The sequence below is a fragment of the Choloepus didactylus genome, chromosome X (genome assembly GCF_015220235.1).
Source record: "Choloepus didactylus isolate mChoDid1 chromosome X, mChoDid1.pri, whole genome shotgun sequence".
Classification (NCBI taxonomy): domain Eukaryota; kingdom Metazoa; phylum Chordata; class Mammalia; order Pilosa; family Megalonychidae; genus Choloepus; species Choloepus didactylus.
Window position 1 is genome coordinate 37,173,315 of NC_051334.1, and position 72,089 is coordinate 37,245,403.

The window sequence follows — 72,089 nt, forward strand, 5'->3', positions numbered from 1 at the left end:
TAGGGCTGGGATCCAACACAAGTATATCTGACATCAGAATTTGCTGTCTGAAACGTAACCCAGTACTCCTTTCTGTCTCTACTAATTCGCATTCCCTGATTTTTAGGACTCATCGAGTCTCATCACTTCAATAAGGTCTGCATTAGTTTTCTATTGCTGTGTAACAAATTACCACAAACTCAGAGGCTTAAAACAACCACCATTTATTAGGTCACATCCTTCAGGCCAGAAATCCAGCAGACATGGCTGGGTTCTCTCTGCTTAGGGTAGCACAAAGATGAAATCAAGGTGTCAACTGGGCTGAGGTCTCATCTGGAAACTCTGGGTAAAACTCTGCTTCCAAATTCATTCTTGTTGGCAGAAATGAGTTCCTTGTAGTTGTGTCCTTGCTGACTGCCAGCCTGGGACCATTCTCAAATCCTACAGGCCCCTCCATCTTCACGCCAGCAATGGAGCTTAACATCCTTCCCATGCTTTGAATTTCTGACTTTCTGAGTCTCTGACTTCCAGACCCAGATTTAAAGGACTCCTTTTATTAGGTCAGGCCCACTCAGACAATCTCCCTCTTAAGTTCAATTGATTCAGGACTTTAATTACCTTTGCAAAATCCCTTTTGCCGTATAATGTGACAAAATCATAGATTTCATCATATTCACAGGTTCCGCCCATACTTAAGGAGAGGAGATTATACAAGTCCGGGGTCATTGGGTGTCATCTTAAAATTCTGCCTACCACTAGGACTCTTAGAAACTATGGAGGAAACTAGAAATTGGGAAACAGGAAAAAAAAATATTTCCTTAAAATTGTCAAGAATACAACATAGCAATACAACTGTCAGCACTTGGAATTAACACAAAAGACGCCCAGAGGCCATGTAAGAAAACAAGGACAGTCAATTTTTCACCCACAGAAATGTAAAAAAAAAAGCTATCTCCAAAAGGAAATCTTTGCTCTGACTCTAAGTCACTTTTTCAGCTCCAGAGGGGATGATGTTGGTATCCCACCCCTATCCCCTCAAGCACTGACAGTTCCAATACTGGGACAGCTTCCTTCTGCCAGCACCAGTGATCTCTGCATGAGGATCTTCCTTAAGCTCTCACCTGGGACAGGCCTAAAAAGCCAGGTTGTTGATGCCCTGGGAGCAGCCCTCAGTCACTGATGGATGGGAATTGGTGGATAAATACCCTAATTCCTTAACCCCTCAGGTAAAATAACTCTGAAGAGTGTTCTGCACAGTCTCTCAGACTTCCCTAGTGAGATTGAGCCCACTGAGATAATATAATAGCGGATGTTGGTATAATCCATCTTTTATGGGTTTCCTCTCCTCCCCCGTCTCACTTCCTCACTTCCCTACCTACATTTTTGGAATCCTCTTCCACGTGGAATACTTACATTTAAATTTTTGTCTCAGGTTTTTAGGCCCTTAGAATAATAGTGACTGTATTTTTGCATTTGTTGCAATTATTATTTGTTGCTATTATTATTATTATCAGCAAAGGGCATGAACCTTAAAGACAAATAGACTTGGATCACAGCCATTTTGAGACCTTAGCCTTAGTTTTCTTATTGGCAAAAAGAGGATAATACCTACCTAGTTGCATTAAATGAGGTAATGATTATAAGTAACTGCCTGGCTTACAGAAGGCACTCAGTAAAGTCTAATTCTTTTTACTTTTTCTGAAATCCTCAATGTCTTCCTTACTAGTATTTCTGAAAGTCCAGGAATCTGCTCTCACAGTCCAAACAGCCCAGTTTCCCTATGTGTAGCTAATTCAGAGATTGTTGAATAAGCACAGTTTTCCAGGCAATTATATGTTTTCTATAAAATCAGGACATTTTATTAAAATAAGGAAGCCAAATATTAAATATATCTTTGTTTAAATTGAATACAGAATTTAGAATCACATATTTAAAATATCTAAGAATTTTTTGGCACTTCACTCTCCTCCTCTTAAAGTTCTCTGAATCTCTGTGGCAGTGTCTTTAGATTCAGGAACAAAACAGAGAAAAGAGTTGGCTAGTTTTCAGGAGGGCAAAGTTCTCATCCACCCAATAGGCAGGATGTTTTTTCTGCTTTGACTGCTGGCCTGAATTCAGATTCAAACCCACATATTCTAACATATGCAGGTAGGACAATTACACTAAAATATGGACCCAAATACCATTTTTAATGTCTGGGTAATCATATAAGGGTTGAAGTATCAGGATATTGATAGAAACTCTGTTATCAGATGGCCTGGGTTTAAATCCCAGCTCTGCCTCTTATTAGCTGTGTGAACTTAAGGCAAGTTAATTTCTCTAGGCATTTGTTTCCTCATCAGTCATGCAGTGATAATAATAGTACCTTCCTCATAGTGTCAATATAAGAATGAGAAGAGTCAAACCATGCAAATCACTTAAGGCAGTTTCTTGCACAAGCTCTTGATAAATATTAGCGATTGCTATTGTTGCTGTTATTATTTGGTCAGTCATGTTCCTTGTGATGTCATGTCTGATTTTCATGGGCAAGTGGACCCTTCTTTCTCTTCCTATAGTGTCTATGTCCTAGAAGCATGCTGTTCTAGAACCATTCACATGTCTAGAACAGTTCACTTGTCTTGTGTCCCCACTAGACTGTCAGATTTTTGAAGGTATTTTATACACATTTTTATATCCCCAGTTTATTGAATAAACTAATCTGAAATAGGAACTATTGGGTTAGATACGGTTTCTATTCAAATTTGTATTTTTATACAATTAGGCAATAGATTCCCTGGCACTTTCCCTGGCACTGGTATGAGACCAGAAAACATGACTAGGCTGCTTTGCTACTTACTGACTATTTGACCTTGGGTACATAGATGACTGCATTTCTTGAGTCTCAGTTTTTTCATCTATCAAGTGACAATAATAATAACAGTACTTTGTAGGGTGGTTGTGAGAATGAAATGAGATTATATGTATCAAACCAGATATATAGAAAGCCTTCTTGTTAGCAATTATTATTCTGCTCTTTTCCCCTTATTCCAAAGTGCTGCTCAACAAGAATTCGAAGACAATTGGACAGAAACCTCACCTTTCATAAAATGGTGGCATGGATGATTGCACTTCACACTGGTAAGTTTATTAAGATTGCAAAGAAAACTTGGAACTAGAGAATCCCCTCCATTTTTAGAGGCTTTTTTTTTTTTCAGGAGACCAACCTTTAGGAGGTAGGTTAGGTAGTGGTTGGCTGTGCTGCATTTTTAAATTGAGTTCAATGCAAAAATATTCACCACTCTTTCTGCCATCCTAATATTAGAATTTAGTCCTTTAGGTCTTCAAATTTCTTCATCAGTATTTTAGTATAAAAATGAAAATATGCCATCAGAGGAGGCAAGTTCAGTGTCTTCACCCTTTTCCATTGTGAGGATCCCTTTTTAATAAAAAAAAAGTTTGCAAATCCACATTTCCAAACTTTTATTCATTCAATTTACAGAAACACTGGGTGCATATGTGGATTCGTGGATTTCTTGCAGTAACCCCACAGGAATCACAGCTCATAAGTTGTGAATCCCTTAAGATAGCCCTTATTAGCTAACCACCTTCTTTATTATTATTATATTATGAATTATAATTATTAACATAATTTAGGGATTGGTTGAAAATGTGACATGTAGAACAATGGAAGTGACTAGAAGTTCAGAAGGAAAGAAAGAAATGTGGTTAGGGAAGTGAGAACTCCTGAAAGTTGAAGTTGGAGAAGTTTGAACCTCTCCAGCCACATAGCTTGATATATGGAGAGTGGGTATGTTGGGGTGGTGGTGCCAGTGCAAGAAAGGACTATATCTGAGACTGTTATCAAATCTCCACTAATTCATTATTATATAATTGATGTGCTAGATATTAGGCAGGCACACTGACGAACAAAGCAGACTTTTACTCTGCCCTTAAGGAGTATTTCACATAACCTCAGTCAAATAGGCTTGGTTTGCAGTCATGCAATTGGGTTTCTTTTCTCCTACTAGTATGTCATGCAAGCTTTCTGAGCTATAGCAAACAAAATGGTTCAAAATGACATTTTTGTTAAAATCTTATTGGAAAGCAGCATAGTGTACTAGTTAAGAGCAGAGAATCACATGCCAAACTGCCTGGGTTTGAATTCTGATACTTCCTAGCTAGATGACCATGGGCAAGAGTCAAAGCAATCTCTGCCTCAGTTTCCTCATCTGTAAACTGAGGTGGCAATAATAGTACCTATATCATTGGGTCAGTGTAAAGATTAAGTAATTGTAAAGCACTTATAACAGTGTTTACCCTCCAGTAAGCCCAATGTAAATGTTTGTTAAATAAATGATGCAATTTGTTTTTTTAAGAGGCTCATACATATGGCCATTGGTTTATATCAATCCAATCACATTTTGTCATCTCTCAGTGGAGGTAACGTCAGCCATAGACACACAGTATGCTAGAGTCTCCTTATTTGCACACAAACATATCGGGGAGACAGAATGAGAGCACATCTAAACACCCTCAGAGACCGAGGCTGTTTTATAGAACTTGGTTGGATCTTTAGGATCATGTAGTTCAACATCTTCATTTTACAAGTGAGGAAACTGAGACTAGAGAGGTTAAGTGACTTGCCCATGGTCACACAGCAAGAGAGGAGACTTTCCCACTAGAATTGCCTTGTCTCTTTGGTCCTGGAGACTCGGTTCTTGTTTATAAGTATCTTGGGTCATGTCAGGGTCTCCTTGCAACTTATCAGAGTCAGGGGCTGTAGCTAGAAACAAAGCTTACATTAAAACTTTCTCTTCTCTTCCCCCTTTAGCTATCCACACCATTGCCCATCTATTTAATGTGGAGTGGTGTGTGAATGCCCGGGTCAACAACTCTGATAATTATTCAATATTACTCTCTAACATTGGAGATAAGCCTGGTGAAACTTATCTCAATTTTGTTCGAGAAAGAATCAAGGTAAGCCTCTCATTTCCTTATTCACAGGTTCCCTAGGCCATTATAACTGAAGGCTAGATTTCAGTGAGCAAAGCACTCTACTTGGCCATAACAAACAAAAATGTTGGCTAACGTTCAGAGGGACAGGTCTGTAAGTTATAAGGATGTGAGTTCGGAGAAAATGTCTCCCGCACTGCTGACCCTGTGGGTGGAGGGTCTCTAGATATTTTTCAGGTCCTTAGAGTCACCTGTGAGAATGTGTGTATGTGGCGCCTGGAGTAACTCCATAATTTTCAGCAGGCCCATAATGATGCTCACCAGTCAAAGAAAGCCAGCAACACACATGTAGTCAAACAAAGCTGGGTTTATCATTTGTTGTAGCAAAAGAGACCTCACATCATGAGGAAGTCTGGGGCATCTCATAAGGGTGTTAAGCGGGGCTTCTTATAAGCTTTGGGCTTGTGTCAGGTGATTATAGGGAAGCAAAGATTTGCTCACGATCGGGTACTGTCAGGAATTGGGGCTAGTTTTAGGATTGGGCATCTTAATTTTTTTCTAAGAGGCAGAAGGAATGGAATGGGGCTAAAGTTATAATAGGTAAAGAAGCAGTAGCCACCCAGGTTTTTGTCTTGACTCACACATGATTTTGGAGTGGTCTTGTTTTGGTTTCACTCTATCACAGTCACAGAGTGACCTTATCTGACGTCAGTGTTCTATGAATTGTTTATGTTAATTAGGGGACACCCTGGCCTAGATGTTTGTACCAGGCCAGCTACCGGTTGACAACTGTCAGGGATGCTTTTGTTTTTTCTTACCTACAAATTTTAGGGACAGTCTATGTCTGCTAATTGTCATTCCTCAAGAAGTAAAGTTTACTTACTTGGAGTTACTGAGCAACTCTTCAAGCTCAGTCCTGAGGGTATCCTGAGGCAGGGACTTGTTCCTTCCCAGCAGTTGTTGAACATTTTCTTACACTCAAAGAGAAACTCCAAGACGTCTTCATGTGCCCAATGGCTTGGGAAGATAGCTAAATCCCATTACTATATGCCAACTTCCAAACATGTTCCCTTGTGTTTAGAAAAGATTACAAGGGAAGACCCTTAATTTTGCAAAAAATATTATCCTCAGGCTGATATGAGAAGAACTTGCCAATCTACTTGGGCAGTGGGGGGGGGGGGTTAAACTGAACAAACAAATCAAATTATTTTTCTACACTGTCTTTTACATTGTTCATTGTTTGTGCAATGATATATAAGGGTGGTACTGTGATCATACCAAGTGAGAAGACACTGTTGTGTGATCCTCTTGGATCATTTTATGTATCTATGTCCATCCCCTCATGCCCCCACCAACCCACCCCAGCCTCCTTCTGAGCACTTTTGCTTTCAATGGCCTGTCACAGTGTTTCTTCCTCAGAAGACTTTTCTGGGGCTACTAGAGCCCCTTTGCCTGCAGGCTCAGAGATCTGGAAGGGCTTGGATGTTTACCACTCCTTGGGCAGCGCTGAGCCAGTGACCAGCAGGTGCAGGCCATGAAAGCCCAGGTCCTGGTCTTGAGTCAGGACAAACCCTGAGGTGCAATGTACCCTCCAGGGTTCCCCTGCAGGATCAAGCTAAAGCTACCCTCTAAGAGGGTTTGCCTGAGATGAGATCTTGACTCTTCCCTCTTTCCTGTCCTAGTCCTCATTCCCTTAACACTTTCCTGGGAGCACATCCTTCATAAACCATTTGCCTGTAAATCCTCAAGACCTGCTTCTGGGGAACCCAGCTTAAGATGTTAAGCATGCCCAAAATACATTTGCAAACTAAGCACCATGGCCTTTAATTGCAAATCAAAGGGAGAAAGAGTTTCAGACACTTTCAGGACATCTCATAGTCAACTGATGTCTTTTGTTTGTTATTCCGTTATATGTATTTCCTATGACACTGCAACCATGTAAGCCTTTTTTAAAATTTAAAAATAAATGGTCTAAGTCTATATTTCTCTGTAAAGGATGATTAGGATTATCAAAAGGAGGCATGAAAATACCTAGTAGCTGGACACTTTACAAATAGGTAGTCCTGCATTATTTGAGAGTCTACAAATAATGTGTGTGTATGTGTGTGTGTGTGTGTGTGTGTGTGTGTATTTTACAGAACCCAGAAGGAGGCCTGTACGTGGCTGTGACTCGGTTGGCAGGCATTACTGGAGTTGTCATCACGTTATGCCTCATATTAATTATCACCTCCTCCACCAAAACCATCCGGAGATCTTACTTTGAAGTCTTTTGGTACACTCATCATCTCTTTGTGATCTTCTTCATTGGTCTTGCCATCCATGGAGCTGAGTGAGTGTTTAAACTCTGAGACCAAATACGTTATGTCCCTTAGTTTCCTGGTGTGATGCTCTGCTAGAGGCACAGCGGTGTTGCCTGTGAGGGGTCAGTCTGCTTGCTGAGGGAAGGGTGGGGGGAAACAATGGAGGCCAGTTTGATAGGAACCACTGAGCAGCACTTCACTTTCTTGCACCCAATTAATTGCTATTCACAGTGCAGTTATTTATAGCATGCTTAAAAAATACACCACAGTCTGAGCATCTTTGCAATCATATAAAACATGTCAAGAGCACTGAGTGGGATCCTGGATGTCAGTGACAAAGTCTCTTGTGGTCTGCTCACTAGAAAATTAGACAGGCCCCCAAACTAAAGGGGTTAATGATTAATCAGTTGAAGGGGTTTGCTGTAGTTCAAGGAGTTTTGATTCAAGCCAATAATCATTTATCAGTTGCCTTTTTTGTGTATGAAGACCAATCTCAGGCACTGTGGGGAATATTTACAAGGAAAAATCCATGGGTATTACCTTCAAGCATTCTAATACAATAAAGTTAACTGCTAACCTGTATTGAGCACTTCTTCTATGCCAGGCTCTGTGCTAAGGGTTTGATGTGGAATATTCCTTTTAATCCTCAAAAAGTATAGGTGCTCATATTATCCCTATTTTACAGACAAGGAAACTGAGGCTAAAAATGCCAAGTCACCCAGCTGGTAAGTGGGATAGCTGGGAGTGGAGCCCTTGTGATCTAAGGCAGGCTGTGAGAAATGCCCTAATAGAGACACACAGTACCTGGGTGTATGGATGGGAGACTTTGCCTCATTAGGAATCCTCTTTAATACTAGGCTTTTTAAAAAAAATACTGCTTTACACTAGCTGATTCTCCCACCTGCATACAGAGGCAAGCCTGGGGGAAATTTCCTGGTGGGCATGGGGCTCTAGGAAGCTAGGGGTGGAGGAAGTGGGTGGGTGCTCAAGGCTCAAGGACTCTGCTCAGAGCCAAGCTGCCTGCAGGAGGCAATGACCCGAGTATGGAAAGGGGAAGGGTGGGGAGAGGCAGTATTGAGCAACCACTTGTGTGCATTCTTGGTTGGCTTGCTGACTCTGACCCCTGATGATAGTTTCTTTAAACACTGAACAATCAGTGTAGACAAAAAAATTTCTTGACTCTCTTAAAGCAGCTGAATCTCCCTAAACTGGGGCTTAACCGTAATCTCAGCTGTTTCAGAGAAACAGAGAGAAGAGAAGGAATTTCTTCCTACCCCTAGTTCAGCAATATCACCACTCCATTGGTTTGGTTTTAGATATCCATCTTCTTTTGGAGCAGGCAGAGGAGTTATAGTTACTCCATTCTTCATTTGAGGAGAATCTGATATTTGTGCCTAACCGGCTGAATTAGGGTTAAAACCCAGATTTCTGCACTTCTGTTCCTGCATTCAGAAATGAAAGAGAACATCAGAAAATTTTCCTATTTGTTGTTCCCCAGGTGAATTTGAATATGAAGAACTTTAATAGTTATCATTCGTTGGACTCTTGCTTTGTGTCTGGCATTTTTTATAAATCATGCTATTTAATTACTAAAATAAACCTTTAAGTGGGTACTATTATTTTTACAGTTAAAGAAATAGTGGCTGAAAAGAGGTTAAGTAACTTGCATAGGGCCACAAAACTCTAAGTGGTGTAACTGGGATATGAACCCAAGGTCATCTGTCTTGGGTCCAAAAATCTTTCCACCAAATCATTCTACATCAAATTACCTAGTCTCTCTGAGCTGAGGTGTCCCCATATGTAAAATGGCGTTAATAATACTTACCTTTCAGGTTTGTTTTGAGGATTAAATGAGGTAATTTGTGCCCCAGGCATGGTACATGATAGGTGTGCAATACATGATAATTCTCTCCTCCAAGATCTAAGGATAGAAAGGGATGGTTCATGATCTTGAATTAAAAGATTCTTGCAATATACTAAGTGGCATGATAAATTTCACATCCCCTAAACAAAATTTTCAAAGGACCTTCTGTGTTCCTTTTTATTATGTATTCTGAAGCCCCTGCCGTTCATATTCCTTGAGGTCAGGAACATGACTTATCTTTGTTGACCCCCCTTCCACCCCCACTAAACCCACAGTTGTCTTATGTTTAGTAGTTGCTCAGTTAATATTTATTGAGTTGAAATGAATGGGCTCTAGGCACTTCAAGGGACATCCAATCTGTATTAATGTTTGTGAGAACTTCATCATCCACATAAATTAATTCTGCTTAAATTGATTTCAACCTTTTGGTAAAATTTAGACAATTTTTGAATCAACAGATAAAGTACTTCTGCTAAGCCTCAGAGCTACCATATATGATTGTATGGGTTGTCCACTACACAAAGGTGTCTGGCCAAGGGGACTAAAAATTAGTCCACACTCTGCTAGTCAAACTCTTTGCCTTAGGACTGTCCTCACAGAGGGGGTGACTTTTCCTAATTTGCACAAAGGTACTGTATGGGCTAGCAGTTGCCCTATAGTTAGATTTGCAGTTTTTTCTGTTTTTCTGTGTATTTGTAAATGAAAATGGTACTTGAGACAGAAACACAGATGCTCTCTTTAAGAAAACACGTATTTATGATCCCAGACTCACCCTCTATAATATTACATGTAAATATTCTTTATGCCACTCTAGATGTTGTTTTTTGTTGTTGTTGTTGTTCCTATTGCTGAAGATCACATAGTTTCTTTCCCTTCCCCTAATCTATTGTAAGGGACGTAAGATACCACTTTTAAGTGAAAAGTACAGGAGCCACATTAGAATAATTAAAATATGCCCAGAATCTCCCAAAACAAAGAGCTTAATTTCTTGCTACTAAAAGGTCTGGACTTATATCTCCCCCCAACCCCAGACGAATTGTACGAGGACAAACTGACAAGAGTTTGGAGGAGAGCCCCCCAAAGAAGTGTTCCGATAAGATCTTAGATTGGGGAAAACCAAATGAAAACTGCACAATCCCGAGGTTCTCTGGGAACCCTCCTATGGTATGTACAATTCACTGTTGCTATTACACTTTCATTACTGATAATCTTCAGACTATGTCTCAGAAAAATATACAGATGTCATAGAGTTGCCCATTACAAATGCCAGATGTGGCTGGTGTCTGTATTTCTCTGCTCTCCTTGCTGGGCAGAATTATTTCTTGAAAAATAAGCTTATATTGGTCTGTCATCAACATCCTGATGTAAAACTTGGAAAAACAGTGTTTTTAAAAGCCCGTTTGGATTCAGTTAATGATTTTCAGTTAATGATTTTCAGAGGGACACTTGGAGATTTCATCCAGAGCTGAGTTAAATAGCTCAGAAAAACACTTAAAAGGAGCCTGAGGCCTCTTTAGATACCAGGAAATAGGGCGTTCTATACCGCTTTCAGAAATGGGAAGGAAATTGGTGAGGTGGCACCGAGGGCTGCCTTTAGGCATTGGGAGGCCCTGCCTTTGAGCTATAAAGGAAGCTGGACAGCCAAGTTCACACCAACACCCAATGGCACGACACGGTGGGACAGGAATGTGGCAATGGTGATCGAGGAAAAACAAGGTGAAATATTTCCCTTCTTCCGTAGGAAGCTCTTAAGGGTTCCATTTTGTGTATTCTCAATATCTCTGTTTCATGGAGTGCAAAGAGGGATCTGTAATGTTTCTACCTCCTACCCACCCCAGTGACAGGTAGTATACTGTATGGGCTATCAAGCTACATATAGCTAAAAAATGACCAAAAAAATCAACCTTTTTTTCCATGGCTTCTGAACAGTACTATTTTTTTTCCTTAAGCACAATACAATATAAAGACAACTTTTCCATCCCATTTTCTCCTTTCTTTTTTCCTACTCTCCTAGTACAGGAGTATTTTCCTCTAGACACAGCATGCTGTCTGAGGACTTAAAATCCTTAAACAGTCTTTCCCATTAATGACAGCAACCAGATACATCAGAGAACTGCTCCTACTGCATGCAGACATCAATAGAAAGGGAAAAAGGAGAACTGCCTTGCTAGCCGTCCTCTGGGTTAGGGGAAGGCACATTTCCTCAATGACAGCTGGGGTCAGAGTAGTAACACCTTACCAGGTATCTACCGAAAAGGCATATGTAGATTTCTGGAGACCAGTGGTGGCACACAAGAAACAGAGGGATGGTGGGAGACTGTTTTAAAAATCTGTTCCACAGAAATGAAAGTCAACTGCAGAACATTCCCAACCTTTGGGGCAGATATCCTTCAACTTCAGCTTGACATAGGGGACATTTAGGTGATCTCAACTTCCAACAGTAAATTTCTGAAAAAAAAATTAATAGAAAGATCATATGTGAGAATGTGGAAGGCATTCCCTGATTTAATCCTCCTTGGAATCCATTCTGGGAAGTTATCTTTTAGGTGACATTGCCTTTTAAAATACCTTGTTACGTCAGATGTTAAACTAGGAACCTAACTGACTGAGTCCCAAGATGAATCTGTTTGGTCTAAATGTTTTTATATAGTAAACAACACTACAGGGTAATTCCAGGGTCTGAAACACTGCATATTCTGACAAGAGGGGAATGAGAGAAATTTCAAAATCTTTGGGTTTGTCCTCATTCAGCAAGTGCAAAGTACTTCCAGAACTTACCAGGAGGTTGGAGAAACAGCTATATTCTTGTACGAAATTTGTGATCTTGCAAGAGATTAGACTCTGACTACATGGCTAAGAGAAAGCAATCACAATATTGCAATAGAAAGAATGGTGTTGCTGAAATGCTTTCCTTTAGAGAAATGTTAATTCTGAAACCAACCTTACTCTTGTAGGGTTATTGCAAATGCAGTTTTGACACTGAGAAGAAATCCCATTCTGGTAGGCAGTTCCTCTTGAGAAAGTTTCATACTGTAGACATAGTTCTCCAATGTGGCCAGGGAGAATGTTCATTTTTACTGTCTCAAAATTTATTTTAATTTCAGATATTTCTAATGCATTCTGTTGTTGAAGAAATTTACTAATCTAATATCAAATATTTAAAGAAACCTATAGGGATTAAGTTGATTTTAAAACAATTTGTCCCTATGAATCAATCTTCCTTATTAGCTATCACCCCTTAATGCACTCACATTCTCATTTTTGCTCTGATTACAGACTTGGAAATGGATAGTCGGTCCCATGTTCCTGTATCTCTGTGAGAGGTTGGTCCGGTTTTGGCGATCTCAACAGAAAGTAGTCATCACCAAGGTATTGGTTGGTTTAGGAATTACTGGTAATCAGTAGCTAGCTACATCATGGATGTGTCTACCCAAGTGCACTCTATCATTGGTCAGAGCTCTATTTTACCCAGTTTCTTTTGATTAAACTCATGGCAGAAAGCAGATCAACAGTTTATTTCAATGTACTTGGCTTGATAATCAAATGGTTAGTTCGGGCTTTTTAACTGGGGAAACCAGAAGTTAGCATTTTCTGTTGTAAAATGAAGTTAAGTGCTTTGTGTGTATGAAATTGGATGTGTGCATTTGTATGTGTGTGTGTGTGTGTGTGTGTGTGAGTCTGCTCGAGTAGAGAGGAAGGGCATAGAAAGGGTACGTGGTTAGTTGAGAGAAGGTAGATGAGTTCAAAAGGTAGATTAAGCCTTAAAATATTCAGATACCAAAAGAAACAAGGAACCAAGGGCAGGTCTGATTGAGGTTGAGATTATTTTGCAGGTTCCCTTTACCTCCTTTTCTGTGCTTGATATGCAATCATAGAATATCAGAGTTGGAGTACCCATCTCAAGAAAGCTAGTAACTTTGGCTCTTCTAACTCCAAGTCTAGATGCCATGCTGCCATGCTGTTTCTCAACACAAAATAAATGAATAGATAGCCAAATAAATAAATAAATATAATTGGAAACTCCTTATCACAGGTTCAGAAAACCTCAGGCAGGACTATTTTTACCAACTAAAATTTAATTCAATTCAACTCGGTTCAAAAATATTTACCAAAAGCCTACTATGGGTTACTTTTGCAAAACATGCAACTTTTTAGCTTATCTCTGTTATAATCTATGGAGGATCACAGTAAAGTTAGTCCAGTTGGCATAGGAAGTCTTGAAATATAGGAAGCTGCAACAGTTCTCCTTTTATGATATTTATATTGTTTTATAAGAGAGATGCCACAAAATTTCCCTTAATAGATTAGACCTTACTGAACCAGACAAATATTTCCTTTAAATATGCTTGCAAGACAACCTTGTTTTTCTGTGAAGAAATAAATATTTTCTTCTCATAGAAACAAATATAAGTAACAAGGTGTTATCTAAAAGTATTCCAACAAGAATATTGTCCACTGATGCTTTTTATTTAGTTAAATCCCATCCATGCCTATGATAGCAAAATTGCAAGTTCTTAAAATTTTTTTGTACCACCCAAAATTGCAACATGGTAAACATAATTTTCAAAATGATTTTCACAAATTTTGATTTCATTTTCAAAATGAGGCATTGCAACTCCTCCTTTCAGAGCAGAAAGGAAGTTAGTTACAACTTTATCATATAAGACACATTTAAATCTTGAATTTTAGAAATGTTTAGCAATTTAAGAGTTTCACATTCTCCCACTCTCCCCAAGCATTCTCCATCAGCATTAGGAATCTGTTATTTTGTTTCTTGATTTTTTGTCTTTCAATTTCACTAAGTTTGTCTTTGGCTGTACACGTAAAGTCCTTCTAGGGGTCTTAGGAATCATCAAAGAGACAGTATATTATTTTCTGTATTGCAATGAGAGCTCTCTATTGCATTCTATTTTTAAAAAATTATTTATCCATCTACCAATTGATGAACTTTTGGATTGTTTCCAACTTTTTTGCTATTATAAATAAAGTGGTTTTAAACATTCATGTACATGGAGAATGAATATGGCAATGGGTGGTTAGGACAGGCTTGGGGAGAGACAGATGATGTCCTCTCCATGTAGGGAAAAATGTAGACCCAAAGTATGGAATCAGGCAAGTTCAATGTGTGGTTTGCAGCAAAGACAGACCAGCATGGTTAGGTTTGGTTTGGGGAATGGTCTTATATACCTAGTCATTGAACCTCTTTTTCCTTCTGTACAGTTGCTAAGACATGCTTAAGACCTTCACTCATCCTCCAAGGGAAACCAACTCTTTTTTTCCATTTCTAGCACATACTTTGATTTCTCAAAGAAGAAAAAAAATCACAATGGGTTGGCATATTAGGTTGTAGTCCCTGGAAACAAATTCTGAGACAGAGAATGGTGTGAAGAAGGTTTATTGGGGCATGTTCTCAGGAGAACATGTAAAGGAAGTGAGAAAGGTGGGATTGAGGAGACGAAGAAGCTGACACTCAGTGTGGTTGCAACAGGGGCCTTAGCTCATTCTGTGGGGAGCACTGGAGTTGAGATGGCTCCTCAGAGTTGTCCCAAATTGAGGAGAGGGGGCCCAGCCTTTGTGTCCCGGCATCAGCCCAGCATTGACTGTGGGCTGCAGCCAGGGGCAACTCCCAATGAGAGACATATGTGCTGGAGGAACTGCTGTGTTAGCTGTGAAGAAGGAAACTGGATGGGGCATCTCAGCTCAGTCTTCTTATCCGTATTGGTTCAGAAAAAGGCAAGTATTTGGGAAAGGTATGGTTTCCAGGGACATGTTTTGTTCCATAGGTGGTCACTCACCCTTTCAAAACCATTGAGCTACAGATGAAGAAGAAGGGATTCAAGATGGAAGTGGGACAATACATTTTTGTCAAGTGCCCCAAGGTGTCCAAGCTGGAGTGGCATCCCTTCACACTGACCTCTGCCCCTGAAGAAGACTTCTTTAGCATCCATATCCGTATTGTTGGCGACTGGACGGAGGGGCTGTTCAATGCTTGTGGGTGTGATAAGCAGGAATTTCAAGATGCCTGGAAACTACCTAAGTGAGTACAACTCACACATTACAAAGGTGTATGCATTCAGGAAAAAAATGGCACTAATTAGTTCCTCTATCCCTATCTCTCACTATACCATCTCCTGAGACTCTGACAGAGCTCACAGTTTCCAAGAAAATATGTACCTATCTCTGTGTTCCCAACTTACGTGTGTGCAGCATGTTTATGCATATTTTTATAAATCTTAAGTGAAATACAGAACATTTGAATCCAACATTAATAAGGAATGCTCCCAAATTCTTTTAAATATATAAAGGTCAATGCCAAGGTGTTTTAACTTTCCTAACAAATAAAATTACAGTGTGATATTCTTAAAATGATGTTGTAAAGTTTCAATTGACATAAATTCTTTCAGGGTAAGTGCCTTGCCATATATTATTATTCACCTTTGCCCCCCTTTTCCCCACATGATTAACACCGTGTTAGGCACTACTTAGTAGATGCTGAAGGGAAGTCGGTTGAATGAATCAATCAATAAACAAATTGAAATTTGGGATGTTAAACTTACAAGATGTTATGACATAGGAAATTCTCATTTCAATGTCACGTGTAAGCAGGAATTTCAAGTGTGGGGTGCGCAGGCAGGAGATATAGGGATACATGTGTGTGAGTGTGTGTGTTTGTGTGAAAGGTGGAGGGAGGGAGGGAGGGAGAGAGAGAGAGGAAAATAAAAAGAGAATGAAAATGCACCTGTGCTGAGTAATAAAATGTTTTCAGTTAGCTAAAAATGCCTTACTTCCAACCCCTGTGTTGACATTATGTTGGTTACTTGAAAGCTGTTTCATAGAAGAAAGAGCCCTATAGATACATTGTCCCAGTTTGAATTGATATATTTCCCATTGACAGTAATGAATTGCCCTCCACCCCACTCCAAGGAGTAAGATATGTCTATACCATCTCCTCCACTTTTCCTCCAGGATAGCCGTTGATGGACCCTTTGGCACAGCCAGTGAAGATGTGTTCAGCTACGAGGTGGTGATGTTAGTGGGAGCAGGGATTGGGGTCACGCCCTTCGCATCCATTCTCAAGTCAGTCTGGTACAAATATTGTAATAACGCCATCAATCTGAAGCTCAAAAAGGTAGGTGCCTTGCTTCGGTGGAAGGCCTAAAGCAGCCATCACGCTCTCCCAAGTAAGGTCTGAGGGTGGCAGAGACCATGGGAAGTGAAGAAAAGTTCTACGTGATTTCGTAGTGGCAAGCTACTCTTAAAAGGGATATTTGATAAGTTAAATATGCTTCTATATAAGCAGGCTTACTAGTAAAAGTAATATATTTGTATAAGATTACTGGAAATTTGGAAGAAAGAACAATGGAAAAGAGAAATTATTCCCAACCACAACTCAGTAACTGCCCTTTTTGCATATTCTCTTCTAATATTTTTCCATGTTTACATATTTTTAGAAAGTTGTATTTCTTGAGCATGTACAATTTCATATCCTTCTTTTTCACATGTTGTAACAAATAGTTTTCTGTTTCATAACAGGCTTCATTATGATCACTTCTAATGATTCCTAATGTTCCATTAAGAAGATATAGAATAATTTTTCTATGATCCTATGTTAAGATATTGAGATTGATTCAATTTCCAACACCCCAAAATTATTTGGGAAGCAGGAGACATGCCCTTTCATGAAACTTTTATTTTCTTATGGATATCGCCTCAGGATAAATTCCCAGGGGATTTTTGTTACATGAAAATTTGGTTTCATTGCCTGATAAAGGACATCTTCATTAAACCTTGAGTCCTTCCAATAATTGTAAAGATAAACTCTAACAGGGACATTGAGCCTACCTTGACTTTTCATTCTCCCCTTTTACCCCTTTTCTATGTAGAGGAATGCAGGGTAGAACTATTTTGTTTCCTGGGAGCTCGTGAATGTCTGGTTATAGTATTGGGGGGAGGTACAAAGGAAGCCAGTGATTCTGGGAAAGCAAGAGCAGATCCAGAAGGAAAGTGGATGGGGCCAGTGGTGTTTTCTTAAGCTACCTATTTCCAAGGCCAAGCTATTTATTTACTGCCCTGCCAGTTTGGAGGCCAGAGCAGGTTCATGTGAACTAGTCTATGAAATGGCCAAAGCTTTCTGCAAACCTGTGTTTTTAGGCATTCTGGACAGCAGGAAAAAGGTTGGTGGGGTGGTGGGGGGGGAGTGTAGTAATCCATATGCCATTGCTGATAGGGCCTTTCCAAATCTGGTCTGCTTCATGACCCATCCGTCTTTCAGATATACTTCTACTGGCTGTGCCGGGACACTCATGCCTTTGAGTGGTTTGCGGACCTGCTGCAGCTGCTGGAGAGCCAGATGCAGGAGAGGAACAACGCTGACTTCCTCAGCTACAACATCTATCTCACCGGCTGGGATGAGTCTCAGGTGAGGACAAGATCCCACATCTCAGATCTTTCCTATAGTGCCCAGGGCTTACAGACTTCTCCTGAGTCTGTTTTGTGTACTGTTTTTTCCAAGGACGGTAGACCGATTTTGGCGATCCAGCACATTCGCTAGTTCTCAGTACCTCCGCATGTTTAATTGGTTGAGACTAGATTCGAAGTTCGTACCTGTGGAACAGATCAAAGCTAAAGAGCCTACGATGGGATAAAAGCCATAACTTTTATCTTATTAGAACAATGCCCCAACCAGAATTCTCTAACCAGGAGGGCAAGAAGATCTACTGGGTTATGAAGAAAAAATATTAGATCTCTCTCTTCCTTCTCTCTCTCTCTTTGTGTACATACATATATATACACACACATATATATATATCTTTAATTCAATCTTTTATGCACATTTTATAATACATACATTTAATAAGTAGTAGAGATAACTGCTAATATTGATTAAACATATAAGATGTGTCAGTTACTGTTCCTAATATTTACATAGATTATCTAACTTAATTCTTGCAACAACCCTATGAGGTAAGTAATACTATTATCCACATTTTACAGATGAGGACACCAAGGCTCAGAAGAGATTAGGCCTTTCACCAAGGGCACCCAACTAGTAAGTAGTGGAGACAGAATGCTCTAGAGTCTGTACTCTTAGCAACTCCCAGTAGTCCATGCTCATCATTTGTAAATAAATAATAAATATGTATAATAAATGAAGGTGATCATATATATACACATATGCATGTATATGTATGTATGTATGTATGTACATTCGAAAATATTTGGAGACTACTGCTCTAATCATATAAGCCAGTGGCTCTCAGTCAGGGGCAATTTTGCTCCTGACCCCCCACCCCCCAACCAGACATTTGGCACTATCTAGACATTATTGGTTGTCACAACTGGGGGGGAGGGAGGGGAGCTATTGGGATCTGCTGGGTAGAGGCCAGGGACGCTGCTAAACCTTCTACAACACACAACACAACGCTGCAAGAAAGAATGATTTGGTCCCAAATGTCAAAAGTGTTGAGGGTGAGAAACCCTGAAACAAGTTAATGATTCCTAGTAGAGTAATATCTTTGTAAAGTCAGCAAGTATTAATGACTTGGCCTGGAAGTGGCATAAACTGTCACCGTGAATGAGGAGCTAAGGTAAGTGTTCCTACCTAATTACTGCCCAGTGTTGTAGCTGGCCATACCCAGACCTTGGCTCCTCAAATCTGGGCATCTTTCTTATGCACCTTGTAGCCATGAAGACTGACTTCCTGTTTCTGTCTTGGCATATTGTTTATCATAGATTCTCTAAGTCTTAGAAGAATCTCGTAACAAATGTAGATTCAGAGACATATGATCATGAGAATAGCTGCTCCAGAAAAAGTGTTTTCAAGATTCCACTTCTGCAATTTAAAAATAAATCATAACAAAACAAAACCCTTGAGAAAAATGAAACTCAGGAATAAATTTTCTATAATATCTATATTGCTTTTCAGTTTGTTATGAAAAAAATGAAAAAGCTAGACTCATTTTTCTTAAATGGTAAATTTATTTGCATTGAAAAAAATAATTATTTTGCTTTGCAAAACTGATCACTACAGGATTGTTAAACCAGAATAAACACCCTTTCTTAACCTACTCCATCCCAATCATCTATCCCTTGCACAGTGAACTTAAAATCTTGTTTAATTTTTAAAAATCAATTTAATTGACCACTTTTATGAAAGTACCTGGTGTTCAAAATGAGCCCCCCACCCCCACCCACGAATGGCTACAGAAAAACATGTGACTATGCACACACACAAAACACACACACACACACACACACACACACACACACACACACGAACAAGGTTTAGGCTTAATTTGTTGTCTCATTATGTTACCAAAATATAAGTGCACTAGTCTATGACTGTTTTAGTTCTTAATGATTTTCCTAAAGGATCGAGAATATGTAAGGGTGAGGAAAAAAAGTCAGATGTAGAGCAGAGAGAAAAGTAGAACGAGAATTTAAATCTTACCCACACTTCAAAGCTCGATTCAAATTATGCCACCCTGAAACCTTCTCTTATCCTTCCACCTCCTCTCTCTTGTTTGTTCTCATTGGGATGTATGTGTTCTTCCAAGGCACTCATCACACTCTGCAGATAGGATAATTCATGTTTTTTTTTTGTTTTTTTTTGTTTTTTTTAAGCATTAAGGGAGCAGGGGGCCCACTGCATCTCGTGCTAAGTGGACAATAATGCACCTTTGCTCCAGTTATTTATTTCAGAAGATCGGGGAGTATATGCTAAATGTCCTCAGGCTTGGGAGAGCCCACCAGATACCTATGTTTACATCCTGTTGCATATCAGAAGGAACAATCTAGGTTTAGGACAATGGTAAACGTTGTCGTCATAGTCACAAGACACATATCTTTACAGGGCGGGCCCGCATGGCATTCCATGCAGGCCTGTGGCTTAGCGTTCCAAGCCACCACCCTAGATATGCCTCAGGCAACATGGAAGACTCAGTTTCCCACATGTCCCCCTTTTTGTTTCTTCAATGCAGACAGGATGGACCAAGCAGCTTCTTTCTGCTTTAGTTCTGAGAAGGTTTTTCTCGTGCATCTGAGGAAGCAACAGCGATAAGAGCCAACATTGTTGCAGTCAGGTTAGGACTTGTTACTGGCAGCATGGCTTGCTGGACTTGTTTTTCTGCATCCTGACACAGCTTTTTTATCTGACCCCCAAGTTGGATGTTGGTCTTCCCTAGTTCGGGATGTTGGCCTGATCACTGTTGTCTTCAGCGTCAGACCCTGGAACTGCATCACTGGTGGCTTGACGACCCACAGGAATTTTCTTTTCTTTGCTGGGTTCATGGTACGGCTTCAGTCATCGGGCTGGTATCCAAAGTGGTGCTCATCCGTCACCTGGGGAAACACAAGCATAACCTCCTCCCCTTGTTAATAAAGTATCCATTGTCCATTCATTAGTTAGCACGTCCTTCCACCATATAGGAGTTGCTTTCTGGAAATAATGTTTCAGTGTTGCCTTTTCAGCTGGAAAATGTTGTTCTGTGGGAGTGCCACCCAGTTTTTCATAAAAATTTAGAAAATTTAAAGTAAATAAAGCTTTTGATAATCGTTCATGGGGAGTTACATCATCTCCCCCTTTTGCAGATGTATAGGCTGGGCCATTTTTTTTTTTTTTTTTTTACAAAACAAATCATACATTTGATTGTTCACAGTACCATTACATAGTTGTACATTCATCACCTAAATCAATCCCTGACACCTTCATTAGCACACACACAAAAATAATAAGAATAATAATTAAAGTGAAAAAGAGCAATTGAAGTAAAAAAGAACACTGGGTACCTTTGTATGTTTGTTTGTTTGTTTCCTTCCCCTATTTTTCTACTCATCCATCCATAAACTAGACAAAGTGGAGTGTGGTCCTTATGGTTTTCCCAATCCCATTGTCACCCCTCATAAAGGATAATTCATGTTTATGTTTAAAGATCTCCCCTTCTAGATTGTAAGCTGCTTTAAGGGAGACCCAGTTAGTTCATCTTGTTTTTTTACAGTTTTATTAACATAGAGTTTATATACCATACAATTCATCCATTTAAGCTTTATAATTCAGTGGCTTTTAGTACATTCACAGAGTTGTGCATCCATTAACAATCAATTTTAGAACATTTTCCTTACCCCCAAAGAAATAATAGGAACACACTAGCAGTCACTTCCCATTTTCCTCCAACCTCCCCAGCCCTAGGCAAGCACAAATCTACTTCCGGTCTCCATAGAATTGCCTATCCTGGACATTTCATATAAATGAAATCATGCAATGTGTGGTCTTTTGTGACTGGCTTCTTTCACTTAGCATAATTATTTTAAGGTTCACCCATATTGTAGCATGGATCAGTGCGTCATTTATTTTATGACTGAATAATATTCCAGTGTATGAATATACGGCATTTTGTTTATCCATTCATCAGTTGATGGATATTTAGGTTTTTTCCACTTTTTGGCCATTATGAATAATGCTGCTATGAGCATTCATGTACAAGTTCTTGTGTGAACATATATTTTCATGTCTCTTTGGTATATATACCTAGGAGTGGAATTGCTGGATCATATGGTTAACTCTGATTTAGCCATTTGGGGAACTGATAGACTGTTTGGTTCATCTTTGTTTACCTTCCAGCCTCCAACATGGTGCCTTACCCCCATTTTTGTTGTTGTTGTTAGAAAAAAAGCTCATGCAAAGTGAGAGCTTGTCTTATGAGATATGTAAAATATCTGTGCATATATTTACAGCATGTATCTTTTTTGTGAATGCACATCCTCTCCTGCAGGCCAATCACTTTGCTGTGCACCATGATGAGGAGAAAGACGTGATCACAGGCCTGAAACAAAAAACTCTGTATGGACGGCCCAACTGGGATAATGAGTTCAAGACAATTGCAAGTCAGCACCCAAAGTAAGGGTCCCTCCCACCAAGGTGTTCTTGAGACCTGTGGTCTGCCTACAACAGCAGCTCCTAAACATGACTAGATTTGTGTGTTTTAGATACTAGAATATTCAGATTGCTATATAGGGGTTGAATTCACACCCAATAGAAGATTCTAGAAATATCTGAATTTAAAAGTGTGTCTTTAAGTCACATCAGAATTACTTACTGCTCTTCCCCAGTAGGGCCATGGCTCAATTCCTTACTTCAGTCTCCTAAATTTCCCTCATCTCTCTACTTCTTTTAAATAATTTACTACAACTCACACTTATTATTAAGGGAACACTTTCCATCCTTTCAGTGAGAGCTTTTGAGTCTTAACTAATAAGGTGACTGAGGTCCCAGGGTCCTTTCTGCCCTCACTAAAGCTTTAGTCAGCATGAAACTTTGAGGGGATCCTCTGTCTTGTGAGAACACATGCTAAACTCAAGAAATTACTATAAATATACCCCCTTTAAATAAGGTCTTCTTAAACTTTAGTGAGAATATGAACCACCTGGGGATTTTGCTAAAATACCAATTCTGCTTCAGCAGATCTGGGGTGGAGCCCGAGAATCTGCATTTCAAACCAGCTGATGCCGAGACGGCTGGTCTGGAACCACAACTTGAGGAGCAAGGCTTTAGACTCTAAAATTTAGATGGATGGAGCCACACCAAGCTCTTGACATAATTGGTTTACCTAAAGCAGGTTTGTTCCTGATTTCAAGGTGCTAGAGAGGTTTTCAGGGCACGGAGCCCTGCAGGGAAACAGCCCAAAGACTCAAATTCACCACCATTTTCTCTGTGCTGTAACTTTCCATAAGCTCTGCTTGGATGTCGTTGTCCAGGGCAATCAACTGCTCTTTGAGTCATCCAGCTGCCCCCACAAACAAGGCTGAGCCACCCTCCCACAGAGTAATCTGAACTCTTTGTCATTTATGGGAAGGACAAAAGTGCAGAGAGACTCTGCCCTGGGGCCTGACGACAACAGGAAATTTCCCCCACCTGCTTTGTAGCAATATCCACGTTTTGTTTACCTCATACCAAAGGCTGAAAACTATCTTTTGTTTTTTCTTTCCCCAAAGTACCAGAATAGGAGTTTTCCTTTGTGGACCTGAAGCGTTGGCTGAAACCCTCAGTAAACAGAGCATCTCCAACTCCGACGCTGGCCCTAGGGGAGTGCATTTCATCTTCAACAAGGAAAACTTCTAACTTGTCTCTTCCATGAGGAAACAAATACGAGTTATGCTGCCAAATGCCCACATAATGCTAGTTAATGCCCTTTTTTAAAAAGGAGAAAAAGAAACTATAATGTGATGTTTTTTTCCTCCAAGGAATGTCGGAGGTTTTTTTGATAGCGATAAAAACTCTGTATGGGATGTTATGGTTTCCAGAGCACTTTTGTAAACATTATTTCAATTTTTCCTCAGTAATGCCATAAGGAAGTGAGGACAGGGATTCCTGGACTCATTTTTAGGGTAAAGGAATGAAGGCTTAAAATGGTTGAGTAACTTATCTTAGATTATGAAGCTGAGAGCAGATCTCAGCCATCTGACTCCAGGTTTGGTGTTCTTTCCACAATACCAGGCTGCCTCAAAATGGGTTCGTATGCTCCTGAAAGGAAGCAGTGAATCACAGAATAGCTATTCGTTTTTCACTGTGCCATCTTTGTTATCATTATTGTCATTTTGAAGGACATTTTCCAGGTAGTTTGGAGCTAATATATGCTGAGAGTGACTCAACACACAATAGTGGCTGGGTTGACATCTAAGTATACTCCAGTTTACCAAGAGAGCAGCCTAACTGGATCAGAGATTCTTCCTAAAAAAAAAAAGATTGGGGTTAAAATAATACAAAGTGTTTACCATGGCGCTTGGCCGACAGTGGGCAGTCAATGAAAGTTTGTTGAATGAATGAATGACATGACATTTAGAGCCACATGATGCCAAGTTAGCATTATTTTAAAGTCTTAAACAGAATTATCACAAGAAACAACTTCGGTTATTCTTATAGACTGAAGGAATCTGATTCTCCTGAGGGTAGAGAACATGCTAAGTAGCTCACCAGTATGATGTCCTGGAGGTTCCCTCACAGCCTTATTTGAAGCATGAAGGAAATGGGGATAGATGCAGAGAATTGACCTCCTGCCATAACTCTGGCAGGCTCTTCTAGTCCTGCTTCCTGTGATTTGAAAGAAGTTCAGACTGATTTAGTGCCTGCAAGTACAGCCAGCCCTTGTGAATTTAAAATTAAGAATTGTGACAAATGTGTATCTGATTTGCCCATCTACCTTAAATAGCATCCACCCGTTGTCTTACTTAAATGCTCACACAAACAAAACCTAGCTAAGGGTTTATTATTTTCTCATTCTCATCATCATCTTTAAATTTACATTCTAGAAACTAAAATCCCCAGCTTACTGTGTAAGTATTGACTTCACAACTAATAGAATGTTCTGGATATTTGTGAGTTCAAGACAGAGTCTCTAAGTCACTGTTAGTGTGGCAAGACATAGTGTATTTTCTTAGAACTGCTACATTTCTGGGAACTAGAAACAGCTTTATTTACCCCACCCTCTAGAGCCACAGATTATTAGAACTACTCGACTTTGGTAAAGAGGAAGAAAAAAGGGAACAAGGGTAAGGGCAGAAGGCTGGGTTAGGAGGAAAGGGAAGAGAAAAGGGGGTTAAGAGTAGACAGAGAAGGAAAGAAAGCAAAAATGACAAAAGGAAAGCTAGGGGACCTCCTGTTGGTCAATTCCTGCCTCAAATTTCTTAAAACTTTGTGTATATTAAATGTAATCGAAGGATGCATGTGCTTATGCATTTTATTTTGGTTACATATGGGATCAAATCTTGTATATTCTAAGCTTTGTTCACAAATTTTGGGTACTCAGTAGGCATATTCAGGGTAGTGGGGTGAACTAGTAAGAACTCAGCTTTTTTAAAAGGGGGTACTGCTCTTCCTTTGGGCTCCTAAGTTCCCAAGGCTCTGAGGGTTGGTCCTGGAAAGTTAGGCCTGATATGAGAAACTTTCCTCCCCAAAACGTCCTGGTAAGGTTTCTGCTTGGAGCAACTTAGGTCCAATCTGATTATATCACACCCCAGGTGTCAATTCATTCATTCAACAAACATTTATTCTGCTATTACTGTTACTCAGGCTCTATGTTCGTTGTTTTGATTCTTTACACCAAAGTGTGAGCAGGAGGGGGAAACTTGGTTATAAGAAGTCTGAGAAACTTGGCTCTTTCTGACCTACATGGCAAAAGTAAAACGAGCTCCAATTGCTCTGAGACAGTTATCTTATTTGTGAGATGAAAAGTGAGGGAAAAGTTCATCATTATGAGAGCTTACTTCTTCTTTCTCCTCCCTAGCTTCCAGCTGCCAGCCCAGCTTTTGCATTTTAGCATTTAGTAAAGGTACTAAGAAAGCAATGAAGCATGGCTTTTGATCTGAAGGCTTTTTAGTTCTCCTGCTTTTGCAATACTGTGCTTATGAAATTTGAATATTTGGGAGTATTGCATATGAATAGTTTGGGGGAAGATCCTAGGAGATAATTCCCAGGAAGAACGATTAAAACTGCTCAACTATTAGAATGAATGAGCTGTCTCTGTGTCTGTTATTGATCTTTCAAGGGTTAACTCAACTACCCAAGGTTTACTCTGCCCCAGTGGGGTTGAGATTCTCTGCATTTCTCTGTCTGACATGTCAAACACTGCACAGTTTATAGATTGTGAGGGGAAAACTGAGTGCCTAGTTCTGGGCTCATGTTCTGGTGATCCTCACAGCACTGACATAAAAAACAAGGGAGTGTCACTTCACTGTTGCAGACAGAATTTTGAAGGGGAAGAAACCCCAGTATAAGACTTCTTTCTTCATTCCCACTGACCTTTTCAGTTCTAGCTTTTCAATTAGGTGTCATCGAATCACAATGTGGATATATACACTCATGGTCCATTGTTCAAAATGAGTCAACCAGCTATGAGTCCCACTGCCTAGGAAATGGCTAGGGATGTGGACATGATATATTCCCGTGGGAGTCAGCAGGTGCTGTCAGGGGGTAAAGAACTTTACCTAAAATAAGTGGCAATAACAGAAATAGCTAGCATTTAGTAAACCCCTCCTACTCTGTCAAATATTTTATGTACACTTCTGCTAGTCTCTCAGCAACACTCCAAGGTAACCATTTTTATCCTGATTTTGTTGATAAGAAAACTGAGGCTGAGAGAGAATAAATCTTCAAATAGGCAAAGGCCCCACAACTAGTGGGTAAATAAGTCGACATTAAATCCATATCTTTCTGGGAACAAAACCCATATTCTCTCTACGACACCAGCAGATTGGGAAAGGTAGAAGTAGCCAAGGATATTTTTAAAGTTAATGTGCTAAGTAGAGAGCATGCATTAAGAATAGCTGAGTAATAGTGATGGTATAAACCTCTAGTTTGGTTTGGTGTCTTAGTATAGAAACACTGGTGTTTTAGTTTTGTCATTGCTAAAGCAAACACCATGCAATGGGTTGACTCAAATAATGGGAATGTATTGGCTCATGGTTTTGAGGTTAGCAGAAGTCCAAATCAAGGTGTCAGCTAGTTGATGCTTTCTTCCCCAAAGACTGGGTTTGTGGGACTGACACTTTCCTCTGTGATTTTTCTCTCTCTCTGTGACCTTCCCTATAAGGCCTTCAGTAATAAGATTAGGACACATCCTGAGCCACACCTTATCTGAAATAACCTTATTAAAAGGTCCTATTTACAAGGGCTCACACCCACAGGAATGGACTGCGTTAGAAACATGTTTTCATGGGGCACATAGTTCTAAACCACCCCAGGGGCTATCCTGTGGGCTGGTCCCCCTTCCAGGAGCAGGGTACAGTTGGCCACCTGGAGTCTGTGCTGGGCCTGGGTGAAGCAGTAGGCACCCTCCTTCCCCAAGCAGCCCAGGGTGTCTCCTCCTGGACCAGGGCCTGGAGCACCTGGAGGCCCTGGTCTTTTGACCATTCTCCATAAAGGACAGCTGAGCTTGGGAAGCAGAGGGGAGGATGGGTACCCATGGGAAAGGTACAGAGGTGGGGTCACTGCCAAGTGGTTTTCTTGATTCATGTCATTTTTTTGTTTTTAAATTAAGAGAAAATATGAAGAAATAGATTTTTTTTGGCTTAGAGAAAAGAAGGTCTTGGGGTGACTCATTATTTCTCAAATATATTTTTTATATTTGTATATTATATGTATACATACACATACATATACTAATATATATTAGTAAATATATGAAGTAAAATTGCATCAGGAAGAAGGTAAATTTTAAGAGGACAGAATTATTCAACTGTAAATATGGATGGACAAAGAAACAAATTGCTGACAGAGGCTAGGGACTCTGACCTCTAGAGATTTCTTAAAGTTGGACAGAAGGTCAACCAGATGGCCTGTGTTTCCGTCAAGACTATAGTCTTTATTTTCCTATGTGGTTAGGGAATGAGGTAGTTTAAGCAATTGGATATGACAGTTAATAATTATCACAAATGGATAAGCAATTTTCAAGGAATTAGGATACTGTAAAGTTTAAGAAGAAAAAAGATCCCAATATCCACCGTTTTATGGATAATAGGAAGTACTAGGAAAGGTTGTACATGAGTAGAGGCCACTGGGATTTCATTTTCTGGATCTTACTCTAAGGACCTGGAGACTGCACCTGTTTGACTTTTGGAAACAACTCAAACTATTGTATTCTGAAACGTCAACCTTTACAGGAGATTGCCCCAAAAACAGCACACCCGGGTTTATATAAAAGCATTAAGTTGAAAACGTCTTCATAAATCTTAAAATTACATTACAGTATTTAGTAATCACCAAGATTACCATTTTGTCATATCACTTCATTGCTAAGCATTGCTTCCCCTTTTTAGTCAAGCAATTCCCAATTAAGTAACAAAAACATCACTAACCCACCCACTCTCGTGGCAAAAGCTAAACATCATTCTTTTGGGGAAGATGGGGATAAATCAGGGCATAAGGGATGAATCACCTTTGTCCTTTCCAGAACATACCAGCAAAGTTCCGAAATCCTTGTGTTCGTTGATAAAAAACCATGCTTAGCTAAACAACTCCTAGGTATAGCTAACGTGCCTGTATTGGCTGAAAACCACCAGTGCATACTATTGACATGGTAGTTATTCCAGACCAAGCTATTGAAAGTCAGCAGAGCTATCTGATCATCCTGTTTTCCAGTTTGGGGGTTCTGCAACATCCAGGCCTCTTACACCACCCTCAGGCATCTCCACTGTCAACTTCCTGCTGCATTCGTTACCCAGTGTTCCATTCTGCAGGGGCAAATGTTCCTGTGGCCTCTACTGAGATTAAAGGCAACAGCAAGTTTGAACAGATGTAACGTAAAAAAGGAGGCTGAAAGCAGCATTTAAGAATATGTGCTTTTGTACTTTTTTAATGTGCTTTTGTACTTTTTTCCTTTCTAGAAAAGTCAGCAAACTGTACTTCCTATTTTGTATAAATAAAAATGTCTTTTGAGAAATCTGCTTCCTCTTTAAGATATTGTATATCAAAAGGTGATAGAGTAGGAAAAAAAGTGAAACAGAAAAATAAGTGGTATCAGCATTAACCAGAGGGAAAGAAATGAGATAGAAAAGATTAAAATAAAATGCTTTCCTTGCTTTTAAAAAAGTAAATAATGTATAAAATTCATTGCACAATGGCTCCAATTTTCCACTTCTCTCTGTATGCACGTCCTCTCCAATGTGCTTTGCAGCTCCTTCCATCAAGAGGAGGAATCTACCTGCCGGCTCCTTCAATCTGGGCTGTTGTTGCGATTGGCCAATAGAAGGCAGCGGAAGTGATGTGGGAGTTCCAGAGTCTAGGCGTCGAGAGACTCAGTATTTTTCTGTTCTGTCTTTGCTCCTCTGCCTTTTCCATGAGACTATGCCCAGGCTAGCCTGCTGCAGGATGAAACATGTGGAGAAGAGCAGAATCAGTCTAGTTGTCCCAGCAAAGATGTCAAACATGTGAGAGAGTGCCCAGCCAAGACTAGCAAAGCTGCCCGGCCAACCCACAGATGAATGCCAACAAATGAACCCAGCTGAACCCAGCTCAGATCAACAGATCCACCCAGCTGACCTGTAGGTGAATGAGAAATATTAAATGGCTGTTGTTTTAAGCCCCTAAATTTGGGGTAGTTTATTACACACAAAGGTCCTGATAAACCTGGTATCAAAGATTGATGAAAGAAAAAGAGTGGCCCAGGGAGGAGAGTTTAGTAGAGAGTGTATTGATGGCTACTTAGAAGAGCAGACTCTTTTGGGGATTGCCATAAGGAACATATTGACTTTTCTATGAGGAAAACACTATATCCTCTGAATTGTCATAACTTATGTGGAGTCACACTTTTCTTGAAAATCCCTGGGCTCATGAAATCTAAAGGTATCACTACCCTAGAAAGTATGGGTTATTTATTTAAAACAATTCTAGCCCAATAACTAACACATCAATCCATGTAGAAACAAGCTGTCTGGTAATCTCACTATCTGAAATAGCAGTAAAGACTGTGGGTGATGGTAGGAGGATGTACCCGAACAGCCAAAATAGAACTAAAATCCCAAAACGGTAGTTTTATCTAGAGCAAAGCCAGTCAGAAATTCACTCAGAGCTTTTGTATACTTGCCATAACAAGCTCATAGGACTTGATGAGAAGTAGCAAATTAGGAGAAGATAGAAGAATTGCTAGAAGTAGGCACACACAAAACAGTCACGTGACATCTGAGAACCTACAAAAAGGCAAACTCAAGAGCCCAGAAGCATAGCCATCTGGAGGCAGTGTAAGGGAAAAGAACATCATTGTACTGCATTTTTCTATTCATTCATTTCCATGTTTATTCAACAAATGCTATATACTGAGTGTTTTTCTCTGGTCAGTGTACTGGCCAGAACCAGAAGGGGCCAGAATATTAATTAAAGCTTCCAATTTGGCACAAAACCCTGTGTAATGACAATGATGTTTTTAACAGTCCTTTCACAAAAGGACTAAACCATGTTACATCAGCTGAAATATTCATGCAAAATGGACAAGATTTTTTTTCCTAAGTTTAACGAGCAAACCCCCAGTTATCTGAAAATTGCAACCATATTTCTGGGGGGAAAGGAAGACAGAATGTGTGTAGATTGTATCTAAAGAAGTAAAATTTGTTTATAAATTAAAGATAAACATAGAGTACTACTTTGCTTTAAATACGGGGAGAGAGAAATAAAAATATTTTAGGCATTAAAGGAAGAAACAATTTTATTCTACTAAAAATAATTCCTTAAATCTTCTGCTGAAATAAAAAACTGCAGAAAATACTACCAGTTTTTTTTTTATTTGCATGCTTTCTTAATGGTGTTTGAAACCTCAATTAGTTATTTTCAGAAATGAGGAAGTCTTGCTCTGTTGGGTGAGCGTTTGCTGCAGGTGGTGTTGATGGTTTTGAGATGGCAGAGAACCATAAGCTCTTCCCTAAGAGAAGATTAGACTGGCTGAAGAAACCCAAAGCATACCTAACATTTAGAAAAAATTTAAATGAGCCCTGTTAGGTAATCATGAAACCCATCCACAAGTCACATGAAAAAGACAGATTCAATTACAAAATAAGGTCAAGTTCAAGATGGTGAACTGACCCTAAGCAATTTTCCTTCTTTGTCCTCCAAGACCCTTTAAAGGACATTTGAAAAACTTATAATGGCATAGCTCATACAAAGAGAATAGAAGAGAACCCTTAAAGGGTAAGAGATTTTAACAAATTCCTAGAAATGTGACAATCAGTGGAAAAGTGGTAATTCATGAATTGAGATGAAGGAAACCAAAACCAGAAGTATGTGAAGAAAGAGATATAGCTTAAGAAGGTGTCCATGAAGACTGCCAGAGAGATTAGGGACATGGAAATATCAGATATAAAGGAGGAGAATAGTGACATATGGCAGTAAAATCAGTAGAGTCCGTCATCCAACCAATGACAGTTCTGGAAAGAGCATATAGAGAAAACAGACCAGAGAAATATTCACAGAAATTGTAACAAGAGAATTTCTCTGCACTAAATGTCACAAGTCATCATACTGAGAGGACCCACTGAGTAACCATCACATTGAAAACAAACTCCCACGTCTAGAGACATATTATTATGAAATTTCATAACATCAAGAATAAAGAAAAATTGAAAAAGCCACAAAATAGCAAGAATCAGACTGGCTCCAGCAACCCTGGAAGCGAGAATATCGTGGACTAAGGCCCTCAAAGTTTTGCTGGAAATAATTTTCAACCTAGAATTTTATACTTAGCCATCTTCTCCTAAGTTCTCTAGAAAGCAGAATTTGAGGCCAGGATTAAACTGCGGGTACTCTTCTTGGGAGGTATAAACCCAGAGTGGTGAAGGTGAGGAAAAGGGGAAGTGAGACAAGGAAAAAAGTGAAGTATCACAATGTTGAGAATCACCACATTGGTTACCCCAAATAAGCCACACTCAGAAGGTGTGTGCACTGAGTGTACAGGTCTTCTTTGGAAGGGCTTCAAGAGGAGCCACACCTCTGAGTGGTCCACAGAAGAGAGAAAAGGAGTGGAAATTTATCTTCTTAGTATACTCCTCTTTTCTGTTTTCCACTGATTGAGATTCATTCCATGAAACTATAACTCTCCCACACTTCTGGGTCACATTATCTAGCCTCACACAGGTCAGGATCTGTGTGGTAGGACAGTTCATTAATGACAGGAAGAAAAGGGGCAGCCCCATTAAGCTGGGGCTCTGAAGAAGAAGGAAAGAATGGAAGCGTTCAAGGGAATTTTGTGTCTAATACATGTGAGGCAGAATAAAGACATTTTCAGACTTTCAATTTTTTCTTCTTTATTGAGATATATGGAAATCAAAGTGTATAGCGTGCACTAATCTTAATTGTACAGCTTGATGAATTTTTACACGTTTACACCCATATAACCATCATCCAGCTCAAGATGCAGAGCATTTCCAGAACCCAATTTTCTTTATATCCCTTCACAGTCAATACCCTTACTATCCAGAGGTAGCCGTGATTCTGACTTTTAATACCAAAGATTATTGTGTTTTGCCTATTCTTGAGCTTCACGTAAATGACATTCTGTAGTAGTTACACTTTTATGTCTGGCTTCTTTTGCTCAACAATAATTTTGAGATTCATCTATGTTGTGTGCAGCATAGTTTGTTCTTTTTTTATTGCAGTGTAGTCTTCAATTGTATGACTCCAATGAAATTTATCCATTGTGCTGGTTTGAATTTATTATGTACCCCACAAAAGCCACATTCTTTTAACCCAATCTTGTGGGTACAGACTTATTGTGGGTGGGATCTTTTGATTAGATTATTTCCATGGAGATGTGACCCTGCCCATTCAAGGTGGGTCTTAATTAGTTTACTGGCATCCTCTATGAGAGGATAAAAGGCAGACATTTTGAAGAGAGCTCAGAGCTGACAGAGACCCAGACACTTGGAGATGAAGACAGAAAGATGTTTGGAGATGCTAAGCTAAGAGATGAAGCCTAGAATTTGCCCTTGAGAAGCTAAGTGAGAACCCAGAGATGCTTAGAGAGAAACGTTCTGGGAGAAACAAGCAAGGACACACAGGAGCTGAAAGAGAGAAACTAAGACAGAAGCGCAGAAACATCTTTTGGAGGAAACAACGCAACCCAGGAGCATAGTACCAGCAGACGCCAGCCACATGCTTTCCCAGCTGACAGAGGAACCCTAGATGCCATTAGCCTTTTTTCAGTGAAGGTATCCTCTTGTTGATGCCTTAGTTGGGACATTTTCATGGCCTTAGAACTATAAATTTGTGAACTAATAAACCCCCATTGTAAAAGCCAATCTGTTTCTGGTATTTTGCATTCTGGCAGCTTTAGCAAATCGGAACATCCATTCTGCCATTTGGGTTGTTTTCAGTTTGGGACTATTATGAATAAAGGTTTTACAAACATTCTTATATGTCTTTTGGTAGACACATGCACTTATTTCTCTTGGGCATATATCTAGGAGTAAGATTCCTACGTCTTATGGTAAGCATATAGATACTGCCAACTATTTTTGGAAAGTGGCTGCCTCAAGTTATACTGCCACTAGCAACACTATGGAGCTATAGTAGTTAAGACAGGCAAAATGGAAGAGAGAAATAGACCCATGCATATATAGTCACTTGATTTATAACAAACATGCCACTGCAATTAAGTGGAGGGGAAGGATGGTCTTTCCTATAAATGGTGCTGGAGCAATTGTATATCCATATGAAGTAATATAAACCCTGATGTCTATCTCATGTGATACATGGAAATTAGAGATCAGCATAGAACTAAACATGAAAGGTCAAAAACAATTTCTAGAAGAAAATATTGTATAATATCTTTATGATCTTGGGGTACATAAGGATTTCTTAAACAGTATATAAAGAATGCTAACCATAAATGAAAAATATGATAACTTGGACTTTATAAAATTAAGAACTTCTCTGCATCAAATGATACTATTAAGAAAGTGAAAAGACAAGCCACATACTGGAAGAAGATACATGTAATACATATATCCATACAGAATTCACATCTACAATATATAAAGAACTCCTACAAAGCAATAAGAAAAAAGACCATTAAAACCAAGAAAAACAATCAAAATGGACAAAACACTTGTATAGTCACTTCACAGCAGAAGATACCTAAGTGGTCAATGAAAAATGGCATATAAAAATGTTCAACATCATCAGCTATCAGGAAAATGCAAATTAAGATGACAAGGAAATACCACCTCCCACCCACTAATATGGCTAAAATTAATAAGTTTTGGTGTTGGTGAGGACGTGGGACATTGAGATTATCAGATATTTTCAGACTTTCAGGGACACCAAAATTAACCTCCTATAACTCTTTCTTGAGAACTCACTGAGGCTATAACTTTTAAAAATGAGTAAGTAGTATAAAACAAATAAGTAAATAGACCCAGAAAACAATGGCTCTAACTCCCAAAAGCAGAGAAAGATGGTTCCAGGATTTTGGCTGTGCAGTTGGCCTGGAGAGCAGCCCTTTCAGATAGAAGCAGGGAGGGAAAGGCATAGAGATACTAAACAATTTTTGTGCCATACCTCTAGGAAATAAAGTATTTGAGATTTGAATCTGGACAATGTGTTTGCCCCGCAAACTTAAGCACTCCACTAGGATAATTATGAAGGATCAAGGTAAATGAATGGAGTTGCTGAAATTCATCACGACGGGTGTAAGAGTTTATCTCAAAAGTGGACCTTGAAGGAAAATGCTACCTTCAAACCTAGAAATTTAATGAGTTACAGTATATAAGAGTAAAATTAGGTTAGGATCTTAAAGAAGCAGTTAAAAATTGGGTGAGAATAACACACATCTGGTTTAGTAATTTTATTTATTTCTTCAAGATGATTAAAGCATAATGCTTAAATATAGTGCAGCCTGGTTTCTGGATCTAGGACCACTGCAAATCCTGGAGTTCAAGGGATTATATGGGTAGATTGGAGGAAAAGATTTAATGGCCATCGGGTGAGAAGTGTTGCTTGAAGCTCTAAGAGCTCTGTGAGAGAGTTGAGGTAGATGTTTGACCCCAACCAGCATTCTAGGTGGTAACGAGCCAGTCTAAATTGAGAAAGCTGGATTCCTCTCTCAGATTTACTCCAGGATCTTAACAGAGCCAGAAGAGGAGACTTTTTTTTTTTTTTTTTTTTTTTTCAAATACTGTTGGCAGTATAGTAAATTCTTTTTTTTTTTTTTTTCATTTTTTCATTTTTATTGAGATTGTTCAGATACCATACAATTATCCAAAGATCCAAAGTGTACAATCACTTGCCCCTGGGTACCCTCATACAGCTGTGCATCCATCACACTTAATTTTTGTTTAATTTTTAGAAACTTTTCATTACTCCAGACAAGAAATAAAGTGAAAGATGAAAAAAGAAAAAAAGAAAAGGAAACTCTAATCCTCCCCTATCCCTAACCAACCCCCCTCAATTGTTGACTCCTAGTATTGATATAGTACGTTTGTTATTGTTTATGAAAAAATGTTGAAATACTACTAACTGTAGTATATAGTTTGTAATAGGTAAATAGTTCTTTCCTATATGCCCCTCTATTGTTAATTTCTAATTGTATTGTCATACATTTGTTCTGGTTCATGAAGTGATTTCTAGTATTTGTACAGTTGATCATGGACATTACCCACCATAAAGAATCAGACAATACCACCAATGTCAAGTGTCTAACATGCCTCTCCTATCCCCCCCTCTTATCTGCATTTACCTTAGTATATCACCTTTGTTACATTAAAGGAAGCATAATACAATGATTCTATTAGTTACAGTCTCTAGTTTATGCTGATTGCATCCCTCCCCAATGCCTCCCCATTTTTAACACCTTGCAAGGTTGACATTTGCTTGTTCTCCCTCGTAAAAGAACATATTTGTACATTTTATCACAATTGTTGAATACTCTAGATTTCACCAAGTTACACAGTCCCAGTCATTATCTTTCCTCCTTTCTTGTGGTGTCTCACGTGCTCCCCATCTTCCTCTCTCAACCGTATTCATAGTTACCTTTGTTCAGTGTACTTACATTGTTGTGCTACCATCTCCCAAAATTGTGTTCCAAACCACACACTCCTGTCTTCTATCACCCTGTAGTGCTCCCTTTAGTATTTCCTGTAGGGCAGGTATCTTGTTCACAAAGTCTCTCATTGTCTGTTTGTCAGAAAATATTTTGAGCTCTCCCTCATATTTGAAGGACAGCTTTGCTGGATACAGGATTCTTGGTTGGTGGTTTTTCTCTTTCAGTATCTTAAACATATCACACCACTTCCTTCTTGCCTCCATGGTTTCTACTGAGAGATCCGCACAGAGTCTTATTAAGCTTCCTTTGTATGTAATGGATTGCTTTTCTCTTGCTGCTTTCAGGATTCTCTCTTTGTCTTTGACATTTGATAATCTGATTATTAAGTGTCTTGGCGTAGGCCTATTCATATCTCTTCTGTTTGGAGTACGCTGCGCTTCTTGGATCTGTAATTTTATGTCTTTCTTAAGAGATGGGAAATTTTCATTAATTATTTCCTCTATTATTGCTTCTGCCCCCTTTCCCCTCTCTTCTCCTTCTGGGACACCAATGATACGTACATTATTGTACTTTGTTTCATCTTTGAGTTCCCGGAGACGTTGCTCATATTTTTTCATTCTTTTCTCCATCTGCTCCTTTGTGTGTAGGCTTTCAGGTGTTTTGTTCTCCAGTTCCTGAGTGTTTTCTTCTGCCTCTTGAGATCTGCTGTTGTATGTTTCCATTGTGTCTTTCATCTCTTGTGTTGTGCCTTTCATTTCCATAGATTCTACCAGTAGGTTTTTTGAACTTTTGATTTCTGCTGTATACATGTCCAGTGCTTCCTTTACAGCCTCTATCTCTTTTGCAATATCTTCTCTAAACTTTTTGAATTGATTTAGCATTAGTTGTTTAAATTCCTGTATCTCAGTTGAAGTGTACGTTTGTTCCTTTGACTGGGCCATAACTTTGTTTTTCTTAGTGTAGGTTGTAATTTTCTCAAGAGGAGACTTTTGATGCAGTACTGAGTGATGTGTGTCATTATCTCCTGGTGCAGGATGAGGGTTCAGTTGGCTATCATCCTGTGGAGCTCCAAGAAACTGGGAACTGAGATTGGAACACAGAGACTCATCATATTTTGAGGTCATGTAGAATTATCTCTAACACTTGGGAAAGGAGACTCTTTCCCACTCCAGCAAGTGTCTGATGTGGCAGAAAAGCCCATGGATGCCAATGAGATTATGAGGCAGACAGCAACTACAGGCCACAGCTACACCCAGAAGTGATGCTGTCCACTTCATTAGTGTAGGACAGTGTTGATCACTCCTTCCTCCTTGCAAAACTTTCTTCACTTGACTTTCAAGACCCCATATTCTTCTTACTTCATCACCTGTCTCCTCTCAATCTCCTTTGCTGGTTCCTTTCCATCTCTCCCATCTGGAAATATTGGAATATCACAGCACTAAGTATTTCAACCTCTTTTCTTTCTGTCTACCTTCATCCAGCCTCAGGATTTTATATACCATGTATACACAGGTAACTCTCAGATTGATATCTCCTGTCCAGACTTCTTTCCTCAACTTCAGTCTCATGTATCCAACTGCTATTTTGGCAGCTTCACTTATATACAATAGGCACTTCAAACTTAATTTATGACCGGAGTGCCTTATAAACCACCTTCTGCAAACCTTCCCCAAACCTACCCAAAACCTGCTCCTCCCACAGTCTTTACCATCCCAGTAAGTTGAAACTCCATTTGCTCAGGCCAAAACTTTACCCTCATCCCTGACTCTTCTTTCTCTCACATGCCACAAGCAACCCATTATCATGTCATCCCTACTTTTAAAATATTCCCAGAATATGACAACTTCTCATTACCTATACTATTACCAACCTAGTCTGGGGCACCATCATCTCTTACTTGCACTATTGCAATAGCCTCCTGTGGAGGCTTGGAGTGATGTATCCCAGAAAAACATGTTCTTAATCCATTCCTGTGGGTGTGAACCCATTAAAAATAGGACCTTTCAATGAGGTTGCTTCAGTTAAGGTGTGGCACAAAGGAATCAGGATAGGTCTTAATCCTATTACTGGAGGCCTTATAGAGAAGCCCACCTTGAAACAGAAGCCACAGGGAGCAGCCAGAAGTCAATGGAACCCAGAGGAGAAAGGAGAAGACATCACCATGTGCATTGTCAGGTGACAGAAAAGCCTAGGAACCCCAAAGATTGCTGGTCAGCCAGAAAATTCGGGCTCCAGGAGGAAGCAATCTTCTAGCCTCTGAAACCATGAACCAATAAATTTCTCTTGTTAAGCTAACCCTTTGTGAGGAATTTGTTTTAGCAGCTAGGAGACTAAAACAGTTTTTGGTACCAAAAAGTAAGGTGATACTATTGCAAATGAGGAAACGGCTTTGGAATTGGGTAATGGGTAGAGACTGGAAGAATTGTCACATGCTTGATAGAAAAAAAGCCTAGATTGCTTTGAAGAGATTGTCAGTAGAAATACGGACATTAAAAGTACTTCTGAAAAGACCTTGGAAGGAAATGATGAATGTGTTATTGGAAACTGGAGGAAAGGCCATCCTTGATATAAAGGGCAGAGAACTTGGCAAAATTATGTTCTGATGTTGGATAGAAGGCAGAACTTGAAAGCAATGAACTTGGATATGTAGCTGAGGAGATTTCCAAGCTAAGTGTAGAACGTACAGCCTGATTTCTCCTTGCAGCTTATTAGTAAAATGTGAGAGAAAAGGGGTAAGCTGAGAATTAAACTCTTAATCACAAAGGAACAAGCAATTAATGATTTTGAGAATTCTCAGCACAATCCAGATATTGTGCTCTGAGACTAAGGCCAGAAGCAGCTCTATCAGGGACCTCCCTGATCTTTTGGGAAGTGAATCCCCAGAGAACAGAGTTCCATGTGAAGGTTTAACTGAACAACCCTTTACTAAAGAAGGTGTGGCTGAACATGGAACCAGCCAGCCATTGCAGTGGAAGTCAGGAATGGAAATGCAGTTATATAGGAGGAATCTGTGGATAGTTTTATTGTCTGATGGTCTGGACCCACTTGCACTGCACACAAAGCCAACAAGGTTTTTATAAAATTTGTATGAACAGAAGCAAATACCTAAAAGGGACAGAGAAAGGACAAATTGAAGGAAGAATAACTTTAAGGCATAACCATGGAAGCTGAGGTCTAAACCAAAGCTATCTCTGGTCAAGAGAGCAGGCCCATCCATGTGTATAGAAAGGACAGGTCCACCCCTGTGCATGGAGGGGGTAAGCCATCTGCCCTGGTGTTTGGACGGGGCAGGCCTTGTGCCTAGTTGTTCAGGGATAATGATGCCACCCCAGTGCTCAGAGATGGGAGAGCTTGTGTCCTGGCATTTATTGAGAATTCAGCCACCATCCCAATGCTTGAAGAGTATGGAGCCTGCACTCCAGTGTTCTGGGGTAGGGCAGCTGCTCCCTCAGGCCCAGAGGACAAAACATCCATCCATGGATGATTCTCAGACCTTGAAATCTGAAGGAGTTTTCCCTCCTGGGTTTTGGACTTATTTGTGCCCTATGACCTATGTTTTACTTCAAATTTCTCCCTTCTGGAATGGGTATGTTTATCCTATGCCTGTCCCACCATTGTATATTGGAAGCAGACCTTGTTTTCTAGGTTTCACAGGCCCATCAGGAATTTTGCCCCAGGACAGGCCACACCCATAACTGATTTTGATGAGACTTTGCATTTAGCATTGTTCTAAAATGGCTTAAGGTTTTTAAGATTTTGTGGTGGAATGAATGCATTTTGTATGTGGGAAGAACATGAATTTTTGGGGTCCAGAGGGTGGACTATGATGGTTTGGAGTTACATACCCCAGAAAAACATGTTCTCAACTTTTATCCATTTCTGTGGGTGTGAATCCATTGTAAATAGGTTACAACCTTTTAAAAAGGTTGCTTCAGTCAAGATGTGGCCCAACTGAATAAGGATGGGTCTTAATCCTATTACTGGAGGCTTTATAGAAGGTAAGAGATAGAGAAGCCATGGGGAGCAGCCAGAAGCTGGAAGTCAACAGAACACAGAATAGAAAGGAGAAGACACCACCATGTGATGGGAAAGCAAAGGAACCTCAAAGATTGTTGGCCAGTCAAAAGATAATCCTCTAGCCTCTGAGACCGTGAGCCAATAAATTCCTGTTGTTAAGCTATGGTGTTTGCTTTGGCAGATGGGAACCTGAAACTCCTCCTAACTGGGATCCTTGCTTCTCTTCCTGTCAACCTAAAGTCTACTCTCAACACAGCAGCCACAGTAGTCCCATCACTCCTCTGCGTGAAACCTTCAGTGCTGCACCATCTCACTCAGAGTTGGCCCTGTATGATTGGGTCCTCTATTACCTATTTGGCCTTATTTGCATCACACTCTCTCTCTTCCTCATTCAGCTCCAGTCACAATTGGCCACCTTGCTGTCACTTAAACATACCAAGATTGGTCCCACCTCAAAATCTTTACACTTGTGGTTCCCACCCCCCCTCCACCCCACCACCCCACCCCACCCTGCCTGGAATGTTCTTTTCCTGGAGCTCTGTGTAGCTCACTCCCTCAACTCCTTTAGATCACAGCTAAAATTTCTTCTTTATTAGAGAGGTCTACCCTGCCAACCCCATCTAGAATATCAGCCCTGCCACTGCCCCCTCCATGAATCACTTGCTTTTCCCCTTCCTTGTGTTATTTCTCTATAGTAATTATCACCATCTGCTCCCGTTTGCTAATGCTGCTGTTATGCAAAACACCAGAAATGGATTGGCTTTTATAAAGGGGATTTATTAGGTTATGAAGTTAGAGTTCTAAGGCAGTGAATATCCAAATTAAGGCATCAACAAGATGATATCTTCACTGAAGAACAGCCGGTGGCATCTGGAACACCACTGTCAGCTGGGAAGGCACGTGGCTGGTGTCTGCTGGTCCTTGTTCCTGTATTCTTGTTTCAAAATGTCTTTCTCCAAAATGTCTCTGGGCTTTTCTCTTTTAGCTTCTCTGGAGCAAACTCTGGGCTAGCATCTCCAAACATCTCCAAGCATCTGCTTTCAATGGCCATCTCCCAAAATGTCTCTCTCAGCTTCTCTTGGGGCATTTTTTTTTCCTCTCTCCTCTCTGTGTGAGCTTTCTTTAAAGACTCCAGTGATCTAATTAAGACCCACCCTGAATGGATGGGGTCCACACCTCCATGGAAATAATTCAGTCAGAGGTTCCACCGTAATCAACAGACTAATCACTCTGCCCCCACAACATTGCATTAAAGAATATGGTTTTTCTGGGGGATATAATATATCCAAACCGGCACACCATCTGAACAAACTTGATAACCATCTACCTCCCCGCTAGAACGTAAGTTCCCTGAGGGCAGAGTTTTGTTCATTCACTCTCTCAGATCTTGGAATAGTGCCTTGTACTTAATGGACACAAAGTAAATATTACCTCATGAATTACTGTCCTAGCCCTGTGTGACATGTGGGAAGAGACCAGGGAAGGAGAGTAAGGGTTGGAAGGTTCGGAAGAGGAGGCCTGAAAGTGCCACTGAGGAGCACAAATGAGACATAACTGAGAGACCGCAAATTAAACAGTAGGAATTGGAATTCTGGTGATTTATCTGAGAAAGAGGTGCTATAAACCAGTGACTACTGCCATTTCTCCTACTCAGGAGCTTGTAAAATGTGGGTTCTAGTATGCTGGGTTTAAAGTTTGCTATACTTTAAGCATTTTAACAAAGGGATGTGTTTTGTAGGCAAATCTAGAGATCTATGACGGTTCATCTCGGGTAGGGAATGGAACTGAACAGAGAGCCACCGTTTTGAATCTCAGCAAAGCACAGACTTTGTTTACACTGCAGTACACAATTAATGACATCCTTCTGTCCCCTGGTGGCAGCACAGTTAAACTGCAGGGAGAGATAAATTCTTGGATGATATGGCCAAACAAAAATTTCAACTTCATGTCTCTCAAAGTCTGTACCAATCAAAAGTGTGCACCTGTGTTTGGGATAAAGAAAATCCAAAGGTTTTTCCTCTACAAACCCCATCCATACTTACTTCTCTGAGTTCGGCATCAAAGGAGACCAGTTGAATGGCAGATATTATCTTGACAGCTAGATTTGGATGAACCACCCCCTAGACCAGGTCCCAAACAACATCCTCTCATAACCATCTGCCAAGTGTGTTTGTAGAAAGGCTTAGAGATTGACATGGTTGCTGACTTGGAGAATAATATGACCCAATACTGCAAAGTCTTCTTGGCTAAGCTGCTGATTGCTCTCGTTCTGTCTCTCTGACTTCAGGACTATTGCCAGCTTTGACCAATATTTCTCCTTGAAACTTCAAACCTTTCCTGACCTTCACTTCCTGTGCATCACCCCACTCCAAATTGTCCACATGATTCTAGTTCTCCAGCCCCATTTCATCTAAGACTGCTGGTTTCTGCACTGCTCTATACACACACTTTGCCATCCTTCCCACCCCAACTTTCCAGCCTTGAGGTTTCCAATGCAACCTCAACTACTTAGAACTGACCATGCAACATGTATAGAGTTCACCGAAACCATGAGTCAATCAGAGACTTAGACTTCCAGTCTTGAAGCCAGACAAGAGTTAGCAGATGAGACAGTATTTTTGAAGTAAGACTCTTTCAAGTACCCCAAGCAAGACTGGCTCAAGCCCTGATGATCGCTTGCCTATAATGCTACAGCAGTCCCCAAAGGGTCTCCTCTCCCTGATCCAAGCTGTACATCACTACAAGAATAATTAATGTTCCTACAATACAACACTAATCATGAGTGCCCAAATGATACCAAATTGTACCTGCAAAGGCGTCTATGACATCACATCTCTATGAGAGTTGTTTATGTGCATTGCCTATCTGTCACCCTTGCTAATTAGGCTGTAAGGTCCTTATGGGAAGGAACATTGATGTGTTCATTTTTATATAACCCACGCATCTTTCAACACACCATGCATTAAATAAATATTTGATGAAAGAATGGGTAGATGAAATAAAAATAAGGAGATAAGGTGGAGAGAGACACATTGTTGCAGCATAGAATAAAACAAACAAACAACATGTTAGGAGTTATGTGCTTGGGATATATGACAGTTCACCAGTGAAGTCATGGGGTTGATTTAGTACAAGGTAGCAGTACCCTTATGTGGTAGAGACAATGTAATATACAGCTTGAACCTGTTTCTTTTTCCTCCTGGCACACCCAAAGACTATTTTTCCAGATTTCTTTGCAGTTTGGCTGGAGCCAAGTGACTTGACTCTGGCCGATGGAAGGAGAGGCAGATGAGATGTGTGGTCCATAAACTCCCCTGCAGGGTTCTCCATTAACTCTCGAGCTCTTCCACAGTAAACTTGGGACTACACGTTGAAGATGGAGCATTATAAAATTGAAAGAGCCAGAGCCCCTGAATGACTGCATCAAGCAGAACCCCCCATCAGCTGCATCAGATGTTAATTTTTATCATAGTGATGTAATCAAGCAAAAAACTTTTTAAAAAAAGATGGGAAATAATTTCATAGCTATGGTAAAGTTAGATTTAAAATAGTACAGAGAAAATCTGCATACTTTCTATTTAGGGTCACTTACTGCTAACAATTTGTTACATACATGTAGTCATTTGTGTCCTCTCTCTCTAAGTATGCATGTGTGAATGTATATATGTATATGTATACACACACACATATCCTAAATCACTTGAGCATAGGTTGCATACATCAAGTGGTCTTTTAACTCTAAATATTTCAGTGTCTATTTCCTAAGAATAAGGATACTCTCTTACATAAGCACGGTAGTTACCAACTTCAGTAAATAATTTCATCTAATCTACTGAACACGTTCCAATTTTGTCAATTGAAACAATAATGTCATTCATAGCATTGTTTTACTCCTGTACAGGAGCCAATCCAGGTATTGCATTAGCTGTTATGTCTCTTCAGTTTCTTTCAATCTGGAAAAGTTCCTGAGCCTTTCTTTGTCTATTATAACATTGACATTTTTGAAAAAGGCAGACCCTTTTTAGTAGAACACTCATCATTTGGGATTTAGCTGATGGCTCTTCGTTGTTAGATTCCAGTGATGCATTCCAGGCTGGGATATTACATAAGTAAGGTTGTTGTGTCTTTTTCAAGGCATCACATCTGGACACACATTTCATCTGACTGTCCTTCATTGGTGATGTTCATTTTGATCTCCTTGTTAAGGTGCTGTCTATATTGTACACTGTATCACTGTATAAATACAATTTTTTACTTGCAACTATTAACCAATCTGTGGGGATATACTTTAAGACCATGTAAGTATTTTGCTCCTCATCAAACTTTCCCCCTAGATTTTTAATCCATTGATGATTTTTGCCTGAAACAAACTGTACTATGATGCTAAGATGACTGCCAAGTGATGAATTTTCTAACTCCAGCATTCCCTGCACATTTACCAGTCATCACTCAGCCTCTGCTGAGGTAAGTACCCTCTCTTCTCTCCCATGTGTTTGTTTGTTTGTTGTCTATTTATTTACTATTAGTATAGACTCATGGATTCCTATTTTTTCAATGGTCTATAATTCATTACTGCCCTTAATTATTTTGGTACTCCAATTATCCCAGATGTGGCCAGTGGGAGCTCCTTCAAAGTGCCTCTTGTATACTTGTGACAGGTCCTCCTATTTTTCTTTTTAATTATTTTTTACCATTCCCTTAATTTCTGGCATAAAAAGATATTCCATGCTCATCTTTTAGCCAGCCACAATCCTGGAATTGGACATTTTTTTCTGAAGATCCCTGGTCCTTTTTAGTGGGGAAATGGTATTAGAAACCAAGATCTCGTCAGTGGTGAAGCAATTAACTTTTATTGTATTGAGCCTCTAAGATTTTGGATTGTTATAACAGCTAAACTATTCTAGCTCATATACCACAGAACATAGATAGTGACAGCCCTTTGCATTTCTTTGGCAATTCCTAATTTTAAAACAGCTTTGACTTGAGGCATAAAGAAACTGAGGAATTAAGTCCTGGCCTTAGAACTACACTTCCATGTCTGCTAGGAGGGAGAGAGCTGACCTCTGTAAGAAAGGCAAACAGAATATGCTTTGGAAAGAATTTATTATTATGGACAGAGCTAAGGGAATTTGCTTCTTATGCACTGGCTGAGGGTTTGAAAAACATCTACTTAGCTATACAGAGTAGGTTAAATAAAAGCTACCAAAAGCTCCAAGCCATTCTAATTCTTTACAAGCTTGATGAGTTCCAGGAGGTGGCAGTCAACCACTACTGATCATAAAATCAGAAAATCACCGATCATTTGGGTGGAGAAACAAGCACAGAAAAATATACCTCTTAGAATGCACAATATATGAAACTAGTTTAAAATTTAGCAAAGGCATCTCTCAAGCAAGGGATAGTGAATAGAAATTAATTGTATAGTAGCTTTAAGTACTAATTAAAATTCATTAAGTAACAATAAGATTTTCTAAGAACAATAGTGTGATGGTTAGTTTCATGTGTCAGCTTGGCCAGGTGATGGTGCCCAGTTGTCTGATCAAGCAAGCACTGGCCTATCTGTTGCTGCGAGAACATTTTGTGGACTTAAATTATCAGTACATTGATTGCATCTGTGGCTAATTACATCTGCAGTCAGCCAAAGGGAGTGTCTTCAGCAGTGAGAGATGTTTAATCTAATCAATGGTAGGCTTTTAAGGGGGAGGAGATAATTTCAGCGGAGAGGAGAGAACTTTCATCTCTACTGCAGCCAGCCAGCCTCTCCTGAGGTGTTCACCAAAGACCATCATTGGAGTTGCCAGCTCGCAGCCTGCCCTACGCAATTTGGACTCGTGCATCCCCACAGTTGCGTGAGACACTTTTCTAAAATCTCATACTATTTACTGATCGCTCCTGTTGGTTCTGTTTCCCTAGAGAACCCTGACTAATACAAACAGCAACAACTTTCATATCCATTATTTCATTTAATTCTCAAATCAAACTTGTGGGGTAGGTGCAGCAGGTATTATCATTTTTTATAGATGAAGAGAAAAATGTTTAATAAACTTAAATGGCTTGCCCAGGGTCAGAGGTAATAGATGGGAGAACAGAGCCTTGATTTTAGGTCTCCTTAACTCAGTCATCTTATGGTTTCTAAAAACTGTGGTTTCAAGATGCCCACATAGAGAGCAAAATGTTAGTTATGACAAAGAAAAATTGGTGAATAGATTTATTTTATGCCTCACATTATTTAAAAAAAGATTTAAGATTGCTTGCAAGGATATTGGGAATTATACAAAATAACATAAACTAGATGTAGGGAGAAATAAAAAGGGGAAACAAGGGAAAAAACATAAAATAGAGTGAGGAATGAAACTGATATAAGAGTTTGTACCCTACAGACATATGCATATTTGTTTAAGCAGAACATGTATTTGACTTTAAGCTTCCTGGTAGTGCAAAAAAAAGAAAAGCTGCTCTTTTGCAAAATGTACAGTGTCCACGTGACAAAAACAAACTAATTATTTGGGGAAATAAAAACTCTTTCTATTACTAAGCCCAGCAAGAATTTCTCTTGGGGAGACTTATAGAAGACTCCTGTGTACTGTAATTCATTCATTCAACAAATATTTATCAAGCATCTACTATAGGCCAGGCACAGTTTTGGGTGCTGAGAAAAACTCAGGGAACAGAACACAAAAAGGCTCTGCTTCGATAGAACTTACTTGCTAGTGGAACAGATGATAAACAAATGCACAAATAATTGTATGGTCTGTCAAGTAAAGTGCTGGAAAGAAGAATGAAGTAGGGTAAGTGGTTAGAGAGTAGTAGGGTGAGTGTGTGTGTGTATCTTTGTGTCTAACAGAGCATGCTCAAGTAAGGCCTTTCTAATTAGATGAAATTTGATCAGAACCCTGAAGGAACTGAGGACGTGAACTATTCATATACCTGTGGAAAGAGGATTCTAGGTTTTTAGAATTTAAGAAAATGTAATTGAACAATGTCCTCATCCAGCAATTTCTTACAGCATTCCTCAACATAGGCTATTGGCATCAGGCACAGAAAAATTTTAAGTATAATTCATTTGGAGGGTAACTGATATTTTAAAATCTATACTCTCTGTTATTGTGGCTTAATTGAAATGTTTGGAGGACTCTATATTCTGCAAATTTGTCAGGTGATTCTCCCTAAATATTGTTTCTCTTACCTGAGCCTTTGACAGTGAGCAACTACAGAGTTTGGACTGCATTCTTAGATGGCCCCGTACCTAGAAAGCAATTGTTCTGTGTTTTCAGTTAAATAGGAATTGGAAGCCTTAACAGAGGCTCAGATGTGGAGCAAGGCAGACATTATATTAAATTTGAAGAGCATGCCAAAGACATTTACCTAAATTAATGTGGAAATGGGGAAGGGAGTACTTGGAGGCAGAGCCAAGAGTCTCCTTAGAAAATTCTCCCCCCATAAGATAGCCACAGTAATTTTTAACTTTACTCTTACTCTAGAAGGTTGCAGACTAATGACCCATGGGCCATATGTGACCCACAGACATGTTCCCTTTGACATATGCAATCTTGGGCTACACAATGTTTAAAAAATCGGAATTAGTGCCAAGTGTTAAGGGAGGAGTGTTTCATCTGTATCCATGATGTTTCCTTCCATGTGGTTCTTTGTGTGGAGAATTGTTAATTCATATAACATTCCTGATCCTTCTTCATAAATCCTTCACTCATTCTTGCCCTGGGAGGTGGAGTGGCTTCTTCTATTTCTTTTAAAGCTGGTTCACCAGAGAAATCACATTACTGCATATGACTGGATGGGTAAATCTAATACTGGATTCAGTATTAGAAGGATCAGTTGCCCTCATGTAAATCACATTCTCCAACAGAAAGGTAATATTCTGATTGCTGTCTTTCTCCACAGCTCTTAATTGCTTTAGAACTCAGGTAGGAAAGAGGAGTACTATTTATTGGACCTCCTTAAGCCCCAAAACCAACTGTAAAAATTGAGATTTTGAAATTGAGAGATTTCACATCATAATTGATATTTCTCACTTTTGTGGAAAACCTGGAAAGATCAGGCAACCCTGGGCCCTTGTTTCTAAATGGTGACAATGACTGGAGTTGAGTTGTAGCTTCCCCCTTTGAAGGGGCACGTGTTATCCAATATACCATAGTGCTCACTATTACTTATTGTTTTTCTGTTACTTAGACTGAGAGTCCATTGACATTCAGTATCAGGTGATTATAGAATTGTGATAGAATAACAGACCCCCAAAGACAGCCCCAGAACCTGTGAATATGTTACCTTACATGGCAAAAGGGACTTTGCAGATGTGATTGTTAAGGCACTTGAGATGGGGGATTATCCTAGATTATCTGGGTGGACTCAGTGTAATTTCAAGGGTCCTTAAAAAGGAAATAGGAAGGCAGAAATGTCAGAGTCAGAGAAGGATGTGGCAAAAACAGGGGTCAGTGGGAACCTGTCTTCAATGCTGAGAGTCAGGGCACCGGAGGCGAGAGTGCCTCCAAGGAACAAAGGAGCCCTGAAGATGGAGAGAGCCTCCGTGATGCAGGAAGGCAGGACACTGTGCCTAAGAGTGCTTTGAGCCCCCAAGGGGGAGCAAAGCCTCTCAAAAGCCCTGTTGACCGCCCTCAACCAGGAATGAAGGGGCCCAGAGCCAATGTCTCCCTGGATCTCACCAAAGAACGTCAAAATCATTGAGCCCCAGGTGTCTCTTGACATGGCAGCAGTAAAAGTCACTGGAATCTCCAGTTGGATTCACCTATCCAAGGTCAAGCTCCCCAGCCAGGATCCTACAGACCCTCCTGAACAAAAAGAATCCTACAGCTGTCAACCACTAGATGAATTAAAACTCCTAGTAAAAAAGCAGAGCTAAGTATAATGAGATTTCTCTCGCTCTTTCTCTTTTGGTTTTTATGTCAACCACTCAGGTGAAATTCAAGAGAACATACAGGACCTTTGGGAACAATCCCAACAAATTAAACACACTACTGGAAGCAACTAGAATCCTTTTCCTCATCTACTTAATCTAACTACTTAGATCTTTTTTTTTCTGAGTCCTTTAATTCCTATTCTTCTCACTCTTATGTTTGGCCCATGTATATTTAACCTACTTGTCAAAGTTGTTTCCAATAGATTGCAAGCATTCCATGCTAAGTTCATGATCACCCACGAGTATCCAGCTGTTTCAAATCAAAACCAGCCTACCCTCACCCTAACTAGAATAGAAAAAGAGTTTCACACCCTTGTAGATAGGGACTACCTCCCATAAACCAGCAGGAAGAAGCCAGAGACGTTGGATCTTTGCCCTGCAGCACCCTTAAGATTAAGGGTGTTCTACTCTTTCAGGGGAAAATTGAGGCAGAATAGAATAGGGCATCAAGGCTGTGATCCCTGGTCTTCTCTTCGGCTTCAAAAGAGTTAATGCAGAGCTGCAAGCTTCAACTGCAGACTTCATGGAGCCAAAATTTCCCCTAAATCTCTGAAGCCTCCCCAAACCATAAACACTTGTAAAATCATGGGCCGAAAGCAAATTCTCAGTTAATGACAAAAAGCATGGGTTCATAGAGATTGTTAAACATCTCCCAAAGACAAATTATAGATATACGAGGCCAAGTCACAAGTTCTGGTAATTATCTCCTCCTAGAACAAAGAAGACATCTTGTGTTCGAAAGTCAAGATAAGTTTTTCTGTAAAACTTTCCTATATAGCAAGCCAACCCACTCCCACTCAGCACATGCTTCTCCCTCAAATATGCACACATTATCTGTGCTGGTTTGAATGTATTATGTCCCCCAGAAAAAGCCATATTCTTTGATGCAATCTTGTGGGGCAGACATAATAGTGGGGATTAAGTTGGAACGTTTGGATTAGGTTGTTTGCATGGAGATGCGCCCCACCCAACTGTAGGTGATAACTGATGGGATATTTCCATGGAGGCGTGGCCCCACCCATTCAGGGTGGGCCTTGATCAGTGGAGCCATATAACGATGCTGATCTCAAGGGGAGGGAAGTCAGTGCAGCTGTGAGTGACATTTTGAAGAGGAGCAAGCTTGCTACAGAGGAACATCCTGGGAGAAAGCCATTTTGAAACCAGAACTTTGGAGCAGACGCCAGCCACGTGCCTTCCCAGCTAACAGAGGTTTTCCGGACGCCATCGGCCATCCTCCAGTGAAGGTACCCGATTACTGATGTGTTACCTTGGACACCTTATGGCCTTAAGACTGTAACTGTGTAGCCAAATAAACCCCCTTTTTATAAAAGCCAATCCATCTCTGGTGTTTTGCATTCTGCAGCATTAGCAAACTGGAACATTATCTCTATAACATGTATTTTTCTATTTTTCTTAAATAAACTTTAGTACTTATTCCTAACAAACAAACAAACAAATGAACAAAAAACAGGGGTCAGAGAGGAGAATGATTTGAAGATGGCATATTGCTGGCTTTAAAGATGGAGGATGGGGCCACTAGCCTAGGAATGCAAGTGACCTTTAGAAGCTGCTTACAGAATGGTGGCTGACTACCCAGAAGGAGCATTCCAAGAGGAAAAGCCCCAATGTGCTAACAAGCCTTTGTTTGCAACACATTTGCTGATGGCTTATCGGCCCAAGCAAGTCACATGTCTAAGCCCAGAGTCTGCGAAGGAAGGGACTACACAAGGGTATGAAGAATAGGAGGAGAGATTCATTGAGAGCCATGCTCTATCACAGGAATGCTTACTGAAGACTTATGGGAAAGAATTTTTCTCACCTTTAAGAATATTGGAAAAAGTGTGCTTTTGTTTCCTATTCAATAGGATACACAAAAGTAAAGCCTGGATCTGCTTCAGCCAGTTTTGCACAATGATGAGAGCCAGACTGTTCTAGTTTGCTAATGCTGCCAGAATGCAAAACACCAGAGATGGATTGGCTTTATTAGAAGAGGGTTTATTTGGTTACACAGTTACAGTCTTAAGGCAATAAAGTGGCCAAGGTAAGGCATCAACAATTGGATACCTTCACTGGAGGATGGCCAATGGCATCTGGAAAACCTGTTAGCTGGGAAGGCATGTGGCTGGCATCTGCTCCAGAGTTCTGGTTTTAAAATGGCTTTCTCCCAGGATGTTCCTCTCTAGGCTTCAGCTTCTCTCCAAACTGTCACTCTCAGTTGCTCTTGGGGCGTTTGTCCTCTCTTAGCTTCTCTGGAGCAAGAGTCTGCTTTCAACAGCCTTCTTCAAACTGTCTCTCATCTGCAGCTACTCTCTCAGCTTCTGTGCATTCTTCAAAGTGTCCCTCTTGGCTGTAGCAAGCCGGCTCCTTCTGTCTGAGCTTATATAGTGCTCCAGTGAACTAATTCAGACCTACCCTGAATGGGTGGGGTCACACCTCCATGGAAACTATCCAATCAGAGTCATCACCCACAGTTGGGAGGGTCGCATCTCCATGGAAACACTCAAAGAATTACAGTCTAATCAACACTGATACATCTGCCCACACAAGACTGCATCAAAGATAATGGCCGTTTTGGGGGACATAATACATTCAAACAGGCACACAGGCTAAAGAGAAAGTGAACACCCAGAGTAGGACACAGATGAAGAAATCACAGAGAAACAGAACTAGACCACCGGATTAAGTTAACCCCGAAATCTGCCTTATTTCTGAACCTCCAAATAGGTTAATCAAAAGTAACTAAACTATAAAGCAAGTGAATGCCACGCCCACATTTTTGACATGAAAAATGTATCTGCCTTGACAGAATATAACTTAAAATGTCATTATAAAGTAAACCATAATAAGAACTATGACAGAAGTATAGGCAAGTTTAGTGATAAAGTAATGAACTGAAAAAAGAAGTGAAATGCCAACAGAGTTTGCTTTTGAAAGCAAATTAGTGACTGCTAGGAGGTGCAGTTATGTATTAAGTGAAAAAAATGGCCTGGGTCGCAAAACCTCCTAGACATAGCATAAGAATGAGTCTCTTTCGTATTCAGCAGAAATTGTGTCTCGAAGAGAAGTATTTGCAAATGTAAGTCCATCTGGACATAGCTCAGCGTGTTGAATATTTGGCTGAGGACTGATAGACTAAATCAGCATGACAGAATCAAGTCATTTGTAACTTTTTTTTACTGCAACTTTTGTGAGTACACATAGAGACACATTTTTAAAAAACTGTCTCGTAAGCAATATTATGAGAAATTTTATATGACCCAAGAATGTTTGGGCACTCTTCCAATGTCAATTTTTCGTATGTTGAAAGATTTTGAAAAGTTTAAAGCACTGATAAAGGAAAAAAAAATTTTAAACTTAGATTAAAAAACCCCTAGAATAGAAGGAAACTTGATAAAGATTATCTAGTGAAACCCTACAGCAAATGTCACATTTAAAAGTGACTATTAAAAAGTACTCTCAAAAACACAGATACCCATTATTATCATTGCTATTCAACATGGTTCTGGGGCCTTAGACAATGCAATAAGAATAAGTAGAACGATTGGAAAAGAAGAGAGATTATTTGCAGGCAATACAGTTGCCTATGTAGAAAATCCAAGAGCATTAAAAGAAAATTTATTAGAACTGATAAGTGAGTTTAGCAGGGTTTCTAGATACATCAGCACACAAAAATCAATACACCAGCAATAATCAATTGGAAAATATAACAGCAAGGAGTCCATTCAAAATAGTAACAAAACCCATAAGGTATCTAAGAAAGGATCAAAGACATGTGAGATTGTAACCAGAGAAAATGAAAGATGATATTGCAGAAAATTTTCAAAGACCTAAATAAATGGAGAATGATACTGTGTTTATTGATGGGAAAAATCAATATTTAAAGTTGTTCATTCCCTCCAAATTAATACATAAATTTAATGGATCAGAATCAGAACTCCAAAGAATTGCATATTTAGACAAATTAATTCTACATTTCATACAAAAAAGTAAAGATTGAAGAATGGCCTAGACAATTCTGAAACAGGAGAACAAGGAAGTAGCCCTTACCTTGTAAGTAACATGGCTTATTATAAAGCTATAGTAATCAAAACAGCGTAGCATTGGTGTGTATGTGTAGGCAAATGGAATAGAATAGAACACTCAAAAGCAGACCCAGACACAGGCATATATGTGAATTTGACATGTGATAGAAATGACATTCCAACTAAGTGGGGTAAAGGATGAACCATTCAATAAATGGGGTTAGGCTTTTCAGCCAGGAAAAAAAAAAAATAGATCCTTACACCTCAAACCACAGACCAAAACAAACTAAAAATAAAGCAAAGACCTAAATGTAAAGAGTAATGGCTTTAAAATTACACAAGAAAATAAGAGAATCATTGTGACATCAAAGTACAATTCACCAAATAGATGTTACATCAAAATTTAAAATACCTCTACAACAAAAGATACCCAAACCTTTAAATACATAAAAAACTCAGAAAAGGTATTTACAACATACATTGCCAACAAAAGATTAGTATCCAGAATATATAAATAACTCATATAAATCAACAAGAAAAATAAATAAAAATAAAAAATAACATGAGCAGGTAATTCACAGAGAAGGAAACACATGGAAAAATATTGAAATAATATTTAATTTCACTAGTAATTAGGGAAATGCAACAGTTCACCTATCAAATTTACAACAATGAAAAAGTCTAATGCCGGGTGTTGGTAAAGATATGGGGTAAAAGGATCTTTTGTAGGAATGTAAATTGGCACAACAACTTTGGATTGCAATGTAGCATTCCATTGCATGTAGTAAAGTTGGAGATCCCTATAACTGTTGTTTTAGCAATGTCTAATTATATATAGAAACTCTTGCATATGTGCACAAGGACATTTATACAAAAATAATCAGGGCAGCATCATTGGTCATAGCAAATGAGTGGAAACAACTTAAATGTCCTTGTTCAAGAGAACAGATGAATGTTATATATCAGTTACCTTGAATGACATACAGTGCATGTTTCAACCTAGCTAAATCTCCAAATTATGTTCATTGAAAAAAAACAAGTTTCAGAATTATACACAGTATGATACTGTTCTTATCAAGTATGATAACATGCAAAACAATATCATACACTTTTATCGGCACAAACAAAATTATAATAGTATAAGAACATGCAAAGGAATGATAAACACAAAATTCAAGGTAGTAGTCACCTCTGGAAAAGAGCAGCTGCAAATGGAAATTAGGTAATACAGAGAACTTCAATTTATATATATGCTACTTTATTTTCTTCAAAGATGGAAAACATTCAAAACTGAATATAGCAAAATGTTGAGATTTTGATAAAACTGTTTGGTACATTAAGAAAACAAAACACATATCAAGAAATAATCTGACCCACGTGGTTACACAGAAATTTCTTCTAGGTTTGACAGTGATGAATTGATCTACATTCCCCAAATTGTGGGTAGTTGACAACTGAATTACAAAACAAGTTTGCTGAACATTTTAAATCCACTACTCTCTATTACCATTGATAGAGTGAATGAAGAGCAACAAATGGGATTTATGAAATGCAGTGCTGAAAATTAAATATGATGACACTGAACAACCAGAATGCTACAAATACAACCGAAGGAATTATCTTGGACCATTATGCAACTATTTTGTGCATGTTTGGAAGTACCTACATTTGTGATCAGCTGTTTGCTTGAGACAAAACTGAATATAACTACATATTGCTCCCGATTAAAGAAGAGTAAGCTAAATTCTTTACATTACAAGGGGAAATACAAGACCTTGACATTGACATCTTGGGGCTGAGGAGAAGATGCTGTTTTATTCCACATGAAAGGAGTAAAAAACTACAAAAGATTTGTAAAAATAAAATATTTCCATTGGTTTTTACATTTAAAATATAATCTCCGGTATTATACATATATAGTAAATTATTACATGCTGAAATCACAGCTCATAAAAAATAAAGGTTAATTCTATTTCTGGCACTGATTTTTCTGACACCATTTACACCTCCTGCTTGCTCCCTGTTAGCACATTTTTCACCCCTGTAATAGAGCTTGGCTGTTCTGGGATCTCACCTTCTCTCTGCCTTTTATTATGCCGCTACCAGCAGCTTACTAAAGGAAGTTGTGGGAGTAATCTGCCCTGGGTGCTGGCAATAAGGGATGTATTGTCTGTAGAGAATTTAAAGGCAATAATAAAAGCGACTAAAGGTTGGTCTGCTTTTTTTCTGTTTATATAGAATTGTCTTTATTTCACCTTCATTTTTTTTTTTTTCACAATTGATGAAAGAGTATTATAATTGTACTATTAACTATAGTCCATAGCTTACATTAGGGTTCACTGTGTTGTGCAGTCCCATGTGTGTTTTTTTTTTTTTATTTTTTTTCTAGTAACATATATACAACCTAAAATTTCCCCTTTTAGCCACATTCAGTGGTGTAAATTACATTCACAGTGTGGTGCTACCATCACCACCATCCATTACCAAAACTTTTACATCACCTCTAACAGACATTCTATTTGGATCACCATTTTTAATGGAAATTTTTATTGACATATTTGTAGATTCACGTGCATTTTTAAGAAATAATACATAGGGATCCCACAAAGACTTCACCATTTCCCCCCAATGGTTAACATTTTGCAAAACTATAGTACAATATCACAACCAAAATATTGACGTTGATAAAATCCACCTATCTTATTCAGATTTCCCCAAATTTGCTTGCATTCATTTTTCCCAGTGTGTGTGTGTATTTAGTTCCAAATTTATCACGTGTAGGTTTGTGTATCTACTACCAGAGTTAATATACAGATGAATTCCATCACAAGGATGGCTTCTTTTGTCCTTTTATAACCACACCCACCTCCTCCTCCACCACCACCACCACTGTCTCTAACCCCAGCAACCAATAATCTGTTCTTTATTTTTTGAATTGTCATTTCAAACATTATATAGATGGAATCATACATTTGTAACTTTTGAGGATTGACTTTTTTACTCAACTGGAGATTTGTGCAAGTTATTGTGTATATTGGTAGCTTACCTGCTTGTTTTGCTGGGTAGTATTCCATGCATATAACAATTTATTAAACCATTCACCCATTGGAAGACCTCTGTTTCTCATTTTTGGCTATTACAAATAAAACTGCCAAGAATATTCATATACAGATTGTTGATCTGTTTTTTGTTGTTGTTGATCTGTTTTTTTATTACTTTTTTTTTTTTTGTCACCATGTGCTGCGAATTCTAGGCCATCTAACAGAGTAGGCCGGGTACCACTCTGCCACCACTGCTGCTGACGTCATTATCAACACTGCTACCAGAATTGCTGGTATTGGAGTTTGGACAGTCCTTCCCGGCCTGGAAGGTGGGAAAGAGGAGAAAGCCGCCATGGTGACAGTTCTACCATTAACAAAACTCCTGCCAATCCTTAACAGATACAGATGTTTCCATTTCTGACTTTGCTCCCTTTCCCTCCTGTTGACAAAATGCTCTCATTTTCTGATGCAAAAGTAAGAGGGCACTAGTTTGCTTAGTTTAGTTGATATACCCAGGACCCCTTATGAGTTAAATATCAGTCTATGTGTCATCACTGGTTCAGGTGCTCATGACTAATGTAATATATAGGGCCACTCCTCAGTAAAGAGTATCTACTTCCTCAAACTATGGGGCAGGGCTATTTGACCTGTGGGCTGTGCAATTTCTGCTAACAGGAAGCACTGGGCAGGCCATGACTACCATGTTCAACATGCATAGGAATTTTCTAGGTAGATTAGATGCTGAGCTTAACCCCCCCCAAAGCAAAAAGCCAATAAAACACCCACAAAATGTTGAGCTTTCTGTAACAATGCTTTTCAAAAACATTGGGTTACAAAATGAGCCCCAAGGTAATAAAATATAAACTTATTTATAAACCAGTGAAATTTTAGGTGATTCATATTAAAAAGGATTTGTAACCCTTCTTATAACAGAGTACAGGGCTGATTTACTGATAAGGTCCCTCCTAGTCCAAGATAATAAAATTATAACATTTAAAAGTGTTTTTTGTTCCATTGTTTATAACTGATAACAGAAAAAAAAAAAAAAAAAAACATGTTCTTAAACATTAAGTAGCTAGGAAAGATCCCTTACTCTAATGCAGGAGTTGGCAAACCATGGTCCACCTGCCACCTGTTTTTGTAAATAAAGTTTCATTGGGAGACAGCCACCCCCATTCACTTACCTATTGTCTATGGCAACTTTCATGTGACAAGAGCATGCTTAAGTAGTTGCCAAGGCCTACAAAACCTAAAATATTTACAATCTGCCCCTTTACAGAAAAGTTTGCTTAATTTGTTTAATTTAGTTTATTAAGAGACCATTAATCCAAACCTGATAATTTTGGGTGGCATCCTACATGAACATTATAATAAGCCTATGTTAGCTTATGAAACTTAAACCATATCATATTCTTAGCCTACAAAATTAAAGGCTAAGGGAAGGTCAGTACATGCCACAATCTATTTTCATGGAGATTTTCTCCTTAAGGTGTAAGAGGATGGAAAATAAACTGATAAGAATTTCCATTAAGTAATAATACTTCCACATGTAAAACTTTGCCCTGAGAAAACCAGAGTGAAGCATCTCAAGCTAGAAGCTGGCATACATCTAAAAAGATGACGTGTTCAATAAAATAAAAAGGTATGTATTTTAGTGGGGGTGGGCATAAAGAAATTTGAATATATACTACTAGGTAAGCCCAGTCATCAAATTATCTGACCTGGTTAGGAGGAGCTACAAAAAAAAAAAAAAAAAAACACTTCTCCATGTGGTCTTCATCTTTTAAAGCTCCCAGACTAAAGAGTGGTTGCCTATGTTTTGTTGCCTACTGGGAAGACACATACCATACCAGTGGTGTGTAACCATCTGTACAAAATCCCATGTTTATGCAGCTATCCTTAGAAACCATTATTGAAAGAGACAATCTTCAGGAAGCAATTAGGGGTTATTTCAGGCAAGGCCTGGATTGTCAATAGATTGCACATATCTAAGGATGATGTGGTATCACAGTGAGAATTGAGTGGTATCACAGTGAGAATTACTGGGTTTGTAACTAGATAGGGTGGCTACAATCTCCTGGACCACTGAAAGTAATGCATAGTAATTAAAGCCATCTCAATTTCCTAAGTGCTGCATGTTTAGAATCCCTTTATAGGGAATTTCATAAGTGTATAAAGGTCAATTTTATAGAATTACTGCACACTAAAACTATTGAACCTCTTTAGTCACAAATATAACTCCACCTTCCGAGTTGCAAAGCAAATTTTCCATTCATCTCTCAATCTTTGCTTTGGTGTCTGCTATAATAAAGGCCTAATCCTAAGAAAGATGTTTTTCACTTTTTAAAAGTTGTGATCAAGAATAGGCCACTTTTTTATACTCAAACTTTGCAATATAACCCTAAGAAAGCTAAAATTACTTTAGAAATATGATGATGAGTATAGGTGGTGAAAATACATTCAGTGACTTAAAATTAAGATAATGCCCAACTTGGAAAGAAGAGCAGAAAAGTACTTTTTACTAAAGAAAATGTAATGAGATGTTACTACCATTTAGGGCAGCATATTGGTACTTTACAAACATAAAATTATAGCTTTACAAAAACCCAAGTTAGTACTTACATTTGAATACCCTAATTTCACATACTTAAAGCCCTTAATTTAACAAAAAGAACACAGCAACAACTCAATTGCAAGTTGACAAAATAGCAGAAATATGTTGCCAAAAATAATCATTAAAAGCTAGTAAATAGTTACAGAATATATTTTTACAGTGATTTTTTTTACAGAATTTTGTGTTAGAATCATAAAAGGCATAAAATAGAAAACTATTAATTATGTTGTAATTTTGACTACTTGATTCATTTTAATGGTATTTATTCCTTACAATCTATGTGGTCCCACTCTCATTTTCTTCCCCACTCCTTCTATAAAGAATGTCTTACAATAAATACAATGCCATCGCGTTAACTAGTCAATGATCACACAGAAGCAAAAGAAAGGCACAGGAAGATAATCTTTATTATATTTTTTAACTAGAAACAGAACAGATAGCAAATTCACGAGGTATGTTTTGATGACTATTTTTAAAATCAGGTTTCATGACAATAATCAAAATTAAGCTTTAAACTGCACAGATATTTTGGTCACTATCATTATCCTCAAGGGCACAAGAGCCAACAGCCTGCAGTAACGTAAAGTTAATGGCTGTCAGAGTTTTTCATGTGCTAAAAATGTAGCGCACTGCATTAAATTCTATCTTTATATTTGCTTGATATTCTTCAACATTGAACAATTATTGTTATTCAGCAAAATATCAAACATGCACACAGTATTCCTACAAGAATACTCCCTTTGATATTGTCAATACTAAACTAAGCTCTTTTTTCCAGAAAAATTCAGTGAATCATGATCCCAGACTGTATGTATTAGTGTTAGTGGTAATACGCAAAATTGACTTTGTTTTTAAGATTAAATAGCAGATTGACTTCACATTTGGTGGCCAGCTGTGTGTACCCTAATTTCTCATCTTTTATTTTCTTAATAATTTTACATTTCATAAGCCCTGAGTTATTAGATAACCTGCTAATGATTGTATACTTTTACTTTATACTTTACTCCACTCAATTTGAACCCCACATAAGTATTTAAAGTTATATACAGATGGTTGTAACTACAACAATGATATAATTCACTACTAACATAGTTAGATTGCTAATAAGGCCTATAAAAGTTGCATATTTTATGCATTTTTAACTTGCTAGGAGCAATTCTTAAAATTACATCTATAATTCTGTCAGTAATAAGTGCTTTTCATTTTGCTTACTTCTACATGAACAACCAGATTTACTTTTTTCCTCTCTTGTAGAACAACTCTTTTTTTCTTCCCCAAACATAAATGTTACTGTTTTCCAACCAAATAGGTGCTAAAAGAAACTGAGAATCTAAATAGCATATGAATAACTGCAATGCTTAGAGAGAAATATGCTCACAATAGGCATTCAATAAATGTTTGTTACATGTGGAATAAATGAATTGTAAGGCAGTTGTTTGAGTCATATGCAGTTCGACATACACTGTAACTAATTTTGTTTAACTAGGGAATTTAGGTTACCAGATTTAATTCAAATGTAAATTCAAGCATTTGAAAATAAAAAACAATTTAACAATTCTCAGAAAAAGTAAAGTTAATCATAGCTGTTATTGTAGTTGATAGAAAAAAAGAAAAGAATTCCTTTCCGCTAAATTATTTGTATAACTAAGGGGAAGAGATAAAATATTAAGTATTGGCCAAGTCATTATCATTTTCTCCACAATTATCCTTGCAGCTTTTTGATCTCTATTCCTGTTAGCTTCTCTAGCTGAGAGAGAATTTTATCATCTGAATGTATTTCCCCATCTCCTAAGTACCTAGTGTTAGCGAAAAGCCACCATATCATGCCATATTTCTGCATTTAATTTTTGATAACATTCGATTTTTCCTATTTAAATGATGCTGTATAGGATATGAAACAATCTGTCAATTTACTATGCAAATGCTTGCTTATTATATTTTTTGTTAGTGTTGATGCATGTTGTGTACTTTTCATCTAGTGCATTAATAAAAAACTACTACTCTTTTTAGAAAGGATACACAGACAAATTCTTAAGGTAATGGCTTTTGCCTAACATTTTTAGTTGGTTACAAGACAATTGAAATGGCAAAAACATTGACTACGCAGTTGGATACACAGACACATTCTTAAATTAGTGGCTTTTGCCTAACAGTTTAGTTGGTTACAAGACAATTGAAATGGCAAAAACATTGACGATGCAGTTCATGGTTCGGTTCTCCCATCTTACGGTACAGGTTCCTGAAACACGCAAAAGAAGGACTTTTAAATACCAGGAAAACATCAAAATGTCCAGGATATATATGTTTTTGATTGGTTTTAATATTTTATTTCCTTCAACCTGTTAAATCCTTACATTTCATATTTTCTTGAAGGCATGCTTGTCACTAGGTACAAAGCTTCCTGTTGATTGATAAGAGTCTCTTTGGAATTTAACTAGAGATGAATAAGCATTTGATAAAAAGTGCACTGTTTGGCTTTGCTACAAGTTGGATTTTGTTTGAATCAGCTGAAAGGTCTCTTACCATCAGATGTAGTATCCCAAAAACATGAGCTGGCAGTGTGAAAGCCATATGCACTCCTCTGCGCCACTGCACAGGTCACTAAAAATAATGTCACAGAGTTAGGATACTCACAAACAAAGGGAAAAATATCCAAAATCTAAGCGTTTGAGGTCAGAGCTCTGAAAGCTGTAAAAACAACAGAAAACAAAGCACCCAACAAATGGATTGATGAGAAAAAAAAGTCAATCATCTTGATTATCCACCATGATGTTCTTGACCCCAAAGAATCCAATCTGTTGCTCATTGCCTTAACCATTGGTGATCGCATGGCAGTAAAGTACTGGGCCAAATTGTGTGCCTTGTCCCATGGGCATAATATAGGCACAGAAATGAAAGAAACATTCAACTTTATAAACAGTTATTGAGGAGAACTTCACAGTTCTACCTGCAAAGAGGCATGGGATACTGAAAGGAACACAGAACTGAGAGGTTTTCAATGGAAGGAGATAACGGATGAAAATGTAAAGGGTGATGCTGCTACCGAGGACAAGCAGATGCCTGACAACAGCTCTAACTGCTTCTGAGTAGTAAAAAATCTCTATTTTTTTCATGTAGTATATTATATATTATCTTTGGATCAATAAATAAGTCAGAAGTCCTTCATATCTTCTTAGAATTCAACTTAAGTGTCTATCATCCACATACATTCTCTAAATTAGGAGAAAATCAGAAGGACAAAGGTGAGTAAACTAGTGAGGAAGGACACTAACACTTACCAACATATTTATAAGCTTTTCCCAACTTAACCAAATGGGTTAAGGATTGTTCCACTATTTTTGCAGTCCACTGGTTGATATTGTTTTGATTATAATCTTCACCACCCAAGATGTCATCTACACACTAAAGTGGCAGAGGATAGATAAATTAGCCAAAATGACAAATTTTACGCAAACAGCACCAAAAATTTTTTTCAAGAAATCAAGTATATTTATAACCTAGTAAAGCATCTTGGAAAACATGCATTTGGTAACCATTTATTAGGCACTGTCACTAATTGATTAGGTGGAAATTCTTTGAAATTCTTTGAAATTTCCGTCTGCATTATCTCACACTATGAGATACTATGGGGGCATATAAAGATAAATATGATATGGCCTCTGTTGTAAAGAACTTAATAATCTAGTAGAAAAGGTAATAAAAGAAAAGGTAATAAAAGAGAAAAGGTAGAAAAGGTAATAAAAGAAAAGGTAATAAAAGAACTCTATTATCTATATTATCTATAATACAAGGGTGATAAATTAGTACATAACCGATTACCATGGCAAGGGTGTTTCAAGAATGGCTTTGAAACAGCTGGGATTTTGAACTGGAAACACAGGATGGGCATAATTTTAAAATGAAATTATTATATATAATAATTACATTCTCATTTATACTACTCAATTGCTTAGCTAAAAAAAAAAAAAAAATGAGCACACCTGCCACTGAAAGCAAATAGCCAACCAACACCACTTTCCAGGTGCTCTAGCAACAGAAAAGTAAAAAAAACTTTGCCATTGTGCTTATCTGCATCTGGTTCTGATATCCGATTAAGAACACTGGTTTTAACAGCACAATTCTATGTTTTAAGGCTGGCTTTGCCACCTACTCGCTGTGTGACCTTTAGCAAGTGACTTACCCTCTCTAAGCCGCTATATTCCTAATGATTAAAGTAGGGATAACAGCATGATTTTATCAGGTTGTCATGAAGAACCTGACAATGAATGCACTTGGCATTCACTATCAGTACAGTGGCTGGCACAGACTAAGCGCTTAAATAAGGTTAGACATTATTCTTATCATTATTATTATTGCAGCTGTTATTTTGTATCAAGTAATAAAGCATGGGTAATAAACCACTCATTCAATTCATTTATATTATCCAACTTAATAACACACACACATGCAACTTTCATTTACTATAATTAGATTGTAGTAAAGATTTATAAAGACATTAATGATTATGGAAGCTTAAGCTGGATTGTATAAAATCTTCACTAACGATAAAATTTTAAAAGAGAAATTAAATAATTTAAAAGGATTGAATAAAGTAATATGGCTCAAATTATTCTTAAAGAATTTTCAATAACCTGACAGATTAGGAGGGGCAGTGGCCTACGAGTCACGAGAACAGGGTTTTAATTCCGGCTTTACCATTACCAAACTGATGACCTTTGGGCAAACCTCTTCTCTCTAGACTGCCCTTCTGTGCTAGTTTGGGATCTTTTGATTAGGTTGTTTCCATGGAGATTGACCCACCCAACTGTGGGCGAGACCTTTTGATTAGATTATATCCATGGAGGTGTGACCCTGCCCATTCAAGGTGGGTCTTGATTGGTTTATTAGAGTCTTTAAGAGAGCTCAGGTCTTTCTGTCTGTTTGGAGATGCAGACAGAAAGATGTTTGGAGATGCTAAGCCAAAAGATGAAGCCCAATTGCCCCAGAGAAGCTAAGAGAGGACCCCCAGATGCTTGGAGAGAAATGATCTGGGAGAACAGTAAGGATGCACAGGAGCTGACAGAGAGAGGCTAAGAGAGACAGAAGCCCAGAGGCATTTTGGAGAAAGCCATTTTGAAACCAGAACCCAGGAGCAAAGGACCAGCAGATGCCAGCCACATGCTTTCCCAGCTGACAGAGGTGTTCCAGAAGCCATCGGCCTTTCTTCAGTGAAAGTATCCTCTTGTTGATGCCTTAGTTTGGGTGCTTTTATGGCCTTAGGACTGTAAATTTGTGACCTAATAAATCCCCCTTACAAAAGCCAATCCATTTCTGGCATTTTGCATGACAGCAGCTTTAGCAAACTAGAATCTTCCTTAAAGGAAAAGTGAGAACTTTTTTTTCAGAGAACTCTTTCTGGTTCTCTAAAAGGACCTCTCTAAGTTCTCTGAACAAGGGAAGACACCATTTGGGGGTGGGGCCCCACTGTAAATAGGCCTAATTAATATTAATCAACATTTAGCCTTTTAATTATCATTAACCGGGAGGCCCACTAGACAATGAGGTCATTAAATAGCTCTATATTCCCAGGGCCCAGCTCAGGACTTGAGCACAAAGTAGGAATTTAACATTTGTTGTAGTAACGTTGGCTTTGATATACTGTCTGGGGATCCTAAATCAAATATACTTTAGACTAAGTTCCAAATTAATTCCATTTATAACTCAATTTTTTCTTTGAGTATATATGCACATCACTGATAAGTGAGTGGCTCTAAGACTTCAGCAGGAAAAAAGAAGGAATGAAAGAAAAAGTCATCAAGAGATAGAGAAAACAGAAGTACATATTGAAACTATATAATCTAGGAAGTGCCGAAAGGTTTTAAGAGAGTTCTCACTCTCAAGACTTTCTAATGAAATGGCTCAATGGCAGAAGAAAGTTGACTCATGGGAAGAGAGGAGGAGGGAAGGGGGTAGACATGTAGCTGAAGAAAGTAGCCCGTAGCAATTTCTCTAAAGTCCTACACTTCATATAAAAATTCAAAGTTTGTTTTTGATGTCAAGATGTATCAGAGTTTGTATTTAAAAATGTTTTCAGTTAAATGATTTACATGACTTAATTCCCTCTCCCAAATACTTAAGTAAAATTCATGTTCTTAAATGCATCCAGTGGCTTCTAGCACTACCCAGCCACGGCAAAGTATATATATTCAAGTGTAAGAGGCATGTTTTAATTAAAAAAAAAAACAAAACAAAACATGCACATGGTTTTAAAAGCCCAAAGGAATAGAAAGGCTTAAAATGAAAAGCAAAAGTCCCTTTTCCACCCTTCCCCATCCCCAGTCTCATTCTCCAGAGGAAAAGACCTTTTAGTGTGCAACTGTTTATAACTTTAAAAAATTCCAATCAATGCAGCAAGCTTCAAGATGAAACAAAAATGTATAACTCACCTCTTTAACAATATTGTGAGCTTCATCGGCATTAAAGCCCTAAAGGGAAAAACGAAAGATAAAGCTGCTTTCAACACAGACTTCCTTTTATTTGTAGACTTGATGATATATATAATACCCCAGGCTGACCTAGACAGGTGTTAGTGAAAGAGACCATTAGTGATAAGGGGCATCAGGTCTACCTTGCCTGCCAATCCTACCTGAACACTTTTAAAAATATAGGACATCTTCCCCACCCACCTCCCAGGAGGTTTTGATTCAGGTCTGGGGCAGAACCTGGGCAACTACTATAAAAAAATTTTTTTTTAACTTTACTGGTGATTTGGATGAACAGCCTAGACTGAGAATCAATGTATTGTAAAGTCTGGGAAATGGATATAAAGATGTATTGTGTTAACAGTATATAGGAAATGGTTGCAGGTAAGTGAGAATGAGGTGGTCTATGAAAAGACTAAATAGATTACCAATTTTGTTTTTATTTTATCCTAGGCAAAAGTGTGTCTTTCCTGAATTAAAGATTATGAACGTACTTGCTATTTCAAAATTATTATCAGTTTAGTACTGCAAATAGATTGGCAACTTAGTCTTTTCTTTAGAGTGGTTTGTTAGAATCCTGAATTCAAAGCAAGTCTTATAACTGAAACTGTGGAACTGTAACTCATAACATTCTTCGAAATTTGCTAACCACTTGTTAAATCATACTTTGAAAGTTATCACTTTTCTGTATATATTTCTCAATAAAAATGTAAAAAAATAATTAGCTGCATGGAATTTACAATAAAGAATATTTCATATTTAAAAAAAGCAAGTCTTATGTGATAAGACTGAACCTTAAACCAAGACATTTCATGTAATACATTATTGGTTTCCATGGAGATCCTTATTAGGTGCTTTATGACAGCATTTTTGTAAAAATCACTATAGAAGTGTAACTTAAAATTAGCTCAAACAAGCAAATTCTGAAAATAAGTTTCTGACAAGTATCATCTTGAGTACAGATTAAAGTTTTTCAACTTTAAAAATACCCTGAATATTTAGGAGTATTATGAAAAGACATCTCATGTTTTGATCCTGTTAAAACAATCATTTTGCTTAAAATCAGGACCTTAACTATTTTCAAAATTTGACTACAATTCACTTTGATTTGGAAAGTCACCTAATAATGGGGATGTACAGGGTGGCTATGGCAACACATGTAATTGTATTTCTTTTAAAATATATTTAGGAAGTACTGCAGTAAAGAACCCTCTTAGGACACAGGAGACTATAAGTTGTTGGGCAGGATCCCTGAGGGTGAGCTAGCCATAGGATTTCTTGTGCCTCAAGTTTCTATTTCTAAAATTAGAACATTTAACCATTCACCTGCAAGCTAAGTAAGTATGTACGCTACCTGCTTCAGAGAACTAATTTAAACGTGGGTTTAGCTTTGGCACAAGCCCGCATCCTTAAAGATGACATCTGCTGGACCTGAAGCCCCTTCCATGGGTCTAATACACCATTTTAAGGTGTGCCCCTACCACGAGCCTACATTTATTCCCCGTACCCCACCCCACCCCACACCATTCACTTATGGCTACCACTGGGCAGAAAATGTCTGTCTTCTCTGCCCTTGCAGGCCTGTCAAAGACTATGCTGGGATCCAACAGACTTCATCCTCCTAGTAGTTAAGTGAAGCAAATAATACTCTGGGTCGTCAGAGGCCTGGGTTCAAATCGAGCATAAGTCATTAAACTTTGGGCAAGTCACTTAGACACCATGAAAGTCAGAGTCCCCATCAGTTAAAAGGAAGATAACTGACATCATGGGGTGAGAATGACGTCATGATTAGGATTAGGGAAACCAGAGTAGGCAAGCAAAGGCTCCTAATCCACAGAGCATCTCTCCTTCCAGCCCACCCAGGCCAGAAGAGCGGGAGCGGCTCGGTCACCAGGGCCCGGAGGGACCCGCAGCCGGGCCTCGCTCGCGGGGTTGCAGCACCTGCTTTGGGGACGCCAAGGGGAGGAGAAAGCAGCCGGGAAGACCGGTTTCCAGGCCCGCCCGGCAGACTGGCCGCGCCCGCCACCCCATCCCCATCCCAACGCCACCCCACACACCCCAAGCTAGGTTTCCCATCCCTCGGCCCTGGTCCCACCTCCTGCCCCAAATGCTCCTGACCACCTCGGTCCCCAAGCCCACTCTCAGGGGCATGGGGAGGGGAAGACGCGGATCTGCGGGGCGGATCCCCTGTCCCGATTCCCAGTCCCAAGGATCGGAGCCGGGTTCGGAAGACGCCACGCCCCAACTCTCCCGCCCACTGGGCGCTGCCGGAGGACCACCCGGCGGAAACCTCGCGCCGGAGCGGGCGGGGGTCGGGGTCTCTCCCGGGCGGCTGAGGGGCGGTACCTCGTCGCAGTGGCGGTGATATTCTTCCATGGTGCTGCCTAGTCTCCCCCGAGGCGGAGCGAAGGGAGGGTCAAGCACCGCAGCCGCGCACTGGCCTCCCGCGAGGCCCCGCCCCGTATATGGCCTCAGGCCTTCCCCGACATAGGCCCCGCCCCTGTGTCGTAGTGGCCGAGCCCGCCAAGGGCGGTGGGAGACGTCTCCCCGGTAGCGGGGGAGGCCTCCTAGGCAAAGCGCTTCAGTCCGGGAGCCTCCTCCTTGCTGCCTCCGACCTTTCTGGAAAAAAGGAGAGGTGTTAAAGAGCTGGGAATTGTGCCACAGTGTAGAGCAGATGGAGGTCCCCTAGTAGCAATCTAAACTCTCCATTACTGATTGAGTGACCACTGCTGTGGTTATTTGCACACGTTCGTTCGTTCATTCAGTCAGTCATCTTCCAGCAAACAGGTGTATTTAATGAACTGGCAAACAAGCCACTTTGGTTTGGCCTTTTACTATAAGCTATTACTTAACCTCCCACAGCCTGAGTTTCCTCACATGAAAACTTATAACAATTTCAGAAATGATTGTAAGGATCAAATGAGGTGTTGTATGCACAACTGCTAAAATAGATACTCGTACATCCCTCCTCATCCAGGACTATTTTAAAAAGGAATATATAATTTATGGGAGATAAGGAATATCCTAAATTAAATTATAAATCTTAGCAGAAAACAATGGCTACATTTATTAAGAAATTACTAAATTATGGATGATCTAAACCTCACAACAACCTGGCAGGTTTGGTGCTGTTATCATCATCCCATTATTAAAGATGAAACAGGTACAGATAGTTTAAATAACTTGCCCAAGGTCATATAGTATAGTTGAATAGAATAGAAACTTAAACTCAAGTAGTCTGATAGCAGAACTCAAGTTCTTTGACACTGTATCAGTCAACTATTGCTATTGTAACAACTTAGCACAAATTTAGTGCTTTAAAGCAGCACAAATGTATTCTCTTGCAGTTTGGGAGGTAATATGTCTAAAGCCGGTCCTCAGAGCTGCATTCCTTCTGGAGGCTGTAGGGATCCCTTGCCTTTTTCACCTACATTCCTTGGATGGAGCCCCCTTCCTCATCTTCAAAGCCAGAAGTGTAGCATCTTCTTTTCTCTTACCTCTGCTTTCAGTCTCACAACTTCTCTCTATGACTCTGACTCTCCTGCCTCCCTCTTATAAGGACCTTTGTGATGACACTGGGCCCACCCAGGTAATCCAGGATAATCTCCGCATCTCAAGATCCTTAGTTGAATCACATCTGCAACATACCTTTTACCACATAAGTCAACATATTCACAGATTCTGGGAATTAGGACGTGGGCATCATTACTCAGCCTACCACAATCCCTACACTATTTTGCTTTCCCAAATCAAAGCTGGAAGATTCATTAGTCTTCTAATCCAACTCTCTTATTTTACAAGTAAAATTGGAGCTGAGAGAGGTGAAATAAATTGTACAAGGACACACAAGTATTGCTTGGACCCCTGGGCTTCTGCATCTCAGGCCCCTCCATTTTCTGCTCTCATCTTATGAACTTAGATAGATAAACAAGTATACTTGTTTACATAACAATGTGCAATTTGTTAGCGGTTCTCCTATATTGTAGATTGCGTCAAGGTTACTGCAGAAAAGCTGCAAGTCTTAGAAGAAGCATATTTCCCTCTTTCAGGTATTTTTTTTACCATAGTTATTATTATCCCATGAGCAATTCCAGTAGTTTATCAGGAGACTTAGTCGTGCCCTTGGGAACACCCACCTTACTTCTCTAAAGAACTGTTTCTAGGTGGGTCAAACCTCAAAGTAAAATCATCTTAAAGCTGCAAGAGCCACCCGATCACATCTCAGGTTTATGTTGTGTAGTAGTTCCTGACAAATTATAAAATGATGTGAAGAAGTGTCGCTCCACTTACCATTCCTGCATAATAAATTACTCTCCAAATTAGTGGCTGTTCCAATTTGCTAATGCTGCTGTTAAGCAAAATACCAGAAATTGATTGGCTTTTATAAAGGGAGTTTATTTGGTTACACAGTTACAGTCTTAAGGCCATAAAGTGTCCAAGGTAAGGCATCAACAATAGGGTACCTTCACTGGAGGATGGCCAATGGCACCCAGAAAACCTCTGTTAACTGGGAAGGCACATGGCTGGCATCCGCTTGCTCGCAAGTGGTGTTTCAAAATGGCATTCTCCAAAATGTTGTTCTTGGGGCATTTTGTCCTCTTTTAGCTGCAGCTCCTATTCAAAATGTCACTCTCAGTTGCTCTCAGGTCCTTCTGTCTGTGAACTCCTTTATATGACTCCAGTGATCCAATTAACACCCACCCTGAATGGGTAGGGTAACACCTCCATGGAAATTATCCAATCAAAGTCATCACCCACAGTTGGGTGGGTCATATCTCCATGGGAACAAAATCAAAGAATTACAATCTAATCAACACTAATATATCTGCCCCCATAAGATTGCATCAAAGAATATGGCTTTTTCTGGAGAACATAATATATACAAACAGGCACAATAGCTTATTAATTTTATTGTATTATGTTCAGAGATTCTGTTGGTTAGAAATTTGAATGGAGAACAGCGGGGATAACTTGTCTCTGTTTCATGGTATCTAGGGTATCATCTGGGAAGACTCACAGACTGAGGGTAATGTGATTCTGAAGGCTGGACTCATCTGAAGACTTACTCATACACATGCCTATCTGGACCCCAGGCTGAAAGGAATCAAATATTAGGACTACCAACTGGAGCACTAACATATGCTCCATGGCCAGTCCAAATGGCTTTGCTTCTTCACATCACAGCCTCATGGTAGTCAGACATCTTACTTGGCAGCTCAGGGCTCCAAGTGTGAGTGTTGATCTAGCAAGGGAGAAGCTATATTGCCTTTTTTTTTTGGTATTATTTATTGTTCCAGTTTGCTAATGCTGCCACTAAGCTAAATACCAGAAATGGATTGGCTTTTATAAAGAGGGTTTATTTGGTTACAAAATTACAGTCTTAAGTCCATAAAGTGTCCAAGGTAAGGGGGTACCTTCACTGAAGAATGGCCAATGGTGTCCAGAAAACCTCTGTTAGCTGGGAAGGCACGTGGCTGGTGTCTGCACCAGAGTTCTGGTTTCAAAATGGCTTTCTCCCAGGACATTCCTCTATAGGCTGCAGTTCCTCAAAAATGTCACCCTTAGTTTCTCTTGGGGCATTTGTCCTCTCTTACCTTCTCCGGAGCAAGAGTCTGCTTTCAAAGTCCATCTTCAAACTGTCTCTGTAAACTGCAGTTCCTCTCTCAGCTCCTGTGTGTTCTTCAAAGTGTCTCTCTTGGCTGTAGCAAGCTTGCTCCTTCTGTCTGAGCTTATATAGTGCTCCAGTAAACTAATCAAGGCCCAAGCTGAATGGGCAGGGCCACACCTCCATGGAAATTATATAATCAGGGTTATTACCTACAGTTGGGTGGGTCACGTCTCCATGGAAACACTCAAAGAATTACAATCTAATCAACACCAATAATGTCTGTCCACACAAGATTGCATCAAAGAACATAATACATCCAAACCAGCATACTTATGTTTTATTATTATTTAAAATTGAAAATATTCACATATATGAATCTCCCTATAGTTTGAAACAAAAGATAAATGATGGGAAATGTTTGGAAGATATCCTAAATGAAAATATTTTGGCAAATTATCCATGCTATAGTCAAAATACATGGTTACCTCATAGTACAACTGCTTAAAGTAAAATAGCAACTTAAAAGTTTCCTTTTACTTTACTTTCAGTAAAACCAAAATATGTTTAATATGAGATTTAGTTCTCACTTTCCCTTTAAATTAATAGTATCGACTAAGGGCATACCTTCACAACATGATTCTGTATTTTGACTATTACTGAAAAATAGCATTTCAGTTTCTTCAATGGCTTTCACTTGACAATTAGTCACAAAAGAGTGCTGGTCTAACGTGGTTTATATGTCTACCTGGCTTTAAGATCAAAAGAAAGACTTTTCCTTTCAATTCAATTACTGCTGGTATTTGTTCAACAAATGTTCCGTTAATGAACTTTCCTACAACATTTGGGCAAAAGAGTTCTGTTTTGGAAGTCAAAATTTTATTCTTTAAAGGTATTACTGAAACCTTTTAGATATTTTTTGTGTTATTAAAAGTATTGTCATAGAAAATGTCTGCTCAAGTAGTTTTCCCCAGTTTAACCTCTCTGGGAGTGGGGATGGTTCTTTAATACAGGTAAATAAAATGATTTCTGATATTTTATGGTAGGTGCTAAGAAATTATTTAAATCAATCATAATAAAACTTTTATTTGGAAATGTATAATGAAGAACTTGGCTGGTCTTTGTCCCTCATTTCTAGGATAGATCCTCTAAATCTTTGGAATTTCTAGTGATAGGAGTGTCTTTGGTATATATAATGGGCCCCAGATCACACTTGATAGTTTATATTGATAAGGAGAGAAGGCTCAGGGTGGGGCCACACCAGAAAAACCAAACACATGATTACAGGGTAGGGTTTTTTTTTCCCTCTTCTTTTTACATTGTTTTATTGAGAAATATAACCTATATACAGAAAAGTGATAACTTTCGAAGTACGACTTAACAAGTAGTTAGAGAGCCAATGTCAAAGAATGTTATGGTTTACAGTTCCACCATTTCAGTTATTTCCTTTTTGAGAAGTATAACACATATACAGAAAGATGATAACTTTCAAAGTATGATTCAACAAGTAATTACAGAGCAAATTTCACAGAATGTTATGGGTAACTGTTCCATAATTTCAGTTATTTCCTTATTGTAAAATATAACGTATATACAGAAATGTGATAACTTTCAAAGTATAATTTAACAAGTAGCTATAGAGCAAATTTCGAAGCATGATATTTGTTATAGTTCCACCATGTCAGTTATTTCCTTCTAGCTATTCTAGTACCCTAGAAACTAAAAAAAAATTATTTATATAAAGATTCAGTGTAAAATCAGTGTCTTATTATGTAGAACATAGGGGACCTAGAGATAGACAGAAGC

The 72,089-nt window shown here is 39.0% G+C and overlaps 2 protein-coding genes across 2 annotated transcripts in view; one reads left to right on the plus strand and one right to left on the minus strand.

Annotated features, from left to right (window-relative positions):
* Positions 1-1,903: 1,903 nt before the first annotated feature.
* On the plus strand, positions 1,904-25,578 carry LOC119522952 (cytochrome b-245 heavy chain). Its single transcript, XM_037821694.1, has 10 exons — positions 1,904-3,096; positions 4,790-4,935; positions 7,050-7,240; positions 10,107-10,239; positions 12,352-12,444; positions 14,859-15,112; positions 16,042-16,204; positions 17,348-17,494; positions 21,846-21,970; positions 23,065-25,578. Exons 1-10 carry the CDS (start codon positions 3,066-3,068, stop codon positions 23,189-23,191), a joined length of 1,410 nt encoding a protein of 469 aa, XP_037677622.1. The 5' UTR covers positions 1,904-3,065; the 3' UTR covers positions 23,192-25,578.
* A 33,023-nt stretch (positions 25,579-58,601) lies between these two features.
* The window catches only part of DYNLT3 (dynein light chain Tctex-type 3), a 14,655-nt gene continuing 1,167 nt past the window's right edge, over positions 58,602-72,089 (minus strand). The window contains exons 2-6 of the mRNA XM_037820781.1: positions 67,025-67,297; positions 64,643-64,681; positions 61,496-61,619; positions 60,741-60,818; positions 58,602-60,456 (exon numbers count right to left, since the gene is read on the minus strand). Of these exons, the coding sequence (XP_037676709.1) occupies positions 60,380-60,456; positions 60,741-60,818; positions 61,496-61,619; positions 64,643-64,681; positions 67,025-67,297 (591 nt within the window). The 3' untranslated portion in view covers positions 58,602-60,379. The remainder of the gene's footprint in view (positions 60,457-60,740; positions 60,819-61,495; positions 61,620-64,642; positions 64,682-67,024; positions 67,298-72,089) is intronic.

Coding starts and splice junctions, on each gene's coding strand:
- LOC119522952 (XM_037821694.1), top strand. CDS start 3,066: ATGGTGGCATGGATGATTGCACTTCACACTG. Junction 3,097..4,789: donor GATGATTGCACTTCACACTG/GTAAGTTTATTA, acceptor TTCCCCCTTTAG/CTATCCACACCATTGCCCAT. Junction 10,240..12,351: donor TCTCTGGGAACCCTCCTATG/GTATGTACAATT, acceptor CTCTGATTACAG/ACTTGGAAATGGATAGTCGG.